The 71,089-nt window shown below is 37.6% G+C and overlaps 6 protein-coding genes across 9 annotated transcripts in view; 2 read left to right on the top strand and 4 right to left on the bottom strand.

Moving 5' to 3' along the window:
• Nucleotides 1-19,457: 19,457 nt before the first annotated feature.
• On the bottom strand, nucleotides 19,458-23,305 carry LOC103967300 (COBRA-like protein 10). The gene is made up of 3 exons (XM_009380577.3): nucleotides 22,301-23,305; nucleotides 20,344-21,795; nucleotides 19,458-19,897 (listed from the first exon to the last, which is right to left on the bottom strand). The coding sequence occupies exons 1-2, from the start codon at nucleotides 22,899-22,901 to the stop codon at nucleotides 20,372-20,374; spliced, it is 2,025 nt and encodes a 674-aa protein (XP_009378852.1). The 5' UTR covers nucleotides 22,902-23,305; the 3' UTR covers nucleotides 19,458-19,897; nucleotides 20,344-20,371.
• A 6,599-nt stretch (nucleotides 23,306-29,904) lies between these two features.
• LOC103967307 (DDRGK domain-containing protein 1) lies at nucleotides 29,905-33,518 on the bottom strand. Its single transcript, XM_048564050.1, has 9 exons — nucleotides 33,375-33,518; nucleotides 33,126-33,264; nucleotides 32,879-32,984; nucleotides 32,205-32,308; nucleotides 31,653-31,754; nucleotides 31,392-31,553; nucleotides 30,822-30,878; nucleotides 30,299-30,335; nucleotides 29,905-30,180 (listed from the first exon to the last, which is right to left on the bottom strand). Exons 2-9 carry the CDS (start codon nucleotides 33,243-33,245, stop codon nucleotides 29,975-29,977), a joined length of 894 nt encoding a protein of 297 aa, XP_048420007.1. The 5' UTR covers nucleotides 33,246-33,264; nucleotides 33,375-33,518; the 3' UTR covers nucleotides 29,905-29,974.
• A 1,702-nt stretch (nucleotides 33,519-35,220) lies between these two features.
• Nucleotides 35,221-37,965, bottom strand: LOC103967326 (thiamine thiazole synthase, chloroplastic). Its single transcript, XM_009380595.3, has 3 exons — nucleotides 37,495-37,965; nucleotides 36,706-37,194; nucleotides 35,221-35,650 (listed from the first exon to the last, which is right to left on the bottom strand). The coding sequence occupies exons 1-3, from the start codon at nucleotides 37,921-37,923 to the stop codon at nucleotides 35,489-35,491; spliced, it is 1,080 nt and encodes a 359-aa protein (XP_009378870.1). The 5' UTR covers nucleotides 37,924-37,965; the 3' UTR covers nucleotides 35,221-35,488.
• A 7,127-nt stretch (nucleotides 37,966-45,092) lies between these two features.
• On the bottom strand, nucleotides 45,093-47,809 carry LOC103967337 (protein translation factor SUI1 homolog 2). Its single transcript, XM_009380602.3, has 5 exons — nucleotides 47,652-47,809; nucleotides 47,010-47,096; nucleotides 45,659-45,864; nucleotides 45,527-45,580; nucleotides 45,093-45,364 (listed from the first exon to the last, which is right to left on the bottom strand). The coding sequence occupies exons 2-5, from the start codon at nucleotides 47,044-47,046 to the stop codon at nucleotides 45,320-45,322; spliced, it is 342 nt and encodes a 113-aa protein (XP_009378877.1). The 5' UTR covers nucleotides 47,047-47,096; nucleotides 47,652-47,809; the 3' UTR covers nucleotides 45,093-45,319.
• Nucleotides 47,810-58,768: 10,959 nt separating this feature from the next.
• LOC103967353 (trafficking protein particle complex subunit 3) lies at nucleotides 58,769-64,114 on the top strand. 4 transcript variants are annotated; one of them, XM_018652370.2, is made up of 7 exons: nucleotides 58,769-58,905; nucleotides 60,241-60,411; nucleotides 61,425-61,517; nucleotides 61,638-61,735; nucleotides 62,088-62,187; nucleotides 62,858-63,040; nucleotides 63,686-64,114. In XM_018652370.2, exons 3-7 carry the CDS (start codon nucleotides 61,461-61,463, stop codon nucleotides 63,806-63,808), a joined length of 561 nt encoding a protein of 186 aa, XP_018507886.1. In that variant the 5' UTR covers nucleotides 58,769-58,905; nucleotides 60,241-60,411; nucleotides 61,425-61,460; the 3' UTR covers nucleotides 63,809-64,114. The 4 variants fall into 4 exon arrangements, with proteins under 4 accessions (XP_018507886.1, XP_009378886.1, XP_048420236.1 ...); XM_048564279.1 differs by lacking the exon at nucleotides 58,769-58,905 and adding an exon at nucleotides 59,033-59,379; XM_018652375.2 differs by lacking the exon at nucleotides 58,769-58,905 and adding an exon at nucleotides 60,033-60,152.
• Nucleotides 64,115-70,881: 6,767 nt separating this feature from the next.
• Nucleotides 70,882-71,089, top strand: part of LOC125468405 — a 1,070-nt gene continuing 862 nt past the window's right edge. Inside the window, exon 1 of the mRNA XM_048564090.1 lies at nucleotides 70,882-71,089. This exon is cut by the window's right edge and continues 47 nt beyond it. Within this exon, the coding sequence (XP_048420047.1) occupies nucleotides 70,882-71,089 (208 nt within the window).

The raw sequence follows: 71,089 nt of genomic DNA, 5'->3' as shown, positions 1-71,089 counted from the left end.
CAACATGAGGCCTTTCTCAACCCAGCTGCTTCAACCCAAAACGGGAGAAGTGGAGGAAGGGCACCTCCTTGCAGAGGGAGGGGAAGGATCAAAAGCCGTTTATCGCGACTATTGAGACTTTCTGAGACAACGTCGAGAAAATCCCATCCATATAAGCTCGAAGATCAATGACCCAAGGGTTTCTGAAAGACTCGTTCCCTTCCCACGACCTAGGCCAGCTGTCAAACTAAGGAAAGAGCGACAAATCCTAGAAAAACATGAAGGTATAGGGGACTCGGAAGTATTCCGATAGACTCGATCTAGAATTCAGTACGACGAGTCCAAGGAAAAGTCACATGCTCTTGATCAAACTTTCCTACTTTTAAGAGGCAATGAATACAGAAGAAAACTCCAATAGTACATGACTCCACTCAGGACCCCCTTATCTTTCAGCTCTTTGAGGAAGTAAACAATTTGAAGGCTAAAGGTCAGGCCGAGATACTTGATTGGAACCAACCCAGGCTTGGCCCTCTTACAAGGAAGATCCTTAACACCCCCTTCAAGCACAGACAAAATAGAAACTCGGCTTACAACTTTACACTGGAATGGAGGATCTAATTGAACATCTTAATCTCTTTGAGTCCACCATGGCATACCGGATGCATACCGATGAAAAGCGATGTCTCATCTTCCCCTCCACCCTCTCTGATGGAGCTCTAAACTGATATTGTCGTCTTCCACCTGAGACGGTAAACTCATTTGAGGAATTAAGGAAACTATTTGTCTCTCAACACATCTTCTAGACTGATCGCTTGCACTCTGCAGATGACTTGTACACTATTCGCCAGAAGCCGAACGAGTCTCTGCGAAAGTATATCGGCCATTTCAACCATAAGTATTCTCGCTACGCTGAGGCAGATGATAAGACCACCCTCAAAGCCTTCACGGCAGGCTTACGTGACTGTTTCTTCAAGTACATGATTAATGCCAACACTTAGAAGACTTACTCTGAGGTGATGGCATAGGCTTACAACCACGCCTCCGTTGAGGCAAGAACATATCAAGGGAAATCCCCTACAGTCACCCTTTATTAGTAAGTGGGGAGTGGGAGCCAGATCCAACCAAATGAGAAGACCTCAACCTTCCAAACGGCAACGGCGCCTTTTCCTGCCTTAGTTAATATTTCGCCAAGACAATAGACATATCAACCTCAGGGCAAGAGGAAAGATTTCCATCCTCACCAGTCCCATTTTAGTAAGAAGAGTAAAGGGCATTATTGCGATAACCAAGGATATCGCCACGATAATGCCCACCCCCAGGCAGTTAACGCAGTAGGCCCAACACGTGTTAAGACAAGCTTTACCCTGAGGTATGAGATGTACACACCTTTGAACACCACATGCGCGACTATTTACCCTAGTAAAGCTCACCTGATACCAAAGACAAAGCCAAGGCAGCCATATTACAAGTCCATGAAGAACACGGGTGTGTTTTGTTGCTACCACGAGTATAACGGCCATGATGGCGAAAAGTGTATCACGCTCCGTGATCATATTGAAGCTTTAACATGTGAAGGAAAAATTGATCAATTCCTCATTCACCCTCCAAGGGATAACCGTAACCAAAACAAAGTGAATGTGATATACTCCATAAGTGGCGGCACACTCATATCTGAATCTTCCAACAGGGCCATGAAAAACAGTGAACGAACTTTGAGGCCTGGCCACCAAGTGTTTCACGTAGAAGACATCAGGGGAGACAAGTATCAAAAGCCTAACTGGGATCCAATATGTTTCTACCTTGAGGAAGAAAGAGGTATCACCTACCCTCACAAACAACCCACTGATCATAGAGGCTCACATAGCCAACTTTGATGTACAATGAATCCTGGTAGACACGGGGGCTTCGGTCAATATCATGTTTGTTGAAGTTTTCAGGGCACTTAATGTAGCTGAACACTTGCTCGATCATTCAGTTTCTCTTCTGATAAGCCTTTCCAGTGATGTCGTGCAACCTTTAGGGAGCATACATTTACCCTTCACCATTGGTACATTCCCTTACACAGTCACCATCACCACTAACTTCCTGGTGGTTGACTGCCCAACGACATGCAATGTCATCTTTGGGTGCACGGGTATTAATGACCTAGGATATGGTATCTACACATATGTTATTGATGAAATTTCCAACCCACTATGGCAACGGTTACATCAGAGGAGATCAACTTAGTGCACGATCATGTTACAACACTTCAGTAAAGCAACAACGCTTGCCTGTGGCCAAAGAAACATTTTCTATACATGACCAAGTTATAAAAACCAGCTTAAACAAAGCCAACTTGGATCTTCACGGTGGTAACAGTCAACCGATGATCCTCGAGATGACTCTTTCACCCAGCAAGCACAACCTGCTGAAGAGTTGGAGAATGTCACCATCTCAAAAAATTATCCGTACCGCATAGTGAAGATTGGCACCACTTTGTCACCACTTATTCGGTTGGCATTGATCTCTTTTTTGCAAGAGAAAACTGAAGTCTTCGCCTGGTTATACAAAGACATGCCAAACATCTCTCCTCATATCATCTGTCATCGCTTGAGTATTGATCCCAAGACCAAGCCTGTGAGACAGAAGCGAATATCTTATGACGTTGAACGATACGAGGCAATAAAGGTTGAAGTTGAAAAACTCAAAAGCATAGGCTTAGTCCGTGAAGTCAATTATCCAACGTGGGTAACAAATGTGGTCCTTTTTAAAAAAAAAAATCTGACGAAGGAAATTCTCTTGCTTCAAAAGATCTTGTGGAGAATATGTGTCAACTATACCGACTTAAACAAAGGATGCTCAAATGATAGCTTTCCCATTCCTCTCATTGATAGACTTATAGACTCTACAGCAGGGTGTGAACTCTTAAGCTTTATGGATGCTTACTCAGGGTATAACCAAATCCTCATGAACCCTTCGGACCAAGAACACATGACCTTCACTACTGATAGAGGACTATATTGCTATAAAGTCATGTCATTCGACCAAAAGAATGCAGGGGTGACTTATTAGAGATTAGTCAATTCAATGTTCGCTGAACAGATTGGGAAGAACATGGAAGTTTATGTTGATGATATGTTAGTCAAAAGCAAACATGCTGACCAACACATCACCAACTTGTCTGAAACCTTCTCCATCATGAAGACGTATCGAATGAGGTTGAACCCCAACAAATGCGCCTTCAGTGTAGGCTTTGGAAAATTTTTGGGCTTTATGATTAGCCAATAAGGCAATGAAGTTGTTGATGCACAAAATCAGCGAGGACTTTGGTACAATAGAAAGTGTCAAGTTTGTGACCTTCGCTAGATTGCTCCGGTTACCAGTGTGGGTAAGTATGTAAAGAGATAGGGACAAGGAAACAAACACAAGAAGTACATAGTTCACCCAGATTGGCTAAGTCCACGGAGTAGAGGAGTTCTCATTTATTGTGAAGGGTTTACACAAATACATAGGTTTAAGCTTTCATTTAGTGAGTTCTAATGAATAGTTTGGTACAAATATATTAGGGATTATTGTGAGAGAATGATCCTCTTTTATAGAAGAGAGTTTCTAGCTTTATTCTGACATTGACACGTGTCGTGTTGTGATTGGCCTCTGATATTGACACGTGTTGCACTGTGTTTGGCCTCTGATATTGACACGTGTCTCGTTGTGATTGGCCTCCTGGTTGGAGGGAAAGTCTTGTGGGTCCTTGACAATATACTATCGATCGGTGCTTAGTAGTCCGTAAGGATTTTGGTACACAGAAAGTGTCAAGTTTGTGACATTCGCTAGATTGCTCCAGTCACTAGTGTGGGTAAGTATGTAAAGAGATAGGGACAGGGAAACGAACACAAGATGTACGTGGTTCACCCAGATTGGCTATGTCATAGAGGAGTTCTCATTAATTGTGAAGGGTTTACACAAATACATAGGTTCAAGCTCTCATTTAATGAGTTCTAGTGAATACTTTAGTACAAATGACATTAGGGATTATTGTGGGAGAACGATCCCCTATTATAGAAAAGAGTTTCTAGCTTTGTTCTGACATTGACATGTGTCATGCTGTGATTGCCCTCTGATATCGACACATGTCGCGTTGTGATTGGCCTCCTGGTTTGAGGGAAAGTCTTGTGGGTCCTTGACGGTATACTGTTGACCGGTGCTCAGTAGTTTTGGAATTGGTCAAGTATGGTATAAACAGTGCTCCCCTAAGTTCCCGAGTGAGGGAAGCTCCTCAGTTGGGGACTTGCAAGATCCAAGCCATTGAGTAACCATGAAACTTCTAAGTGCCAAAGCGTGATATCATTTTCATTTGCCTCTGCCCCATTGGTAGACGTGGCCTCTTCTTTGGAAGTACTTTTCCTCCATCCAGGAATGGTATCTTTAGCTGATGTTGACACACAAGGTAATGTATCATTTTCATTTGAAGCTTACTTGTAGTTTCGGGCTTGGTCAAGTACGATACAAACCCTATAGTAGGAGTCCCCCAAGTCTCTGAGCAAGGAGATTTGCCGAAAGAGGTAACAGACAAGGTAAGAAATCAGTCTTAGATTGGAAGTTTTATTTCAGGTTGTGGCTGATTGTTCTCATTCTCATTGTCTTGTAGACCGCAATAAGGACAAAGAAAATGACATGGAGAAAAGATGATATGAGATATTTTTGCTTTTGAAGAAGTAACGGATGAATCGGCACGTGTTGTCGTACTTGTTGACTTTCCACAAGCTTATTCTTGAACTGGGCTGGAGGGTTTTCCGGTTTCCTCCAAATGAGCGAGCCAACTCAAGAATTTGAAGGTCAAAACAAGTCTGTCAAATCTGGAGTACGTTCGATCTTGATGATATGGGATACTTCTGTTGTTGACAAAGTAGTGGATGTGGTATGGTGAGGCTTTGTTCTTCGGCGACGATGCTAGCAAAAAGCTGTTGAAGCTTCTCGATCTCTTCAATTAGAGCAATGATGTCGAGCTTGGATTTGACTTAGACTCATTCGTTTAGATTGTGCGGTTCTACAGGAAGGGCGTCGTGCTGTAGTAATATGTTCCAGCTCATCATTGAACCTTCTACTTCAATCTTTTGTATAGCGGAAGTGGTGCGCAACCTTTGCATTTAAATGGTCATTCAGAGCATTACTTCTCAACGACTCATCCATGCTTGGCGGCTTCAGTGTAAAGAGCCAATATCATACCAACTGTTCTAAGGTATTTGCCAAAAGAATTTGTGACCTTGACAACAGTTGAGGATGAGTACTCGAGAGCAATGCTAGGCAAGCAACCATGCAAAGGTTCTGGACAATTAGTTCCAGATCGGAAGTTTGATATTAAGTTCCGACTGATTGCTTCATTTCTCCTTGTCTTGTATGTAAAAACAATGGTAAAGGAAAAAACAGAGAAAAAGCATGATTTGTGATACTCTTGCTTTTGACCCTAATGATATGAGATACTCTTGTTCTGGCGTGACTTATTTATAGAAGTATTATCAATAGGGGGGAAGGAGTTGAGTATTTCGAGAAACTTCGTTAGGAGTGCCCTCTCAGATGTGAAGAAGAGTTGAGCATTTTTTTGGTAGGTCTGCTTGGCTGTGGAGGATAGAGGTTGACATATATAGGAATTGTCCCAATAGCGAGTAATAATGATGTTCTTTTACCCTTCTTGGTCAGAGCAATGTAGTGGCCATTACAAGATTCACGTGTTTTAACTTTGTCAGAGCACTTTGAAAAAGTGGTCTGTGGTATCTAGAAAGCTAATGTTGCATATGAAGATTATAGACAAATTTTATCCAAGGAAATCTGGCTCTCGAAGTTCAGAGAACGGTACCTCTTTGATTTTCGAAACAAACAATCTTGTTGGGGATCTGGTTTTCGAGATTTGGAGAGCGGTGCCTCTTCAATTTTTGAGCAAGCAATCTTGTTGGGGATCTAGTTCTCAAGATTCGGAAAGTGGTGCCTCTTCGATTTCTGGGCAAGCAATCTTGTTAGGAGTACTTTCTCAGATGTGAGGAAAGGTTGGGCATTTTTGCAAGTCTGCTTTGCCACGGAGCACTGAGGTTGACATACATAGGGATTTTCTAGTTATCAAACAGTGGTGTTGTTCCTTTACCCTTATGGGTAATAGTAGGATAGCTGGACTTTCAAAATTTACGTGTCTTAACTTTGTCAGAGTTCTTTGGTGAAGTTATCCTTAGTATTCGAGTAACTGATGTCGCGTGTGAAGATTACTAATAAATTTTACTCAAGAAAATCCGCTTCTTGAAATTCGGAGAGTGTTGCCTCTTTGATTTTTGAACAAACGGCCTTGTTACCCTTTCTTTTATAAGGGCACTAATTGTGTTCAAGAAGTACGTTTAGAGAGTTGTTGCTTGTAAGAATTCCTCATTTATTTTCGTACTTTTGAGATTTATTGGACCTATTTTTCCTTCGTCATTTCTGAAAATGTCTAGCCCATCCGACTATCGTTTTGACTTGAATATTGGTGAAGAGGCAACCATGTCTTCTCAAGACAACATATGGCGCCCATCCTTCTTATCCCCTACTGGTCATCTTACTGTTGGGGACTCTATGATGAAGAATGACATGACCGCTGCAGTGGTGGTCAGGAATCTTCTCACTCCCAAATATAACAGACTATTTTGTAGACGGCTTGATGAGTTGGCTGTTAAGGATTGTCTGGCTCTCAGTGTTCAGTGTGCAGGTTCTGTGTCTAATATGGCCCAACGCCTATTTACTCGAACCCGCCAAGCTGAATCATTGACGGCTGAAGTGATAAGTTTCAAATAGGAGTTCAGAGGGCTTAAGCACAAGAATAAACAGTTGCACAAGCTCGCACATAGTTATGCTACAAACATCAAGAGAAAGCTTGACCAGATGCAGGAATCCGAGGGTTTGATTTTAAATGATCATCAGAGGTTTGTGAGTTTGTTTGAAAGACATTTATTGCCTTTGCCTTCTGGGGATGTACCACGTACTGAAGGTCCAAATGATCAACCTCCGATGCCTCATCTTTCTAGGGTTCTACTCAGTATTGAGGCTCCAAATGATCACCCTTTGGTGCCTCGTATTTTCGGGGCTTTGCAGAGTGCTGAGACTTCTCATGAGCAACCTTTGTGAAGACCCCCTCATATTTGTTTGTTTTGATTCATGTATATACTCGTATTTATAATTTATCGAAGATATCAATAAATAAGCTTTACTTCATTCAACGTGTTGTGTTAAATATACTAAGGCATCATTCACTAAGTTCTTTGAATTTTTTCTTTTGTTGAAGTTTGCATGTTGAAACTTCGTGGGTGGATCCTGCAGGTTGAAATAATGCCCCCTTAATTTCCCGAGTGAGAAAAACTGCTCGGTTAGGGATTTGAAAAATCCAAGTCACTGAGTAGTCGCGAAACTTTCGAGTACTGATGTGTAGTAGTATATGGTAGGAGTCCCCCAAGTCTCCGGTTGAGGGAGTTGACGAAGGAGGTGTTTTTCTAGTAGTCAAGTTTCCAAATTAATAAAACCTCACCCTTTTCTTTGCTAAGTGGTAGTCCAAAACCCTTTCTTCATATATATATATATTTTTTTTTATGAAGGTTGTTAGGCCCAAGGAAAAAAGGGAACCCTAGCCTTTTACACCTTTTTCCTTTTTTTTTTTTAAATTGGTAACCAAGCCCAAAGTAGAAGGCCCAATCTTTGACTAGGTTTTTTTTGTGCCCTAACTGCACAGCAGGTGACATGCTTCCTCCTCAACCTGTCCATCTTCTCTGCGCAACTCCCATTGTTCTCCTATGTAACTCTTCAATATAACACCATCCTCTGTAGCTCAAATCGCAAAGCCATCTTCACAAAAGTTGTTCCTTCACTTGTGAACTACAACATATCCAAATTTGAGATCCATCGGAGTAGTACAAATCCAGAAATTCAGGTATGATGAGCGACCGTTCATCATTTGTTTGTCAACCTGTCAGACCTGTTATGAGTTTCGAAACTCCATTTTCTCTTGCTCAGATCAACATACTTTCTGCATCGAAGTTGTTCCTCATCATCTCTTCCATAACATATCAAAAATGCAAAATGAACTAACGGTTAAATACTTCCAGATCTTCGAAACATCACAACTTTGAAATCTGCAAGAATCCGACTGTCATGTTTGGAGCTTCAACACTCTAATTTCCTTCGTTTAAACAGAAACAGTTCCTTCTTGAAAGCTGTTCATCTGCTTAAGAACTATAAGATGTTCAAAATTCAGCTCCACTAGGGAAGAGCAGAAGTTGCAGAAATTTGATAGATGAAAGGTGATGGAAGAGGGAAAGAGAGAAAGGCTGCTTGGGTTGGATTTCTAGTCTGGGGGAGATTCTAGTTTTTGTAGCACCTTCATTACTGGTGAATTTCTTGTACTTTTTTTCACCATTAAATTTGGAACTTTGACTTGTTATTTACTCTATTATAATATCTTTGGAAACATATATAAAGAAATAAATAAGAAGGAGAATCTTGGGACCTTATGGGTGTAAAACAAAAAATGTTTACGTTTACCCATGTGTTTTTGTACAGATTCAAGAGAATCTTGGGTTTTGTGGACAAAATTTGTTTATTTGGAGCAAGGTTTTGTGTTTGGAAAATAGTTTAATAGGTAAGGTTTATTATTTGTAGGTTTTTGGTTGGATATATAGCTTGAATGGTTGAAGCTATTTTAGGACACCAAACTTGATTTCACTATCTTGATCAAGAGTATGTGAAGCTTTTATATGTTTTAGTGTTGAAGTTTTGTAGTGAAGCTTTATGGGTGAAGTTTTGTAGGCGAAACTTTGTGGTTGAAGCTTTGTAGGTGAAGCTTTGTGGGTGAAACTTTGTGGGTGAAGCTTTGTGGTTGAAGCTTTGTAGGTGAAGCTTGGTACCATAGATTGGTTTTGCTTCACCAACAAAGCTTCACCTACAAAGCTTCAACTACAAAGCTTCACCTACAAAACTTCAACCACAAAGCTTCACCCACAAAGCTTCAACTATAAAGCTTCAACCACAAAGCTTTAACCACAAAGCTTCACCTACAAAGCTTCAACTACCAAGCTTCAAACACAAAGCTTCACCCACAAAGCTTCAACCACAAAGCTTCACCCACAAAGCTTCAACACTAAAACATATAAAAGCTTCACATACTCTTGATCAAGATGTTGTGCCTTGGCTGATTATCTCACCAACATACAAACCCACAGTTGAATAGTTTAAAATACAAGAAATAAAGACACCGAGAAATTTACGAGGTTCGGCAAAAATCTGCCTACGTCCTCGGAGAGATATTGCTCTTCACTATGAGAAAAACAGTACAAGTTACACATGAGTTAAATCGACATAATCCAATCCCATATCCCTTGTACACCCACTCACAGAATTTTCCTAAGAGCCTCACTCTACCCCAAGAGTTCCTTACTCTCACTCTCTAATTGTTTTCTTTTTCTCTACTCCTTATGCTCTCATCGGCAAGCCGTTAAATAAAAAACATCTCCTTTTCTTCTCCTCCTTTCTTCCACCCGAAAGCCACATAATTATGGCTTTGAAAAAGCCACAAAACAAGGAATGAAAAAAGCCATAAAACAAGGAATGAAAAAGCCACAAAACAAGGAAACATAATCCTCATCATGATGTTCCCTCATCATTTGTTTTGTTTCCTAGCCTAATTTGGCCACTATCCAACAATCTCCACCTTGGCCAAATTCTGAAAACATCACAGAGACTCGAATCAACAATCACCATAAGCACCCAAAGTACAAACTAAAGACAAAGGTAACTAAATCAAATTCCCCAAACTTTCCGGTACTCATAATGATCTCCACCTCGACTCAAACTGTACCAAAGTCCATTGGCCTTACGTACCAGCATGCACACTCTGAATCAACCTCGTTGGTCCTGTTCCAATTCAGTCACTGCCAATGCATGTGCAGCTGCTGCAAGCCAAAAAAAACATTTAGCTTCAGACAGGATCTCGACACATCCTCGTCTCCTCCAACAGGTTTTCCTCCTCTTCATTGTCTGCAACTTGGAAACTTGTCAGTGCACCCATTTCCAGCAACACCCGTCGAGCCAGACAAACATTCCTCACACTTCTCATTCTTCAGGACCATCTCATCACCTGTGAATCCCATAGCTCCACCTGCTGCAAAACCCCTGCAACATTTGAGACTATACATCACCAAGAGATGTGTTGCTTCGAGTACCTAGATGGCATACTCGAAGTCTTCCGCCACAAAATTGCTGCTACCTGGACCAAGATCATCCTTTCTTTTTCTCAAAGGACAATTTATCTTTTTATGCCCGAATTCTTTGCAGTCATAGCATTGTGGTCCCTTGCCTTTGGAGCTTGATTTGAACCTGCTGTCTCTCTCAAATCCTCCTCCCAATTTTCTTCCATGATTCCAACCTTGAACAGCTAAAGCAGTCTCGTGCCCACCATCAAAAATGGTCTTCCTCTTTTGTGTATCATAAGACACCAAAGAAGCATGCACCTGCTCCAAACTTACTGTATCTTTTCTATGCAATAAGGTTGTCACAAGATTCTCATACGAATCTGGAAGTGAGGTAAGAAGTAAGAGGGCTTTATCTTCTTCCTCAACCTTAACATCAACTTTCCTCAATTGATCCAAGTATCCATTGAACACATTCATGTGGTCCATGAGATTCCCGCCTTCATCCATCTTCAGCTTGTACAGCTTCCTCTTCAGATGTAACTTGTTGGTCAAACTCTTAGCAATATAGAGTTTTTCCAACTTCTCCCACAGTGCAGGCGCAGAATCTTCATCCATAACATTGTTGATAATGTTATCTGCTATGCAGTGTCGAATCGTGCTAACACAACGCGACTCCAGCTCTTCCCACTGGTCATCTGTCATTTCTTTAGGCTTCCCATCTTTTCCCTTCAAAGCTCTAACCAAGCCTTGTTGAGTCAAGACATCCTTTACTCTCATCTGCCAGAGAGTAAAACTGCCCTTCCCATTAAACTTCTCAACTGAAAACGACATGTTTGTAGTCATCATGGTGAATAATAAATCTGAACCTTCAATGAACCAAAGCTTCCAACAAAGCTCTGATACCAATTGTTGTGCCTTGGCTGATTATCTCACCAACATACAAACCCACAGTTGAATAGTTTAAAATACAAGAAATAAAGACACCGAGAAATTTACGAGGTTCGGCAAAAATCTGCCTACGTCCTCGGAGAGATATTGCTCTTCACTATGAGAAAAACAGTACAAGTTACACATGAGTTAAATCGACATAATCCAATCCCATATCCCTTGTACACCCACTCACAGAATTTTCCTAAGAGCCTCACTCTACCCCAAGAGTTCCTTACTCTCACTCTCTAATTGTTTTCTTTTTCTCTACTCCTTATGCTCTCATCGGCAAGCCGTTAAATAAAAAACATCTCCTTTTCTTCTCCTCCTTTCTTCCACCCGAAAGCCACATAATTATGGCTTTGAAAAAGCCACAAAACAAGGAATGAAAAAAGCCATAAAACAAGGAATGAAAAAGCCACAAAACAAGGAAACATAATCCTCATCATGATGTTCCCTCATCATTTGTTTTGTTTCCTAGCCTAATTTGGCCACTATCCAACAATCTCCACCTTGGCCAAATTCTGAAAACATCACAGAGACTCGAATCAACAATCACCATAAGCACCCAAAGTACAAACTAAAGACAAAGGTAACTAAATCAAATTCCCCAAACTTTCCGGTACTCATAATGATCTCCACCTCGACTCAAACTGTACCAAAGTCCATTGGCCTTACGTACCAGCATGCACACTCTGAATCAACCTCGTTGGTCCTGTTCCAATTCAGTCACTGCCAATGCATGTGCAGCTGCTGCAAGCCAAAAAAAACATTTAGCTTCAGACAGGATCTCGACACATCCTCGTCTCCTCCAACAGGTTTTCCTCCTCTTCATTGTCTGCAACTTGGAAACTTGTCAGTGCACCCATTTCCAGCAACACCCGTCGAGCCAGACAAACATTCCTCACACTTCTCATTCTTCAGGACCATCTCATCACCTGTGAATCCCATAGCTCCACCTGCTGCAAAACCCCTGCAACATTTGAGACTATACATCACCAAGAGATGTGTTGCTTCGAGTACCTAGATGGCATACTCGAAGTCTTCCGCCACAAAATTGCTGCTACCTGGACCAAGATCATCCTTTCTTTTTCTCAAAGGACAATTTATCTTTTTATGCCCGAATTCTTTGCAGTCATAGCATTGTGGTCCCTTGCCTTTGGAGCTTGATTTGAACCTGCTGTCTCTCTCAAATCCTCCTCCCAATTTTCTTCCATGATTCCAACCTTGAACAGCTAAAGCAGTCTCGTGCCCACCATCAAAAATGGTCTTCCTCTTTTGTGTATCATAAGACACCAAAGAAGCATGCACCTGCTCCAAACTTACTGTATCTTTTCTATGCAATAAGGTTGTCACAAGATTCTCATACGAATCTGGAAGTGAGGTAAGAAGTAAGAGGGCTTTATCTTCTTCCTCAACCTTAACATCAACTTTCCTCAATTGATCCAAGTATCCATTGAACACATTCATGTGGTCCATGAGATTCCCGCCTTCATCCATCTTCAGCTTGTACAGCTTCCTCTTCAGATGTAACTTGTTGGTCAAACTCTTAGCAATATAGAGTTTTTCCAACTTCTCCCACAGTGCAGGCGCAGAATCTTCATCCATAACATTGTTGATAATGTTATCTGCTATGCAGTGTCGAATCGTGCTAACACAACGCGACTCCAGCTCTTCCCACTGGTCATCTGTCATTTCTTTAGGCTTCCCATCTTTTCCCTTCAAAGCTCTAACCAAGCCTTGTTGAGTCAAGACATCCTTTACTCTCATCTGCCAGAGAGTAAAACTGCCCTTCCCATTAAACTTCTCAACTGAAAACGACATGTTTGTAGTCATCATGGTGAATAATAAATCTGAACCTTCAATGAACCAAAGCTTCCAACAAAGCTCTGATACCAATTGTTGTGCCTTGGCTGATTATCTCACCAACATACAAACCCACAGTTGAATAGTTTAAAATACAAGAAATAAAGACACCGAGAAATTTACGAGGTTCGGCAAAAATCTGCCTACGTCCTCGGAGAGATATTGCTCTTCACTATGAGAAAACAGTACAAGTTACACATGAGTTAAATCGACATAACCCAATCCCATATCCCTTGTACACCCACTCACAGAATTTTCCCAAGAGCCTCACTCTACCCCAAGAGTTCCTTACTCTCACTCTCTAATTTTTTTCTTTTTCTCTACTCCTTATGCTCTCATCGGCAAGCCTTTAAATAAAAAACATCTCCTTTTCTTCTCCTCCTTTCTTCCACCCGAAAGCCACATAATTATGGCTTTGAAAAAGCCACAAAACAAGGAATGAAAAAAGCCATAAAACAAGGAATGAAAAAGCCACAAAACAAGGAAACATAATCCTCATCATGATGTTCCCTCATCATTTGTTTTGTTTCCTAGCCTAATTTGGCCACTATCCAACACAAGATAGTGTGAAGCTAAATCAAGTTTGGTGTCCTAAAATAGCTTCAACCATTCAAGCTATATATCCAACCAAAAACCTACAATCAATAAACCTTACCTATTAAACTATTTTCCAAACACAAAACCTTGCTCCAAATAAACAAATTTTGTCCACAAAACCCAAGATTCTCTTGAATCTATACAAAACCACATGGGTAAACATAAACATTTTTTGTTTTACACCCACAAGGTCCCAAGATTCTCCTTATTTATTTATTTATATATTTTTCGAAACATATTATAATAGCATAAATAACAAGTCAAAGTTCCAAATTTAATGGTGAACAAAAGTACAAGAAATTCATCAGTAATGAAGGTGCTACAAAAACTGGAATCTCCCTGGACTAGAAATCCAACCCAAGCAACCTCTTTCTCTCTCTCCCTCTTCCGTCTCCTTTCATCTATCAAATTTCTGCAACTTCTGCTCTTCCCCAGTAGAGCTGAATTTTGAACATCTTATAGTTCTTGAGCAGATGAATAGCTTTCAAGAAGGAACGGTTTCTGTTTAAGCGAAGGAAATTAGAGTGTTGAAGCTCCAAACATGACAGTCGGATTCCTGCAGATTTCAAAGCTGCTGTGATGTTTCGAAGATCTGGAATTATTTAACCGTTAGTTCGTTCTGAATTTTTGATATGTTGTGGAAGAGATGATGAGGAACAACTTCGATGAAGAAAGTATTCTGATCTGAGCAAGAGAAAATGGAGTTTCGAAACTCACAACAGGTCTGACGGGTTGACAGACAAATGATGACCAGTCACTCATCATACCTGAATTTCTGGATTTGTACTGCTCTAATGGATCTCAAATTTGGATATGTTGTATTTTACAAGTTAAGGAACAACTTCGATGAAGAAAGTATGCTGATCTAACCAAGAGAAAATGGAGTTTCGAAACTCACAACAGGTGTGACAGGTTGACAGACAAATGATGCACAGTCACTCAACATTCCTGAATTTCTGGATTTGTACTACTCTAATGGATATCAAATTTGGATATGTTGTAGTTCACAAGTTAAGGAACAACTTTCATGAAGATGGCTTTGCGATTTGAGCTATAGAGGATGGTGTTATATTGAAGAGCTACAGAGGAGAACAATGGGAGCTGTGCAGAGAAGATGGACAGGTTGAGGAAGAAGCACGTGACCTGCTGTGCAGTTAGGGCACAGAAAAAACCTAGTCAAAGACTGCACCTCCTACTTCGGGCCTGGTTACCAATTTCAAAAAAAATCTGACCCTCGAATTCCTGCAACTGGTCAACCTTTCTCTTTATTTTTGTAGCATAGCTATGTGCGAGCTTGTGCAACTGTTTATTCTCGTGCTTAAGCCCTCTGATCTCCTGTTTGAGACTTATCACTTTAGCCGTCAATGATTCAACTTAGCGGATTTGAGCAAATAGGCGTTGGGCCATATTAAACATGAAACCCGCACACTGAACACTGAGAGCCAAAAAATCCTTAACAGCCAACTCATCGAGCCATCTGGAAAGTAGTCTGTTATCTTTGGGAGTGAGAAGATTCCTAGTCACCACCGCAACGGTCATGTCATTCTTCATCACAGAGTCCCCAACAGTAAGAGGACCAGTAGGGGATAAGAAGGATGGGCACCATATGTTGTCTTGAGAAGACATGATTGCCTCTTCACCAACATTCAAGTCAAAATGACGGTCGGATGGGCCAGACATTTTCAGAAATGACGAAGGAAACATAGGTCGAATAAATCTCAGAAGTACGAAAATAAGAGAGGAATTCCTACAAGCAGTAACTCTCTGAATGTACTTCTTGAACACAATTGGTGCACCTATAAAAGAAAGGGCAATAGGGCCATTTGTTCAAAAATTGAAGAAGTATCACTCTCCAAATTTCGAGAAGCAAATTTTCTTGAGTAAAATTTATTAGCAATCTTTACACGCGACATCAATTCCTCGGATACCAAGGATAACTTTGCCAAAGAACTCTGACAAAGTTAAGACACGTAAATTTGAAGGTCCAGCTATCCTACTATTACCCACAATGGTAAAGAACTAGCACCACTGCTTAATAACTGGAAAATCCCTATGTGTGTCAACCTCAGTGCTCCGTGGCAAAGCAGACTTGCAAAAATGTCCAACATTTCCTCACATCCGAGAAAGCACTCCCAACAAGATTGCTTGCCCAGAAATTGAAAAGGCACTGCCTTCTGAATCTCGAGAACCAAATCCCTAATAAGATTGCTTGTTTAAAAAAATAAAAAGGCATCGCTCTCCGAATCTCGAAAACCAGATCCCTAGCAAGATTGTTTGTTTCAAAAAATCAAAGAGGCACCACTCTCCGAACTTCGAGAGCCAGATTTCCTTGGATAAAATTTGTCTACAATCTTCACACGCAACATCAGCCTTTCAAAGTGTTCTGACAAAGTTCAAACACGTGAATCTTCCAGCGGCCACTACATTACTCTAATCGAGAAAGGTAAAGGAGCAGCATTACTACTCGCTGTTGGGACAATTCTTATGTATGTCGACCTCCATCCTCCACAGCCAGGCAGACCTACCAAAACAATGTTCAACTCTTCTTCACATCCGAGAGGGCACTCCTAACGAAGTATCTCGAAATACTCAGCTCCCTTCCCTACCTAGAAACACTCCAGGTGGCTCTTCCTTCCTTCCTTGCTGCGCACAATGGGGATTTGTGTGAATTTAGGCTTTTGAGGTGTGGTGGATGGTGTGGTGTGAATCTGGGGTGTTGAGGTTCATGGTTTATCGAAAAGCAACTGGAAATCAATTTGTATGCAAGTGTGTCATGTGTGGAGAAGGACCCTCTAGCTAGCTAATCACCCATCCATATTTCCCAAATTCGTCCAAATCCTATTTAGGTCTTTTAGTTACTTGTTTTTATCTTAAATTCGTCAAAAACCAAATCCCCTTTATTTAGTTGTGTCAAATCTGTCCTAATTAGTGTTTTTGAGTGATTTGAGTCAAAACCAATTCTATTTTCGTTCAAATTGAGTCCTAGAGTCTAGTTTGAGTCTTTTTGATTGTTTTGTATTGTTTTGAGTCTTTTAAGTTTGTTTTAAGTCATATAAGTTTAGTTAAGAGTCTTTTGAGTTTGTTTAAGTGTTTTGAAGCATATTTTTATATCTTTGAGTCAATTTTCATTAGATTAGCAATCCCTTCTAATCCCCGGCCTAAAACGATCCCTACTTACATTTATACTACAATTGTCAAAAAAAGGGTTTAATTTGTGTGCTATTATATATCACATCAAATTTTTGGTCCCTCGAGATAATACTTCTACAAACAAGTCACGCTAGAACAAGAGTATCTCATATCATTAGGGTCAAAATCAAGAGTATCTCATATCATGCTTTTTCCCTGTCTTTTCCTTTACCTTTGTATTTACATGCAAGACAATGAGCAAAGAAGCAATCAGTCGGAACCTGAAATCAAACTTCCGATCTGGAACTGATTGCTCGGAGCCTTTGCATGGTTGCATACCTAGCATTGCTCTCGACTACTCATCCTCAACTGTTGTCAATGTCACGAATTCCTTCGGCAAATACCTCAGAACAGTTGGTACGATATTGGCTCTTTACACTAAAGCCGCCAAGCATGGATGAGTCGCTGAGAAGTAGTGCTCTGAATGACCATTTAAATGCAAAGGTGGCACACCACTTCTGCTATACAAAAAATTGAAGCAGAAGGTTCAACGATGAGCCGGAACTGATCATTACAGTACGACGCCCTTCCTGTAGAACTGCACAATCTAGACGGAGGAGTCTAAGTCAAATCCAAGCTCGGCATCATTGCTCTAATTGAAGAGATCGAGAAGCTTCAACTGGCTTTTGCTAGTACCGTCGCCGAAGAACAAAGCCTCGCCATACCACATCCATTACTTTGTCAACAGCAGAAGTATCCCATATCATCAGGATCAAACGTACTCCAGATTTGACGGACTTATTTTAACCCTCAAATTCTTGAGTCGACTTGCTCCTTTAGAGGAAATCGGAAAACCCTTTAGCCCAGTTCAAGAATAAGCTTGTGGAAAGTCAACAAGTACAACACATGTCGATTCATCCGTTACTTCTTCAAAAGAAAAAATATCTCATATCATCTCTTCTCCATGTCCTTTTCTTTGTCCTTGTTGCGGTCTGCAAGACAAGGAGAAAGAGAACAATTAGCTAGAACCCAAAATAAAACTTCCAATCTAAGACTGATTACTTAGAACTTTATGCTTACCTTTTTTGTTACCTTTTTCGACAGATCTCCTCACTCAGAGACTTGGGGGACTCCTACTATAGGGTTTGTATCGCACTTGACCAAGCCAGAAACTACAAGTAAGCTTCAAATGAAAATGATACATTACCTTGTGCATCAACATCAGCCAAAGATACCATTCCTGGATGGAGGAAAAATACTTCCAGAGAAGAGGCCACATCTACCTATGGGGCAGAGGCAAATGAAAATGATATCATGCTTCGGTACTTAGAAGTTTCGTGATTACTGAATGGCTTGGATCTTGCAAGTCCCCAACTGAGGAGCTTTCCTCACTCAGGAACTTAAGGGAGCAATGTTTGTACCATACTTGACCAATCCCGAAATTACTGAGCACCGATCAATAGTATACGATGAAAGACCCACAAGACTTTCCCTCCAACCAGGAGGCCAATCACAATGCGACATGTGTTGATATCAAAGGCCAATCACAGCACAACACGTGTTGATATCAGAGGCCAATCACAGCACAACACGTGTCAATGTCAGAACAAAACTAGAAAGTCTCTTCTATAAAAGGGGATCATTCTCCCACAATAATCCATAATGTCATTTGTACTAAATAATTCACTAGAACTCACTAAAAGAGAGCTTGAACCTATGTATTTGTGTAAACCCTTCACAATTAATGAGAACTCCTCTACTCCATGGATGTAGCCAATCTGGGTGAACCATGTACATCTTGTGTTTGTTTCCCTGGCCCTATCGCTTTACATACTTACCCACATTAGTGCCCGGAGCAGTCTAGCGAAGATCACAAACTTGACACTTTCTGTTGTACCAAAGTCCTCACTAATTTTGTGCATCAACAAAAGTGAAATTTATTTTTGAGCAAAAGCAGGTGGTTCAGTATAGAAGGAATCCTAGGGGTACAAACATATCATCCAATAAGGATTTCTCTAGCCAAGGAGGAGCCTCCTAATACATGAGCCACACTATTACAACTTCTAGGAATTATAACCTGAAACCTTATGAAACTGATCCATAAACCCCTTTAAACATTTTTATTTTGGAAGACATGCACCCTTAAACTTCTACAAAGAGGTTACCATCAGACGCAAGCTAAATTCTCCTCGTCTTACAGATAGAGCATATGGTTCAGCCATTATAGAGGAAAACCCGCCGTCTATCTAGAATTTCAATCCGATGTAAAACGCAGAAATTTCTGCATGTTTAGGGGAAGTGGTAGTGCCTAGCGATCGAACTTTCCATCTTTCCCTTTTTCATTATGAATGACTACACCAACACCAACAGCCCTAAACTTTGAATGAAAAGCTCTATCAATTTTGAGTTTGAAATTGCCCATATGAGGAGGAGATCAAACTGAGATAGCAGTTTGAATCCTTCTCCCTTTCCTCCGGTTGACCCGAAAGAACTCCTCAAACAAGCTGCTATCTTAATTTCTCAGCCAGAACATTAACATGTTCAACACCATTTTCGTGTAGTGGCAAATCCTTATAAGTGGATTTGACACTACTAATTAATGATCATAGTCCCATGGTCCAAATTTAGGTTCATTATCCCTTGCATAGAGCAGCTAATATAAAATGATCATTTAGCCATTTGAATAGTATAATGATGATTTCATCTATATATGTGATTTATTAGTACCATTGGAAGACTAAGTTTTATTTTGGCATGCTTCGACATGCGGATAACCCTTGAATGAGACCTAAACTATGCTTCGAATCTTAGAAACAGTTTGCAAGACTATCGATCTGGTTTTTTTTTTTTAAATCGATGCTTGTATTGTAATATGTTATCTTGAATTTTCTAGTTACCCTGTTCCAACATTTGGAACTACTACAAACATTAGAGACTGCATCGATCCTAGCTAGGTAAACACACACAAAAAAAAAAAAAAAAGCTAGGAAAACGAATAGACCACGCCAATCCATCCTCATGATTTGTATATAATAGCTACTTGCAGTTAAAATCTTATACAAATTATCATAACGTCTGTTTTGTGACTGGTTACAATCTCCTCATCATCTGCTTTATGTGTCTCGAGTTCGAGTATGGACAGGCCTCGAAATCTTGGTAGCATCATCACTCATACATAGTTCTTTATCAGCCTTGAGTTGTAAACATCGGTCTTCTTGCAGCTGACGGGACACAGCACCCACCATATGAGGATGACAAAACACATAAACCCGATCATAATCATGAATTCCCAGAAATATTAAAACTAATTAATTTCCTAGAAAGTGATAGGTAGATATATTAATAATCTTTAACTAGCAACAGTAACTAACTCGAAAAACTATCTTCTGTAACCGGCCGATGTTCATTACTATTTGGTTTACTGTCATTCAGTCTCTACTTCGTTTGAAAAGCGACGTAGAGTTAAAATCTTACTTGGGGCTAAATTAGAAAAACAAAAAGACACCCTAGTTGATGCAATAACATTTCATTTATTTATATTTCCACTTTGAACCTCATTTATTCATATATTCCAATGACAACTGCGATCGATGAACAAAAGTAATTTTTTTTTTTAACAAATGAACAAAAGTAAGTAGACATTTAATATAATTAACTATTAATTTACCTGCAGATAGAACTAGCCATGCTGATGGTTAGTGGAAGCGGTCTGTCATGAAAAGGAAAGACATGATAGCTATACAAAGGACCAAAAGAGCATTAGACTTGAGATGTCCTGCATTGTTCTTGGGGAACACTTTAGGAAGTGCACACTCTTCTCCATTGAACAACACTCTAGTTGGGAACCCTTGACCCGCTTTGATATCGATATTATGATAGTGCTTCTTCTTGAAAGAAATCACCGATTGCTGCTTCCCGGGGACCATCGGATTCTTTTTCGGATCCGTCCCATTTTTTATCCCCATCAAGTAGTTCAAACCCTTGAGCCCCGTGAACAAGATTGTGTTGTTCACGTCCTTTTCCATCCTCGTCCCGTTGAAGGAGTAGACGTTTTCGTAGTCCTGGTAGGCCTTGTTCATCTTCACCGCGGTGTACCAATCTTGAAACTGGTCGGTTCCCCAGTTGAAGAGAGTGAGTCTGGCGGTCCACCCGTTGCTGTAATCGGAGTCGATGTGCCAGTTCAAGCTGACACCGCAGTTGTCAGGGCACGGAAGCTTTTTAGGCACGTCGTAGTGCTTGAGCTTGGCCCATGCTTTTGCCTTCACGGTTCTGTTAGCGAATGGCACGAGAAGAGCCTCGGCAGGCAAAAGCATGGCAGGAGCCCTAGGGTTACATTTGTCCGTCTCAGACGTTTTGCACCCGCACGCGCACGTGCTGCATGGAACCACAGAGGTGCTGTAATAGGCCGAAAACGAGACGCAGCATCTGGGGACCTTGGGTTTGGTGATGTTGCACACCACTTGCCAGCTGGCAATGGCGTCTGACGTGGCCTGAAGCCCACTTGGGTCGGGGAACTGAGTAGGGTCAACCCTAATAGGGGGCCCACATCTGTAAGTAGGGTTGAGGACGCCACTGATTTTCCACTGCTGAGGAGGAGTTATGGCAGTTCTGTTGTCGTCGGGTGGGATCTTATACACTTGCAGCTGGAAAATGGACTGGGACTGTGATTTGTCCATGAGGCCCGGCAAGATGGTCCCGTTGCGGCAGCAGCGGGGCAGCTTGCCGACCTTGGGATCATCCTTTCGCTCAGCGGGGAGGTCGGCGATGACGGGCCTCTTTTCGCAGTTCATGACCTGAGAGAAGTCCAAGTCCTTATAGAATTTTCCGGCTTGGCCATAGAGGCATTCGCTTGTGTCCTTTTTGTGAGTGTAGGCCCCTCTCATGGTGTTGATGAACTCTCCCCTCATCCACTCCCAGGTTAAGTTCCAGTGGTCGAGGCGGCCGAGTGGGTGGACGTTGTCGATAGTGACCTGAGCCAGGTAGTTCATTGTGTAGGTTTGGAGTATATCGTATGTGATTGAGAGATCACCATTCTGACGAGGCATGAATTTTGTTTTCTCGACTTTCTTTGCCTTGAATTTTGGGTCCTTTTTACAGCACACGGACATTGCAGTCTTCCCTGCATGAGGAAAACAAAATGGATACGTATTAATGTAAGCATTTGAACCCTTTCAAGGTTCTTAAATTAGTGTGTTATGTTTGCCAAAATATTCGATTTGTTATCTTGTCAGATAGTGAATTAGATTAGTGTTATTCCCAGACATGATACTAGCATTATTATTAACACGCACTCTCTAGTATATATACAATGAGAAAGTTTGTCTGAATTGAAGAGCATGTCGATGTTAATTTTATATATATCAAAAGCATTATTGTATTGGATTAAAAACCATATAAATTGTCTTGATATTGAATCTAATCGATCGTCCTAAAAGATGTACAACCTAGCTAGAAAATAAGAAAGCCAATTTGACCAAAATCAAAATATTCAATCTTGAATAAAATCATATGTTCTGCAAACAGATTTCTCAAAATATCACATGTATATCATTATATGTAATACACATAGAACATGATCATTAATAGCACAATCAAGCTTATCCAATAATTAATTAACCAATTACCTTTAAATTTAGCAGCAGGGCACTTGAAGCCATCATTGACAATGGCGATGGACTTGGGCATCGGAGTGGATTTCTCTCCCATCCCAAACTGCGTTCCCTTGAACGCAATCTTAGCCTGAATCTGAGTATAATCTCCGGCGGTATCAATCATAGTTTTCAAATCTGTCATCGGATACCCGGCAAAGTATGCCCCTTTGGATCCAACCTCGGCAGGCATATCTCCACCGTCAACCAGCTGAGCTCCTTCCGCGGCCACCAAGATCTCCCGATGCTGAAACCCTATGTACATCTTCCACGCCTTGAGCTCGGTCGAACCGGCGTTCAAGATCGACGCCTCCGACTTGAACGCCCAAGCCTGCGCCGACACGTTTTTCAGATGCGGCAGCAACTTCTCCCTGGAGGTAAACGTGTACGACAAGAAAATGCCATCACAGTCTTCTTGCTCGGGAGGAGGAGCTGCCACAACAGCGTCTTCGTCTTGTCCATAACAAATCTCAACCCTAAAACATGAAAACACCAAAAACACCACGAGCATTGCATGAAAAAAGGACGTGCGGGACCTCCAGGGCATTTTCGTGCCCAGATAACTTGTTTCCATCATTGTTTTACACAATAATGTGGAGCTTTGAGGTTTCAAATATTTTCTTTTGCTTTTGTCTATTTTTCTGAGGTTGAGGGCTGTTTATGTTTGTCGCTTGGGAGAGAGACAGAGAGAGAGAGATCTATTGAACAGGAGACGGCCGCGCGAGAACGCGGCGTGTGAGAGAAGCTATGAAGCCCTGGGAGGTCTGTGTAAACCCCAGGGTAGAGAGAGATGGCTAGGTATAAAGAAGAGGAGCGACATTAAAAGACTGGGTCAAGCTCTATTTTCTTCCCCTAGTTTTAGCGGCAGGTTCGGAACGTTTTCCATGCAACCGAAATTGTTTGTTTTCTGGTAGACATTGTACGGAACATATATATGTTACACACGCTATAAATAGATTTCGGTGTCGAGACACGATGCCGTTTTTGGACTTTCTTTTTCTCTTCTTCTTTCTGGACCAAAAACCTCGAAATGGAGTTTGTTGTGATCATCACCTTCTGACTGTTTTGATCTGGCAAAAATCGTCACATAATTTTCATTGGACTAGTTTGCTCACCTCGGATTGCTAACGTGGAATTTCGAACTATTTTTATTTTTATTTTTAGTAATCACCAACGTTATAATTACTAAAATTTAAATAAAATTGGCTTGACGTTCCATGTCAACAATTTGATCGGTCACCAAATTACTCAATCGAGCGAAACATTCAATCTCTCTTAAGACATACTTCAATTGAATAGTCGTACCATGTCATTATATATAGGGTGATACTATTCACACACTCATTTTTACTTCCCACACACTCTTTGTTAATCTTTGCCTTTTGATTTTCTTCAATTCACTTTAGTCCAATGGCCAAAAATTGAGAAAGGTATATGGAAAGTAAAGAGGGGTGTGTGGATAGCACCACTCTTATATACTGATGTGTAGATCTAATTACTCAAACCAAAATGTAATAATGTACAGATTTTTGCCTTAACTACTCAAAATTCCAATACTAACTCAAAGCAATAAAAACCATGTATAGGTTTTTCTATAAGGGAAATATTAAGCTAAAGTGAATTTTTATGTCTCTGTGTGTGTATGTGTGTGTGTGGGAAGTATGGGAACATAAATAAATATATATATATATATATATATATATATATATATATATATATATAACTGAGCTTATCATGTAGTTTTACTGATCTGGAGTATTAATTCATGTCGAAAATGGTGATCAAATACTCAGTGTTGTAGTCGGTACGCGGAAAAGTTCATTTATTGGTGCAATGCGATTCTTAAGGTTATGTAAAGAAAGGCATCATATGGCTATAAGATTGGATCAGAGTGGATAATTCACTATATTCAAAATGTGTTAAAGGAATACATGAACAGATTGTGCCTAACTTGAACATATATAGAAGGACTACTTCTTACAGAAACCTTATCTCTTTCGATCCCAATCAAAATAAAGGATTAGAAGGGAGAAATTTTTTTCATGCTTAATGCCCTTCGAATTCTCTCAAGGTGAAAAATCATTCACTTCGATCTACTTTCAATGTGTTTTTTAGTTGAGAAATGCTAGTTAGACCTACATTTTTAGACTAAATTTGCAAATGTGATGCATCACCATTATGAAATAAGCATTTTACTCAACAATTAAGTAATAATTCAATTGTCAACAATCACGTTATATGCTTTTACGAAATTTGGTCTAAATAATTGGTCTTCCTAACATTACTCTAATTAATTTTGAGTTCTCTGATTCAATCATTCTCCTGTTTATATTAAGTAAGCATGCCCTTCGAATGTTATCTATTTCAATTCAGTCATACTAAACAAACACAAAATGTGAAAGAGTTGAATCTCTGTTGGACACTATGAATCTATGATATGCATTGCACAAAGGGATTGGCATGAAAAATTAGGTTTATTTTGTTCCATCTTCTTTCTTTTCAGTATTTTCCTTTTTATATTAATTCTATTAAGGGGATGATTAAAATGAAAAATTAGGATCTCACCCCTTTTTGATAATCTTCCACTGAAACCTAATTAGTTTTCAAATTTTTATCAAATGTCTTTGACTTTGTTCACATCACATTTAACTTGCTAACTCAACATTATATATTTATTATTTTTTAATAAAACAACCTAAAATTGAGTGTTTAACTCCTAAATTTAAGGCAATTAAGTATCATTCTAAATTTAATATGTTCTTAAATGTTACATCCTATTTTCTCACCTTCCTTCTGAATCATCTCCATCTATTCGTGTTTCCTTGTCTTCTCCATAGTCCCGACTCCCTTGTGCAGCACCTCCACCCATTTCAGTCATCAATTTTTTTTTCTTCTTTTTAGTTTTTCTTAAACCAATATTAATATTTATTGTTTAATCTGTGGTTGTCTATACCTATATATCATGGGTACAATTCAATTTCCCTACATGTATTTCTTTGGGTGCAATGTTCTTTTATTAGTTAAATTTTATTATACATATTTCTACGGGTACAATGTTTTTGCGTTGTTTTAGTATATATTCCACGTAATAATATAGGTATAATTTCATTTGGTTGTTGCATTTTATGTACCCATATGCGTACAGATAATATGTATATTGTTTCTCGTTGTAAAATGCACTAATTTGTCAATAGATCACTTTTGGCACATTTTCATCTATCTTTTATGAGGAATATAGGTTACTTACACAAACTTTTATGGGCACTATATTTGTTTGTGTGTGTGTGTGGGTACATTCTTTTGCGTTAATTTGAGAATGTATCCATGTGGAGTTTTATTAGGTTTTTTTTTTTTTTTTTGGAAGAATGTATCCATGTTTTTGGGTTTGAAGAATATATCAATATTTTGTGATACATTATTTTTTGCAATTCATTTGATGAATGTACCCATAATTATATATATATATATATGGGATATGATCAAGGGACAAATATTTTTATAAAAATCTTTACACTCCTTATTAGCCCTTGGATCTTTTTTAATCTAATGGTCATAATTAAAAGTTAAGATTATTGTCTTTAATTTAGTAGGTGATGTGGCGATGACTTGGAATAAATTAACATTAACGTCTACTAAAAATTTAAAATATTTTGAAAAGAGTCCTGTTGCACCTAAACCATTCATCTTCCTTGGCGAACATCATCTTCCTTCATGCCATTGTGTTGGCAATCAAATAAAAATTGTTGCTGAGTCCAAAATAAAGAAGGATGAGGAGAGAGATTTTGATTAGTTCTTTTGTTTATATTATGCAATAACCAAAAGAAATCAAGGGCATATTAAAGAAATTTGATGTAAATCAGTTTTAGGGTTAAAACCTCATCCCTTTCTAGGAAGATTCAATTTTGTTTGCCCAACTATATCCAGATTTAAATTCTAGGCTAAGAAACCGGGGGTTCTTCAGTGATTGAACCAAACAGAAAATAAATAAATAAATAAATAAAATTTAACAGGGCGAGAGTTCTGAATGTATCTTCTTCAGCCCATTTTTTATACCTTCCCATCATTTACAGGCAACCCATGAAAATATAGTATTGATATTATAGGATTCGAGAGAGGGGAGAGAATAGGAAGAAGAAAGTGAAAAAGTCAATTAGGTTGTATGGAGCGAGATTGATATATCCATGATTGAGTTCTTGTCATCTTAATTAACAATGACCTAGGGAGTTAGATGAAGATGGAGGCTCCGAAGTGTTTAAGTTTCCATAACCTAATAATTTTTCCTTAAAATTTCTTAATTGATTAAAGTCTTTTTATTTCCATGTCATCAGCGCCACATCATTTAGTAGTTTAGATGAGTCATATTAGTTTTATTCAGGATCATTGGATTCAAATGGATCTAAAGACTAACAAGGAGTGTAATATATATATATATAGGGATAGGATCAAGCATATAAAAAATGAACCCTAATAAATAACAAAAAAGAAATGATTTAAAAAAAAAGATGATACCACGGATAGGATTAATACTCAGCCGAAATGAAACTGCTATAATAATAAATAAAAATTGAAAGCGTAGACAAATGAAATCAAGTTGTTTTTTTTTTTATTTGAAAAGCTAAAAAAAGTACAAAAATCATCAATGACCTAAATCGACAAAACTAAAAAGATTTTGTAAACCTAATTTAATCACTCTACATATATAAACAATAATATACGGTTTAGGGTTTTGTACGTTTTGCTTACATAATGAAGATTCAAGAGACTAATAACTTGATTCGTTGTAGAAGGCATCAAATTTCATATCAATCCTATAAAAGTTGCAGACCTCATCGGCAAAGAGGGAGATAAAGGTTACAATACTTCGAATCAATGCAGTTCTAGCTCCTTTCTTGTTTGCACGCTTAAAACTAGGGTTTCTTCCACATTTTATGCTTTTTGAATTTTATTTTTATGTTTAATATTAGTTAAAATCCACTTAAGCATCCATGTCATTTAAATGAATATGACCCTTTGGATGTTTTGGAATTTGAAGGTTTAAAAAAAAGTGTAAAAATATTTGTCAAAATGTTTGTCCCTTGATCCTATCCTATATATATATATATATATATGTGTGTGTGTGTGTGTGTGTGTACGTATACATTTAAAAAATAAAAAAATAAAAAATAAAAACTATTATCTATCTTCTATATATAAAGCCAACAAAAAGGTGAACGGTGATTTTGGTGTCACCAAGCTTCAACAAAAATATTTGGACAAAAATGCCCCAAGACAAAAAAACTTCAAAGGCATCCCAAAATAATGCATCAAATAAGGTAGGGGTATTTTTGTCATTTTAACAGTGTTTTTTTAATAATTATTTTTTTGGTACAGTTTTTTTATTTTTTTATTTTTATAATTAGTTCCTCACAATAAGCTAGCAATAATGTGATTCAATTTCTCTTTTTTTAAACATGTTCAAAACATCTTAAGAGGTGTATAATGCTGGTTATAAAAAAAGGTCTTTCGCACGCGGATAATAATATGATTCAATAAGTTGTCAAATGATTGTTTTTTTTTTTTTTAAACAAACGATATTATCTATACTAAGGGGGAGGGGAGTGGGCTTGACCTCACAATAGGCTACCAATAATGTAATTCAATCAATTGTTTATTAAATATTATTTTCTCTATTTTTAAACACGTTCAAAACATCTGAAGAGACGTGTAATGCCGGTTATAAAAAAGGTCTTTCGCACGCAAATAATAATGTGATTAAAGTAATTGTCAAATGATTGTGTCTTTTTTTTTTAACAAACGATATTATCTACACTAAGGGGGATGGGGTGGGCTTAGTCTCACAATGGGTTAGTAATAATGTGATTCAATCAATTTTTATTAAATATTATTTTCTCTATTCTTAATGTAAATTCTATAGAGATCGATTTTATTTTGTGAATTTAGCTGCTTTAATTGGTTTATGAGGGGTTTCTTCTAGCATGATCTAAAATTATTTATTTACTTCAAATATTTGACATTCCTTTTGTCAATTTAAACATATAAATACATTTAAAACATGTAAGTCACTCGTAGCACGCCGTGATTCAAATAATATCTTCTGCACGCACGTGAACATGTGCATGAAGGTTAGTTATTATTAAGGAAAATGTTTGAAACTATTACAATAATTTAAGAAATGAAGAAATTTCAAACATGAGACTTATGGGTGGAACCCAACGCCCTATCCACATGATATTGAACTACATGCATACACACACACACACACATTACTTTTCTTATTTTTATATGTACATAATTTTTTATGGTAGACCATGATCTTGTATTGACTTTTAAGTGTTTGACCGACCTTCTTCCTAGCCTAGTGGTTAACTGTGCTAGCATGATTTCTCTAGGTTTTGGTGTCTGAGGCTGATATGAAGATGGTGAAGATTATGATGATGATGGTTTTTAAGTTTCCAATCCATCTTTAGTATTTTAAATCACACAAATTATGTGTTTTATTTAAAACGTCATAAATATAAGTAACTGCAAATTATAATTTTTAAATTAAAATATAAAATAGATGACATGAAATACATGTAATACTAATATGCTGAGGCGTACAAAAGTCAAGAACTTTGATAAAACAAAAAACTAATAAGGTTTCAGTAAAAGAAGATTGGTGGCTAGGGACTACATCCAAAACCTCCCTTGTGACAATGACCTGTAACTCAAGTGTTTTAAAGCGCACACTTTCAATAAAGGGTATAATTATGCAAAGAGATTGGTAGTTAAAAGCGGGTTGTAACATTCAGATGTACACCCAAACTCCTGTGTTTGAAGTTTGAAATTCCACTGCCCTAATACCACTTGTATCAAAAGAACATGAAACAACACATAGAAATGCCTAGTTTACCATTCAAGTATGCGGCCAATTGAGAGAGAGAGAGAGAGAGAGAAAGAGAGAGAGAGAGAGAGAGATGCAGGGGAGGTCGAGGCGAGAGAATTTGTGGGTTGGCAAAGGAAGTTGCCGGAAGGAATTTGCTTGTATTTGTGGTTGAAATGAACGGGTTTGGTACCTTGTAAAAGATTTATAAAAAATGGCTTATTATATTAACACCCTAAACCCTAAAATATATAATTCTTGGAACTGGAAATCGGTCAAACCAAACCGGAACCAAAATGCGATAAGCTATGCGGTTCTAAAAAAACAAATTTTAAAAAAAAACCCGGATCAAGCCCAACCAATGATATTTTTCGGTTTCTATTCTGGTTCACTCTAGAGAGAGTGAACCAAATCAAACCGGACCCTCCCAGATACCAAAGGTATAACTACAAAGAAATTTCTGTCAAAGTCGAGAAATAAGATTACTGGCTGCAAATGGCGCCATGGTGTATATGTTCTTAACCCTACATTTTCATATAATTTTAATGGAATTGCTTGCTTCCATGTGTACTCGCTGCATAGTTACCGTTCGTTGAAGAAATTAGCCCCTCGCTAATACTTGCGAACGACGGTTTACAGTTAGTACGTTAAACAAGGCGACGCTGCTATAACCGAAGATAAACCCCCTACAATCTCTTCTAGTTATATTTCCTGTTAATTAACTTAACTCAGCGTGCACGATTTTCATTAAGTTTGTAATTGTCCTTTACATAAGTACTTTAACCAAATCACGCAACAGTTAACTCCGCCCCAGTACCGGTTTCTTCAACAAACTGCGCTTTGGGCTCCAAGTCTATGAACTGGTTGGACTTGCTAGCGAGATGCGAAATGCTTACCCTTCCTTGACGCTTGATGTAGTCTGCCACAGCTTGCATCTCTTCTTGGGAGATGTATATGTACTTCCCTCTGTCATCCATGACTCCCGAAAGTCGCCCTAACACAAACAAATACAACATTTTCATTCTCAACCAAAAAAAGGCATTTTACCTTCAGAAGCAAGGCACTATTAATTTGGGTGAAACAACTCAATGAGGAAATGCCTCTGAACGTACCCATACTCTCCAGATTGGTAATTCGATTGATGCATTCCTGCATGAATCATTAGTATCGAAAAATTAGAAAGCCAAATCTGGCATAAATCCAAACGATGTATGATATACCAAAAGGACGGATTATTTCTGTGACAGAGTTGAAAAAAAGAAAAGAAAAAAGCATGTTCTAAACAAAAAGAGCAACAATAAGTTGACCACTTATTTTTAGAAAATATATTTCCGCAGGGTTTTTATCACGATTGGTCCCTGAAATTGGACTTTCCAATCAAAATGATCCCTCAAATAGAAAATCCAGCAATTTAGTCGATGAAATTTAACTTTCCAATCAAAATTTTCCATTTAAGGTACCATTATGATTGAAAGGTCCAGCTTCAGGGACCAACCGTGACAAAAACCCTATTTCCACATGCCTTACTATTTTTTCAACTAAAAACTCATTTATTACTGAAATTTGAGGTACGTAAGGAGACATGAAAACTGTTGATTATTGAGTTAATTTAGGATAAATATGTGGAGAAATTACCTGAGTCCTTAACTTAAATTCAGCAGCAAGATCTTCCAAGGGAATGCATTTATGTTTCTGCAATGTCAGAGTTAACGGTAGTATTAATAACAAAATCACAACCTCAACTTCAAATGCTTACTTTCTCAACCATTAATTCATATGATTGAGGTCTCAAATCGTTACAAAAGGACGCTAACAGATTAATAAACTCTAAACAGTAAAGCTATCTTAAGGATGAGGGGACGGAAATGGCAAGCTGCATGCCCAAGCGTCCCACCATGGTCCATTCATTCAGGCATAAGCACAAGCTCAGATCGAGTTGGCCAAAACAGATTCCTCTCATCTCAGCTTGGCGCAGCTAACCTAAGCTAGGGCTTAGAATAAGTTGAGCACATAAGCTTGTGACCAGGTTGAGTTTGTCTCAATTGGGTTGAATAAATTGTACAAACTACAATCCAACCTTAACCCACCCCCAAAATCTTAGTAACACATTTCATCCCTAGTTTTGATGCCAACCCGATGGACGTATTTGGGAGCTAGAGTATAGAACAATTTTTTTTTTTTTTTAATGAGTTAATTGAACTCTACCTTTATGTATTCCACAAAATCAGACAGCAAATCCTGACGTCCATCCTGCACTTCATTTTCTGTAGTACCTTCAGCGTCTATTGAAAACTCACCTTTCCACTTTTCAAACTCTAAAGCAGCAGCTTCCTCCTCCCTAGCCTTTTGAGCCTTGGCTTCTTCCTCCTACAAAACAGTGGCCAAATCTTCAGGCAGTAATCCAACGACATAAAAATACACATGCTAATTTGCCAAAACAGAAATGAAAGAGGGACATCAACACACCAGCTGACGCTCCTGTGCCTCACGCTCCTCATCTTTCCTCCTCCGCATTTCAGCATAGCGGTCTTGTTTTGTTACCCTTGATTCACGTGCAGCTTGTTCAGCCTTCAAACAAAGAATGGACCGAAGTAAATAATTAGTTGTGCTTCAATTGAAAGGAAAAGGGAAGAAAATAATATAAAAGGAGTGCAAGTAACCCAAAATCAAGGATCCTCAGGGAACATAAGCATAAACTCAATTAAATGTTTTAGTCATTCAGCCATTCAGTAATTTAAATCGATTGAATGATATAGCAATCAAACTTCTAACATTTCCTACGCCTCAGTGACTACACAGGAATGGTTTCTGTCTTTATTAAATGTAGATATTCGAATATCTAGAAACTCGCTAAAATTTAAGGCCTGTTGGGTATTCATGACATGACACAACACATTTACTAGAAAGTTTAATCAGGACCAGAGAGCAAAAGAGTGTGTGCAAGCTTAATCAGGACTGGATAGGGAGAGAGAGTGTGTGCAAAATTTCAAATCAAGAAGTAAAAGGAAGAAAGAATACTTGTCGTTGTGCTTCCCGCTCTTGACGCTTCTTTTCCCTCTTCTTGGATGCTTTGTCTTCATACTCACCCTCAACATCTTCCTCGTCACTTCCATCAATGGTTTCTGTATTTAGAAATATAGATTAAGAGTTCATTGCCAGAATAACTCATTTTTCAACTTATTTAATATCATAAGCACTTAAAACAAGCTAACCAATGCCATAGCTGAAGCATAAATTGTCCAGCATACAAGTCCAAATTTACACTTCCTATGCCGGGTACGTCTTCTAAACAGAATACCTAAGGAGTCAACTTACACTCTGAACTGCCTAATTCTACATCCTTTACTTCCTCAATTTTTGTACCCTCCTCATGAATTTGATCACACCTTTATCTCTCACAGATGCGGTTACTTATCAAATTGTTTTCAAGAGAAGTTTTTAAGAAATGTTTTGAGAAATGATAAAAATTTTCAAATAGGATACCAAACAGGCCCTTATATTTTCGTTCCTCATTATCTCGCCACCGCTTACCAATTGATATCTATTTCAATCACGATTCATCAATTATAAAAGCTTCTCCAATCAAAGAGAAACTAACATCGTGAAACCTCAGAGTCGCAATTACTTACGAACTTAATCCAACCTCTTACTAATATAAATTCAAATTAGTCACTTCAACGTAAACCACAAACCTTCTACAGCTGGTGCAGCAGCTGATGATGTGCTTGCTCCAGAAGCCGGCCTCCTACGCATCCGGCGACCGCCAGGCGCACGCACTACCGCCTCCCTCTGAGCAACCTAAATCAATAACAATCCAAAAAAATTCAACAAATTAAATCCAAAACACCATTCGTACTTTCTGAGCCAAAAATCATGAACAGAGCAAAAAATAAAATAAACAATTACGCTGCAACGAAATTAGGGCTCAAAAAATTAAACCTGAGGTTCTTCTTCGTGTTCATGTGGCGGTCGAGAATCTTGGCGGCGTTTCCATAGATATAGTGGAATTAATCCCAAAACAAGAAGCATGGAAAGAAAAATTGCCAACATTTCCTCCATATTTTCTCAATCTCAGGCTCTGCCAATAACAACACCACCACGAATTTGAGGGGTTTTTTTTATTCAAATTTTCTCAAATTTTCTTGGTTTTTCTCGGAAACCAAACAGAGAGTTAGGGTAAGGAGATACCTTGAGAGCGGTTAAGCTTCGGATAATCAATGGAGGATGAATTAACTGGATTTATTACTGAGAGAACTGCGGAGAACGAGACGACCTCACGAGCCCGTTTTGAGGTTACTAAATCAAAACGACGGCGTGGTGTTATTCTTTAGTTTTCAGAATAACGCACCGAAAATAATTTGGTATTCAACTTATAATACCACTTGACAACAAAATAATTCTACGTAAATTAAATAGGTAGATTAAAATTACAAACTAAATGATCTGTTTTAAATAAAAATAAGTACGTTAATTAAAAGTTAAGTAATAATCTACTTATTACAAAATTTAGTTTACACATTTATTCTTACTGACAATACCGAGATAATAAAAGGTGGCCACAAATACTACCCAAACTAAAAATCTTGTCAATGTATCACCAACACTTTTTTTTTTGGACTAGGATTCTCTTGTCTCCCCTTCTCTTTTCATCCCCTTCTCTCACATTCTTTTATTTTGTATTTCTCTTGCTATAAAAAAAAATTAATATAAGATGTTAACGTGGTTCAACTGTAACCATTTAACTTGAAGAAGGTAGAAGTTAAGTTTCCACAAGTTTTAGTCAGCAAAATTCTTATTGTAGTCATATATGTGGCTTTGAGATAAAAATTCAAGAGAAATTTGAAATGGTATCGTGTAAATGGTAGATGATACATTCGAACTAAAATTTTAATTTAAACTAATGGAGTGGTGCATTCTCACCTAAATAGTGAGTAGGAAGTCATCTTCCATATAAAATCGAAAAAGTGAATTTTCTCTTAAAGTTCATCATCAATTCTTAAAATTAGGAATCGATCAACAAGTAGTGATATAAAGAGTTTAAATGAGATGTCTTTTCTTAAGGGATGTGAACAGTTCTATTTAAATAGAAGAATCTAACAAAGTTTCACATGTTCAATTTTTCACTTCTAAATCCGTTCACATCTTCTGTCATTTAGTACTATAGTTTAGTGATGCTCTTCTTTACTTAGAAATGAAAAGTTTTAGACTCTTAAGTTCAAATCTCGATAATGACAAATTTGTAACTAATTTATTATTTTCCCTCTTAATGTAAATACATCGTTGTATCAAAAATCCATCTACATCCCCTCATATTCTATTTCTACTCATCATTCATCAACGGAAACTTGATAATTACTTGGCATATCGTTTGTCGTCATCGTACCTAACGAATGAGACATCTTGTGAGAATTCAAAGGCTTGTATCTTAGAGTTCTAAACGACCATAATAACTTGCATGCATGAAGGTACTACGACTTTAAAGTGTACATATTTGTCATGAATAGCCCTATGTATCTCTTACCTCTCTATACTACGTTAGTACGTTACCATCGAAAATTATGTGTGTGTCAAATTATAATCTGGGGTAACGATGTAACAATAATACTCATTGTTCGTAACATTAGAATTCAACAGCAAAGTAAGGACACTAACAAGGCAATCAATAGGAATTACAAGCCACTCTACTTATCAATAGGGATCACCAGCATTGGGTTAAGGGCAGTGCTATATTGCTATTCGTACGCCTCTACCTCCCACACACAATTGTTAATTTTGTTCACAGATTTTCTGCAATGAACTCAACGGCCAAAAATTGAAAGCGGTGGATAAAAAATGAAAATAGGTATGTGAATTGCCCCAACCTTTCTAATGAACAGAATATCACTGCGGTGGTGCTCAAGTCCAATTGTTTAAAAGTACCCATAAATGTTTTTAAAAATACGCCAAAGAAACTACATGCAGGTCATCTCATCGTACGTCAGAAAATTGAAACCAGAGCGACACAAATGGGGTTGCAGATCATAGAAGATAATAATTAAGGAAGCAAGTGCAAGTGACACTACCATTTCTTTTCCAAGAGAGTCTGAGCCAAATATCCAGCACACGCAGAGAGAAGATGACAAACATCCCTCCATCCGCTTTATTAACAAAACTCACATAAGTCCCAAACCGCATCAAATATCCACTAGCTATAACCATCACTCAGCCACCATAAAAACACACTCCTAAACTCACTCCTAAACCGCTATTATTTTCGGCTTGATTCTGGGTTTTCCCTTGTTTATTAACATCTAACGCGAACATTAAGCCTCGGCGATCTCAGCAGATTCTGCAGCAGCTAGGATCAGCTCAGGCTGGATGCCACCAACGTACGATCCATCCAAAGCGTTGGGGAGTCCCAGTGCCTTCAATGCCAAGTGAGCTGCCTTTTGCCCTGAGATCATCATGGCTCCGAATGTAGGCCCCTGCATCCCCAATAATGTAGCAAATTATGATATTAGGTCCACATTGATATATAAGTAATCGATGAATTCCAAACACAAATGGTACATTATACAAAGTGGGAATCTTATTAGGACCACATAAAAATCAAGCAATATATGGCACTATTCCAAACATTAAAGAACAAGAAAAGAATGGAAAAGCTTTTGAACCCATGTTCTTTTCAAATCACTATGTATGGATTGAGGCTAAAGTAATTGTCGTCCTCCAACGGTGTTTTTGTCTCGTAATTAAATGTAGAGGGAGAGGTACAGGACACAGTAGTAAAGTTTTCCCGGTAGAGGCCATTATATATGTCATTATCGACTACGAAAGGCTAGCGAATGAAATTACTTTGGGACCCTTCTACGGTGGAGGATGCAAATCTAGGTTGGGTCTACTTCAACTTTCATGATTAAAATGACATATGTTTCAAATTTACTAAGATTATAGGGGATCAATATTGTACCACCTCGAATATTCGCTCCTCCCGAAAGTTTCGGGCACTATTCCGGTATGGGATCTACTTCCATTGCGATGTGGTAGTGCAAACACTTGAGTGTTGGTGTCTATCTACACTACGCATTTACATATAAAATTTTTTATTGATAACCATGCACACTTAGAGCTTAAATCTAATTGAGAAGTTATGCTTGATAAGATCAACTTCCCAGTCCTTAATGTTTTATCTAAACCGTCTAGGGCCCCCCACCACGATCCCAGTCTGACGAATGGGATTGTAATGGCTTGGAGTGATTGGATAAGACAATAATGATGATTTAGTGCAATGAGTTAGATCATTCAAACAAGTGTTCATTTCAAATCAGAAAGCAGACAAACAAGTGTTCATCTCAAATTAGCCAAGCACAATAATATCTAGGAGTGTGATATCCCCACACCTTATTTTACTTCTCACACACACCCTCTACCAAATGATAGAAATTAGTAATAGACGTGTGAGAAGTAAAAAATGACACCTATACCAAAAAGTAAAACAGAAATTATAAACAAGAATAAATCAAATGAGATAGAAATGTACCATTCTTGGAGATCCATCAATCTCAGCAACTTCCATGCCGGTAACGATCATTCCAGGCACAATCTCCCTTGTGAGCTTCACAATAGCATCCTCAGCTGTGTTCATGTCCAATGCCTTCATCCCAGGAACGCTCTCAATCATTCCGACACTCCTCAACCTCTTCACCCCGGTGGCTCCCATGGGTCCATCATGGCCGCATGAGCTCACCACAACCTTGGCCTCCATGACGTTGGGGTCCATGCACGACTGTGTGTCGTGGTTCATTGAGACCAAAGCCCAGTTGGTAACCACCCCACCAACTCTGCCACCCTTGATGATCAAGTCCTCGGCGGCCACAGCGTTGAAGAGCTTCACGTTGGGCCTGGCAAGGAGCTTGCTCATGATGGTGGATGTGAATAGAGCGGCGTGCTTGATGACGACGTAGTTGTCTTGCTCATCGTAGTCAATGCCGAGCTCGTTTAGGAAGAGATGGGCGGGTTTGCGCACAACCTATGTCAAACATATAAAATAAACTTTAGTATTAGAAAATACAAGACGCTGCATGCGAGACACGCGTCGACCCAAACAAGACGTACGCTGCATGCGATACACGTGTCGATCAGTCAAAATCTTCGATTATTTTACGAACACACATAAATTTCAAATTAAACAGAAATTCCCCAGAAAGGGCAAAAATTTAAGCACCACCTAAAATTGGTAATTACACAATAACAAATCATTAATTAAGGTAATTTCAAAATAATTAATAATTTACCAACAAAAAAATCAATCGTAAATGACATTAATTACCATGGCAGAGAAGAGCTGGCCACCGAGCCATGCACCGCCACCGGGGCTGACGGACTGCTCGATGATGGCGACCTGAACGTCGGGGTTCTTGCTGAGCTCATAGGCGCAGGAGAGCCCGGCGGAGCCAGCACCGACTACGACGACGTCGGTGTCAGCGTAGGTAATCATGTCAGTCATGTAGCGCCTGGTCATCTCCCGGGAGACGATGGATTCCTTGATGGGGTCGAACTTGAAGGCGCTCAAGTCGTACGAGGGGTTCAAGCCGTTGGAGGACATGGAGACGGAGAGGCCTCCGTTGCTGGCAGGGGCCGCCTTGGCCGGCTGAAGGCGGACTATGGGAGCGCCATGGAAGGAGGAATCGAGGAGGGAGGGCTTCTGGAGCTTGGTGGTGAGAGAGGATGAGGTGAGGGTGGAAGCCATGGATGCCATCGATTGATGGGAGAAGAGAGAGTAGATGATAAGATGGGGTGAATTGGGGGTTTAGGGTTTGCAAGTCACAAGATGCGAGTGAGGAGAGTGGTTATTTAAGGAGGAGGAGGAGGTGAAATATCTGTGAAATTGAAGAAGGACACGTGGAAAGAGGATTGGATATGAAGGGTCTAGAATCTCTTGGAGGTACACAAGTGGCAAACATGAACCAGGCCATGGTGTGTGTTTGTGCGTGAGCAGAGATCGCAGACATCAGAAATGAAAAATACTGGCTCAAGGCTTTTGTTTGGAAATGTTTTAAAAAATTAAAAAAATTAAAAGTACTTTAAAAACAATGTATTCAAACTGTTTTTTTTTTTTTCCAAAATAAACAACAGTATCTACATTAAGGGTAGGGAGTGAACTAAGTCTTACAATGAGTTTGTCATAATAATGTGGTTTAACTTTGTCTTGAGAATCGAATTTAAGATCTCTTATTTACAAATAAAGAGGAATTTAAAAGAACACTTAAAATGTATTTCGAGAAGTATAATTAAAATTAAAAATAATTTGAAAAAACTAACAGTGCTTTTAGATTTGAAAACACTTGAAATATAGTCATCCTTGCTTCTTATAAATTAAGGATTAACTCTCAATAGAATTACTTGTGAACAGAATTGCTTTCTTTAAAAATTGAAAACTTTCCACTTCTTTTTATTATAGCCAAGTTACCATTTAATATATGTGTGTAATTTTTTTTTTAAGTTTAATATTTATTTTTATACGTCAAATTGTAATTCTCACCTAAACAAAATAAAAATTCTTACGCAATAATCGTACTTCGTAGTTACTACTTGTGAGATCTCGTAGTCACTACTTGTGAGATTTTTATCATGCGGGATGTGTTTGATACTTTATAAAAGCACTTGTCCTTATCATTGAGAGGTAGTATCATTGCCTTTCTTGTTTGGATGCGAAGTAGTGAACTACTTCTCAATTGTCATGTTTTTTGTGACCAAGCCAACGGCAAATGGTCGACGTAGTTTAGGTGAAATTTCTAAACTAAATTAGAAAAAAAATAAACCACACACCAATAAACTTGCAGTCTAATATCCTAATTTCCACCCATGTCTAGTGCTTCGAAATCTCCCTTAAATTCTTTTAATAGTTTTGAATCCTCACCTCCTCTTAATAATAATAATTTATTAAAAAAAAACAAACAAAATAAGAAAGATAATATTCATTCATTTGCATTGGTTTTTTTCCTAAATAGGCGAAACTTGTGTGACACGTGTCATAATCTAAATCATTATACTCCAATATTTGTTACCAATCTTTGGAACAATCCAAACATGAAAAAGGAGAGGAAAAGAACTAGGATATTTGTAAGATTCCACATCGCTCAGGGGAGTAATCCTTATATGTATGTTCTCATCTCTACCTAGCACGAGATCTTTTGGGAGCTCACTGGCTTCGGGTTTCATGGGAACTCCGAAGTTAAGTGAGTAGGGCGCGAGAGCACTTCCATGATGGGTGACCCACTGGGAAGTTCTCGTGTGAGTTCCCAGAAACAAATCCTTATATGTATATTCTCATCCCTACCTAGCACGAGGCATTTTGGGAGCTCACTAGCAGGTTCCATGAGAACTCCGAAGTTAAGTGAGTAGCGCGTGAGAACGTTCCATGAGAACTTTGAAATTAAGCGAGTAGCGCGCAAGAGCACTTCAATGATGGGTGAGTTCCCAGAAACAAAATGGTGAGGGCGTAGTCAGGGCCCAAAGCGGACAATATCGTGCTACGGTGGTGGAGCGGGTCCGGGATGTGTGATAGGAGCATATTTATGCTACTTAGTTATGTTGTTTCCTTGCATTTAGTTAGCTAATTACTACGTATTATAGTGTTTTAAGCTATTTTCATTTGTTTGTAGATCCTAATGACAAAGTTGGCAAGAAAAGGCATTTTTCAATAGTTAACGCCGATGGTTGGGGCCCTTTCTCTACTTTTACTACTTCTGGTCCTAAGTGGTTTGTTTCATTTATTGATGATAGCACAAGAGTTTGTTGGATTTATCTAATGAAGCACAAAAGTGATGTGGGGTCTATCATTCCTAGGTTTTACAAACTGGTTTACTGATAGGAGCATATTTAGGCGACTTACTTAACTTGTTTTCGTGCATCTATGTTGTTAATTCATAGTTGTTTTAGTAGTTTAAGCTATTTTCGTTTGTTTTTAGGTCCTCATGGCAAAGGGAGCAAGAAAGTGCATTTTGAGGCTATTGGAGCATTTTTGGGCATGGATTGGATAGCTTAATCATGGAGCAAAGAGGATGGACAAAATTGAAGCCTTGTATGCTCTTTGGGACATAAAACAAAGGGCCTAGCCCAATCAAACAATCCTTTGAGCCATGCAAAACCTCTAGCCCAATCAAACAATCCATCAAAGCCATGCAAAACCACCATTCACACACACTTCACACAAACAACAAATCATTGTCATGCCTTCCTCCACCATTCCAACCACATTCTTCCACTTCCCACTTCATCATTGCACCACATTCTCCCTCTTTAATCCACATGCATTCATCATCATTCACCCTAGTTTTAATTCACATGCAAAGAACCATCCATTCCATCAAAAACACCCTTTGTCGTGGCTCCTCTCCCATTTCCAGCTTTTCCCTTTTCATTTCCCTTTCATTTCAGCCACATGTATCCTTCAATTCAGCCACACTTCCACATGCATTCATCATCATTCACCATAATCCTTCCCTCACATGTTTTCCCAACAAATAAATCAGCCAACACATGCACCCATCACCCAAAACAACACCTTGCCGTGGCTTTGCATTCCCCTTTTGCAATTCCAGCTTTCCACCAACCAACCTAGCTATTTTTCACATGCATTCCCTTAATCATTGCAGCCACATTCTCTCACATTCTCACCCATTCTCTCCCTATAAAACCATGCAATCCCATCACACAATTCATTCATTCCACACCTCCATTCATACACAACACAACACAAAACACATCCTGAAAACCCATAGCCGTGCATCCCCACTCCATTTCTAGCATTCTTCTCTTCTATTTCCACCACTCCCCAACCCTCCAAAACACTACCCAACCATTCCCATTCATACACAATACACACCAATAATATCCTTAGACCTTGTACTACAACAAAGAGGAGGAGAAAGGCCTAAACGTTCATACAATTCAAGTTTGAGTTGTTGGAATTTTTAAGTGTTTTCTTTTCCTTGATTCCAATGATTAAATTTACTTATCTTTGTTTTGTACGTGTGAGGAACTAAACCCCCCCCCTTGGCTAGGGGGGGATTCGAAATACATGTTTATGCTTGCAATATGATTTGATTACTTCCAATTGCGTTTCATAAGTTGTGGATTCAATTTGTTTAACTATTTGATTGATAACCTATTTATGTATGTTTATTGAGAGTGCACGCTTAATTTTCATGCATGAATATGACGCTAGAATATAAGTAATTTCACATAATAGTTATGAACTTATATTCACAAGTAGCGGAGGTTGCTTATAAACAATCGCGTTAAGTAAATTCTTGGCATAAGTTTCATGCAATTCATAGTAACGAATGCCCCGTCAACACTTATGATTTTCAAAGAACTTAATGATTCTTGCTTGTATCTCTATTATGCAATTCATGTAGGGAACTTGTGGGGAATGCTTTGGGTTGTCGTATGCAATCATCCAATTCATTAACTTAAGGAAAACTTGACGGTTAATTTAAACGGACCAAATTAACCCGGGGTGTTGAGAATTCATGGTTTATTGAAAAGCAATTAGAAATCATTTTGTGTGCAAGTATAACATGTGTGGAGATGAACCCCTTAGCTAGCTTCCCATCCATTCAATTCCATCAAATTCGTATTTACAATTTGTTTTCTTTACAATCTATCCATTTTAGTTTAATTTCGTCAAAACCTCAATCCCCCCCCCCCCATATTTTGTTTAGTCTTAGTCTTAATCTATCTTATTTTGAGTTTTGCATTCTTTGAGTCTAGTATAGTGTTTTAAACTTGTTTTTATGTTTTTGAGTCAAATCCAAGTGATTAACAATCCCTCCTAATCCCCGGTCCAGAACGATCCCTACTTACATACTTACTACAATTGATAAAAAGAGGGTTAATTTGTGTGCGTATAATTCTCGCATCTAACGCCGATGGTTGGGGCCCTTTCTCTACTTTTACTACTTCTGGTCCTAAGTGGTTTGTTTCATTTATTGATGATAGCACAAGAGTTTGTTGGATTTATCTAATGAAGCACAAAAGTGATGTGGGCTCTATCATTCCTAGGTTTTACAAACTGGTTTACACTTGGTTTAATGCTTAGATTCAGGTTTTTCGGTCAGATAATGGAAATGAATATCTCAATAAGCCTCTTATAGATTTCTTCTTAGAGCATGAGGTTGTCCACCAAACGACTTGTGCCTATACCCCTCAACAAAATGGTATAGCGGAGCGTAAGAATCGTCATCTATTTGAGGTGGCTAGATCCCTTTGTTTCACTACAAATGTTCCAAAAAGATTTTGGGGTGATGTTGTAATGCCAGTGCCTTTCTTATTAAATCAAATGCCCTCTCATGTCTTAGAGTATCAAACACATCTTCAAGTGTTGTCTACCTTTCACTCTATCTCTGGCGTACTTAATATAACTCCTGGGGTCTTTGGTTGTATATGTTACGCTCACATAAACTCACTACATCGAGATAATCTGGATCCAAGGGAACTGAAATGTGTCTTTTTGGTATATTCTTCCACTCAAAAAGGGTACAAGTGTTTCCATCCTCCCTCTGGGAAATTTTACATTTCCATCGATGTTGAGTTTCATGAACAAGACAACTATTTTCAAGGAGAGCATCAAATTCTCCCATTTGGGGGAGGAATCCAGGTTGTGGAGGTGAGAATTTGGTAGAATTAGAGAAGACATTGAGCCTACTCAATCCTTTCCTGTTATTAAGGCTCTGGTTGTCTACAAAACTTATCAGAAAAGGTGGAAGTAGCCTACAACAGTACCAGTTGAGTCTAGAGAAAATCTCTCTCTCGAAGTCACTCTTTAAATCCAGTCAGCTTCTCATGAGAATGCACCTGCAACAATACAATCCCCCAATTCTTATCCGTTATCACCGTCTTTCCAAGTCTCATCTAGCCTTTACATTTCAATTATCTTCCGTTTCCCTTCCTAAGTCATTCAGGAAGCCATTGAAGAACCAAAGTGGAAATCTGCCATGGTAGAGGAAATGAAAGCTTTACAAAAGAATGCTACTTGGGACATGGTGAACCGTCCTAGGAAGAAGAGGACTGTTTGATGTAGGTAGGTGTTTACAGTCAAGCACAAACCCGACGGATCTATCGAGAGGTACAAGGCCCGACTTGTAAACATATGGAGTTGATTACTTGGAAACATTTGCTCCAGTATCTAAGATAAACAATATTCGAGTCACCTTATCTTTTGCCTTAAAATTGGATTGGCCGCTACGCCAATTTGATGTAAAAAATGCGTTCTTGCATGGAAACTTACTAGAAGAGGTCTACATGGATCCTCCTCCAAGAATTACACCAAAAAAAGGAAAAATGTGCAAGTTAAAAAAGGCACATTATGACCTGAAACAATATGAATTAAGCGTGATGATCTAAGATTTAGACGTTCGTTGAAAAGGTATGGATTTAAGCAGTCTCAAGCTGACCATACTTTGTTTATTAAGCATGATGGTCACAAGGTTACAATGTTAATTGTGTATGTGGATGATATGGTGGTTACATGTAGTGATGTGCATAAGATTGAAAAGCTCCAAATTTACCTAGCCAAGGAATTCGAGATGAAGGATTTGGGAGCTCTAAAGTATTTCCTAGAAATAGAAGTATCAGAGTCTAAGAAGGGAATATTTCTTTCCCAACGCAAGTACATCTTGGACCTCTTGGCTGAAATTGGAAAGTCAGCACGTGAACCAATTGACACATCAATAGAAGTGAATCATGGCTTGACGATCTATCCAAATCAGGTACCAACCAATAAAGACAGATACCAACGGTTGGTTGGGAAGTTAATCTATTTGGCTCACACTAGACTTGACTTATCATATGCAGTTAGTGTAGTAAGTCAGTTTATGCATAACCCAAGTACTCAACATATGGAAGCAGTGGATCAAATCCTCCAGTATTTGAAGTCATATCCTGGTAAAGGTATCTTGTTCTCTAAGAATGGGCACTTGGATGTAGAAGGTTACACCGACTATGATTATGCAAGGTCTAAGCTTGGTAGGTAGTCTACATCAGGTTATGTGTCATTTGTGGGAGGGAATAACCTGGAGAAGCAAGAAGCAAAAGGTTGTACCCTTGTCTAGTGCAGAAGCTGAATACAGTGCTCTGCATCATGCTATTACAAAGTTGATTTGGTTAAATATCTTATTGCAAGAGCTTGGATTTGGTCCTAAGAAGCCAATGGTGTCGTATTGTGATAATTCAGCAGCGATTGTAATTGCTAATGATCCAGTTCGACATGACAAAACTAAACACATTGAAGTTGATAGACATTTTATCAAAGATAATCTTGTGAATGATACCATCAAGGTTCCATACATCAAGATTGCAGAACAGCTAGCCTATATGTTGACTCATGCTGTTTCAAGCAAAGATTTCTACTCATTACTATTCAAGTTGGGCATATGTGATATTTATGCACCAGCTTGAGGGGTAATGCTGGCTGACATTACTTGAAGCAGAAATCTTATGTAATTAATAGAGGTGATTCTAAGGAGTAAATGTAGATTGTATGCAGTAGATTCATAGTAGTCACCCAACTTGTCACATCGGCATTGGGTTAATCTTCAGGTTTTCAGATACAGTGGTGATTAGGGGTGGGCGGGGAAGTGCGTGCTCATGGTTCAGAGAGGCGACAAGGGGTGGCTGGGAAAGTGCGTGCTAATGGTTCAGGGGTGGCTCAACGGGACCGGGAAATCTGGAGAGGGGCGAGGGGGTTAGCAGAGGAGGTTACCAGGATGGTGTTTGGGTGGGTTTGGCAGTGAGTCATATGGGGGAGGGTGGTGATGCACTCCGAAATCACGAAGGCGCAGAAACATTACGATTGCATCACCACCAAAAAATTTCATATTTATTTGTTATATCCTTCACAGAGAATAATTTACATGTGAAATCTAGGTAAAAACATAATATCTTTATAGATATTGAAATTAAGACAGCCACAAATCGTCATACACTCCACAAGTATCCCACATCACAGAGTTTTTTGAAACTTAGAAGACACCGGAACCACGATTCGCATAGCAGACTAGCTTATAGTTGATATAATATTCAGATAACAAAGTTCTCAACTGAGGGTTTAGAGAGACTCATTCTGCAGAGAACGAAGTTGCTGCAACGGCTCAGAAACCGTGAATTTTGATATTGTCTTTCTTCACAATCCCAGCCTGTAGAAAACAAAAATGTGAATCAGGTCCAGACTCCTCCAAATTGTGCATTATAAGACCCCCTCTAATAGAATAACAAGGCAGCAACTTTGAAATTTTTAAAATACGACATATAGAACATTTAACATCATCAAACCATTATGTGGTGGAGCACATAAATACCTGGACTAGAAATGAAGACACATTCTTTCGCTGATCACCTTGAAGTTGAATGACCTGCGGACCAACAGCAAGACGACATTTAGGGGGCGTGTATTGGAAACCAAATTATAGATTTTACCGTTAAGCACACACCTGCCCTAGTTCTGGGTCCTGGACAACAGTACCATTGCAGCAAAACTCCTTCTTAAGGTCTTTGAGTATCTTGTTGTAACTGAACTCTTTCTTCAGTCCCTGCACAGTAGTCAGGCTTTTCCTGCCATTGCGTTGCTGTACACGGATGTGCACATACTCTTTTGTCCCAGCACCAGAGTCCTCAGCAGTTGCCTCAGCAAAGGGATCTGAACCCAAGAAAGAGAAATTCCATTAGATAAATGGAGGGACGTATAAGAAAGGATGAGAGACAAACAAGGCAACAATAAATGCTCATATCTCATGAAAAATATAAAGCTCTAATCTAGTATCCAAATAGTGAAAACGTCATCTACGTGAGATTTTTTTCATGGCCACTACCAAATTTTCTACACGCTCGTTTCGCACTCTGAAGGTTCATTGAATCAGAATTTTTTAGTTTCCAACTATGAATGTGCACAGAAATCATCAACAATCAAGAGAACTGTGAGAGAAAAATAAAGGGGGTAGCCTTCTACGAGAGTATAACTACATAAAAATGGATTGATTTATATCATTGTTCACTCACATATCAAGCAGTGAAATTGTTTAGCTTTTGGGCGTAATTCAGATTCATAAAAGGGTATGCTCTCTCACTTGATGTATAAATATAAGGCAAGTGTCATCCAATTAGAGTCACATGATCACATCTATATACCTTGAAGTAAATGTCCAATAAATTAAAATGGAGTAGCCTACCATCACTTTTCATAAGTTCTAGGAAAAGCGATGTATCCAAGTGAATGTGGGATTTGATGCCCTCATCTCTGCTGTGCTTAAGACATATAAAAATGAAAATGACAGATTAACAAAGAAGAGGCTAAGAAGCAACAGTAAACAATAACTTCAATGCCTACAGTCCAAATCCCCACACTCACAACCTTATATTTTCACCAGTACATATGCATATTGCTCCAGGTCGTTAAATCAGATCTTAAAGATCATGCTCCTAACACCTGAACTAACGACTTCAGATTCATATGAATTATAGCCAAGCCAACCCAAACCCAAACATTTAGGTTGTCAATAACGCCCAGTTAAGCAGTTTAGCTTGGTTTCTTGAGTAGATCAGGTTGGTCAGGTCGCTGAAGAAACAACTACACACCAATTCTCAAACAGCACAACTACTAAATTACAACAGTACTGTATCGATGACTGAAAATGATCTCTCGAGCACCTACACAGGTTTTCAATTAAAAAATTTATCCAATTGAATTCAATTAAAAAAAATGATCTATCAGGCATCTAGGTACACAGGCATGCATTCAAGCGCACAAACACACTCAAATGAGTTATGAATTAACAGAAAACATACCAAAGGCAGTGGGAAGCTGTACATCGATGTCAGACATGAAACTTAGCTGATTCAACTAAGCGGGCCTGCTAAACAGAATGCTCAGACCTGGATCATATTTAAAAAAACTGATAAATCATCATGACCTCAATCAAATATAATCAAGATAAGAACAACATAACAGGCACAGATAACATAATCGAAAAGAAGCTTCGCACTCATCCACAATCATCCACTGTGCAATCATAAGGGGGTAAACAAAATCTATATCAAATCAATTGCAATCTCGCCCTAGGAAAAAATAAATATTGACGCCCAAAAACAAAACGAGGGTTCCAAAAAAGCACCAAACTTTTCGGCTTCATCTAATCAAATATGATAATAATATATTTTTCGAGTAATTTACTGGAAAAATAAAAGATCAGAACACCAAAAAGAACTTAATTTACATTTGTTTTTCCAGATCAGGGCGTGAAAATTTAAAGATTCATCTTATAAACAATAAAAATTAGTTCTACACTCTCAGAATATTATCAATTTAAAAACAAACCAAACAAAGATCTCGAATTTATACAAAACCCCTAAAATTCAGACCAGAAATTAAACCATCAAAACCCTAAAACAGAGATGAACAGAATCGAGGGGAATCGAAGGGCGAATTACCCGATCCGATAATTAGGGTTTTGGAATTGGCAAGTCGGATCGAGAAAAAACCCTAACCCCAAATATCAGATAAGCCTGAGCGAGCTCTCCCGACCTCTCTCTCGCGTTTACAAGATAAACTCTATTTGGGAAGACGGAAACTGGGGATTTCGGAGAGATATAAATTAATTAATTAATAAAATTAAATTTAAAATTATGTGAAAGGTAGGACAGTGGGCTTTGGTTGGGTTTCACGCGCAGAAGCTTTGATTAGATCGTATACGAGCTGATGTGGGCACCGCTTTTGGGGTTTGTTAGTTTGAGTGACAGCTGTCGGTTAATGGGAGCGAGTAGAGGTAAATAAGAACAGCTGCGTATTGCTTTTTGGGTTGGTAAGTCTCTACTGACCTTGTCTGCTCTGGAATTAAACGGCGACGTTTTATGTTGGTAATTGACGTCAGCTTGAAAGGCAATTCTAAATAAAAATCACGTTTCTTAAAATCTCACTCTTACTTTTCAAGTCTTACTATAGTATTAGTTAATAAGAGATTTTAAGTTTAAATTTTATAGGAAAAGTTCGAATCTCATACGACGAGCTCGAAATTTTTTTCCCTAATTAAATTTTACCAATATTGTATTTAAATTTGAAGAGTTGGATACTAAACTTTGTGTTTTAACTTGTTTCACTCACAACTCTCTTCCTATTTTTTCCTCCATTCATGCATATGTATAGCGTCTGAGATATCTGGTTTCATTTGTGTGAAACTTCTTGATGATGCACAATACTTTGTGCATCAAAGGCAAATTTTCATCACTAGATATACGCATTTGTTTGTAAAAAAACTCTTTGAGGAGGGGAATAAATAGGGAACCGAGATTGTAGAAGTTAAAGAAAAACGAGATCCTCATCGTGCATTTTCAACAAAGAAAAAATATATTGTCATTGACCCCTTCAAAAATAAATTTCAATTCACCGCAGAATGAGATACGAAAGTTTTCATGAGAAATAGAGTTTCATGTTTCATGTTACTTCTGATGAGGATTTATTTGCAATGTCTTATTGTCTTTCATAAACCCAAATAATTCATGAATTTATTGATCAACTACAATTGTTGCATGTCCATATATATATAATCTTCTTCCCTAATGCCATTCCCAATCGGAGAGCAATCCCAGCTCCTATAGAATGACCTACAATGCATGTATTAGAGCTTCCATACTTCTCTGCACTTGCCTTCAAAACCTCGAAAACCACTTAAACTTGGCGAAGCCCTTCAAGTTATCTCAAGGAACAAGACGAAGTTCATCGTAAAGCTCATCCTCTAATTCTCTAGAAGAAGAAGAAGAAGAAGAAGACGGCTTACATATGACTAATGTTCCTCTACGTGCTCAAATAGCCATTAGTGCTTCATCTGGTATGACATCAGCCGAAGATCGATTCCAATGCAGAACTGCGCCAAAAATAAAACCATTTTCATCTTTTAGGGTTTGGACGACCTTATGATTAAAGGACAGCCACCACTTTGGAGCAACCGCATTTTCTCCATCTTTGTTTCCTTGTCTATAGACTTCAAGCAAGTAAATTGCGGTTGTTAAATGCAGGCACTTGTGTTTTATATTAGTCTCCTTCCTTATTTAAAAAATAAATAAATAAATTAGTTACTCAACAATATGTGAGTGAGGCAATGTTTACATCACAAACTCGTAGGTCATGACTTTTAAAATAAATAGTATATTTTATTTTTACAAAATATTTTTTATTGCTTAGTTTTAAAGTAAAGTAGTTTTTGGTAAAAAAATGCAATACTGAATTGGGTCTTAATCTGCCCCCTTTCCCCATATTATTGTAATAGTTTCCAACCATTCCCTTCCCCTTAATAATAATAAATTTATTTATTAAAAAAAAAAAAAAAAGGAAGTAGTGTACAATAGAGACATACTAGAAAACCCTGCCGGCACCTAGATGCGAGATTAACAATTGCACCAAATACTGGGCTGAAAACAAGTAAAAACAGGTAACAACATTAAAATTATTTACAATCAAACGGATCGCAAATTTTAATAAAGAAAATCTTTAGTTATACAATCTATAGGGTAAAAGATGCAGAATTTTTGGTAATCTACATACAAAAAATATTACAGTCATCCATTGTGCTGCACCAAAGCACTTAGATACTAAAGATCTGGACTATTTACATGCAAAAAATATTATGCTCCCTAGGTTAGACAGAGTTATTTACATACCAAAAAATATTGTGCTGTCAAGATTAGAGAGAGCTATTTACATGGCAAAAATCTTAGGGTGATTGTTTGATACATATGTAAAATTTGATGCATGGAACAACTGAAGCTTTGGTCAAGTATTTTTCACCACTGGGAAAGCAACCTAGGCAAAGGAAAATGAAAACTAAACATTTAGATCAATGTGGCAAATTTATTTTTGAATAAATTTACACCGAAAAAAAAAATAAGGATAAATGATATTTACCTAGTCTTTTTTTTTAAAGCAAGAGGATCCGTCTTTGTACCAATCGGTGATGATTTTTTTCTCAACAAATTGATTGGAACTTCATCAAAGTCTTTTGGATTTTCTTCTGAATTTTCTTCCACGTCACTAATTTAAATACATAAGCAAAATTAACAAACATGAATGCATGATAGTTAAAAACCTTAACATTGTAAAAAAACTGTTTGGTAAGTTATAACCTTTGTTCACTGCTGCTAAAAAGAGACATTATGACTGATTTCTTTTTTCGTTTATGCGATTGGGCAGTTGTTTCAAGTGTGGAAGTAGAAGATGAAACCGTGTTGAAGACGCTGTAATTTCCGTTAGCAAGGCCTGCGGAGTTGTTGGTTCCATGGTTGTGTCTTCAGAAACATTGGAAATCAGAAGATCATTCGTATTCAAATTATTTTTCGTAGTTCCAAACCGCAAATGAAAATTTTTCTTTTGTCCTATCATCCTCAAGAATTCATTTGGGAGTTGCCGTTGATCCACCTGTTGAACCACAAAAAATATATAACATATCAAAAAATAAAGTTCATACAAGTTGGATCAAGTTACGAGACAAAACAAAAAAAAAAAGTAGTCTAGCCCAAAAGGTGAGAATGGGCTTTGCATATAAATCAACATCCATAAATAAAAAAATAAAAATAAATAAGATATTGTTGTTAAATCGATAGTGTGTGCAGTGGAACAAATAAAACAAGACACAAAATTTACGAGGTTCCTCTACAGTCAGTGTGACTGGAGTACGTCCTTGGAGCAGCAGTGGTGCTTCTATTATAATTTAGAATAATAAGAGTACAAAATAACTCTCTTTATTATCCCCTCTCCTCTTCCTCTCTTTTCTCTCTTTCTCTTCTTCTTTTCTCTCTCTTCCTCTTTTGTGAGCCTTGTGGCTTCTATCCTCATTCGTTTTATAAGCAAAGAGAACACTATCCATTTTACAAATTTTTCTTAAATGAATAGTAAAAATACTGTGCATAAATAGTAACAACTATTCATGTGGGCCATCTACATATTATTCATAACACTCTTCCTTGGATGGCCACAAGTCTTCGATTGACTCGTTAAAATCTTGATTTGTGGTGGATGCTCCCCCTAATGAGTATCTCCTCCTAATTTCAAATCATTTAGGCTGATCATTGATCATTCTGCTTCAGTTTCTTAGCAAGAAGAGTTGCCGAAAGAGGGGTTTTACTTGTTAACTTTCCACAGGCTTGTTCTTGAACTGGGTTGGAGGGCCTTCTGCTAGACTTCCTCCAAAGGTCTGAATTTACTACTTTTATCTGGAGCTGAATTTGATTCAAGGATGGTGGACACTTGATCTTTAATCGGACTTGTAATTTCTTTAAGGGTCGTCTAGGCTTGATCTTGAATGAAATTGGACCATGAGGAGCTTCATGTGACAAGTGATCTTAGGCTTTGTCGGGGATGAAGTGGCACGTGTTTTGTTGTGCTTGTCTCCACATGTTTCAATGTATCATTTTCACTTGCCTTATCTGTTCCCCTTGTGGAAATGGTATTTTCCGTATGCAGGTTTAGCATCTTATTTTGTAGTATTTGTCCTCTGATGCAAGAGTGGAATGCAAACCTTGCATTTGAATGGTCCTTCACTTCTTGGTGACTCATCCATGCGTGTCAGTTTCAGTGTAAAAAATCAACAACGGGCCAATTATTCTGCGATGTTGATGACTTGAGACCCAACTCCATTAACAGTTGAAGATGAGTACTCGAGAGCAATTCTAGGTAAGCAATCAAGAAAGGTTCCAGGCAGTCGGTTCATTACCGAAAGTTTGAGTGAAGGTTCTGACATATTGCTTTCTTTATCCTTGTCTTTGCAAGTAAGAACAAAGACAAAGGAAATGATAGGGAGATTGCATGATATGAGATATTCTTACTCTCGTCCCTGATGATATGAGGTAATCTTGCTCTGATGTGACTGGTTTGAAGAGGTATTCTCAGAGAGAAAGAAAATTGAGTATTTCGAGATGCTTTGTTGAAGATGCATTCTCGAAGATGAGGAAGAGTTAGGTATTCTTGCAAGTTTACCTTGTTATGGAGAACGAAGGTCGACATATATAGAGATTTTTCAATAGCATGTAGTGGTGATGTGCCTTTACTCTTATCAGCAACTATGGTGTAATTAGAACAGTAAGATTTACGTATTTTTAACTTTGTCAGAGATCTTTGACAAAGTTGCACGCGATATCCAAAAAAAAGTTGAGATTGTATCTGAAAAATGCCAACGAACTTTATTCAGGAAAATCTGGCTTTTGAAATTCGGAGAGCGGTGCCTCTTCGATCTTTGAACAAATGGCTTTGTTGTCTCTTCTTTTATATAGACATCAATTGTATTCAAAAGTATGCTCATAAAGTTGCTGCATGTAGAAATTTTCCCTTTCTTACACTTCTAAGATTTTATTTGACCTCATTTGTCCTTTATCATTTCTGCAAATGGCTTGCCCATTTAACATTTGCTTAGATTTGAGTCTTAGGAGTGATACAGACGAGCAGCGTCAGGATAAATATGACGCCCGTCCTTCTTATCTTCTAATGGTCCTCTTACGGTTGGGGACTTTGTGATGAAGAATACCATAACCACTACTGTGGTAGCTAAGAATCTTTTCACTCCAAGGGATAACAAAATCCTTTCAAAATGGTCTGATGAGTTGGCCATTCAAGATTCCTTGGCTCTCAGTGTTCAATGTACATGCTCTGTATCCAATATGGGTCAACGCCTACTTGCTCAAACTCACCAAGTTGAATCATTGATGGCTGAGGTAGCAAAATCTTAAACAAGAAATCAGAGGGCTCAAGCACGAAAATAGAGTTACACATGCTTGCAAATAATTACTCGACGAGCATGAAAAGAGATCTCAACCAGCTACAAGAATCCAAAAAGTCGGATTCAAAGTGATCACCAGAGGTTCGTTGCTAGATTCCAAAGGCAACTGATGCCTTCCCCTTCTGGTGTTTTGTCAAGTACTGGGGTGCCACATGATCAATCTCCAGTGCCTCCCCCTTCTGGGGTATTGCCGAGTACTGAGGCTTCACATAAGCAACCTTTGTGAAGGCTTCATCCTGTTTGTTTTTTTTTTTTTTAACTCATGTGTATGCACATATTTGTAATTTCTCGAAGATATCAATATATAAGCTTTATTTCATTCAATGTATTGTGTCAAATACAATAAATCATATACTTCACTAAGATGTGGTATTTCTGGACCAAATATTAATTTATCTTTACCCTTATGAAGATAAATGATCATTCTTAGTATCTAAATCATTTGAGTATTCAACTCATAATCTTCAATCCATATGATTCTTTAATATCATAAACATCATGAATAAGATTCGTGTTGGCATATTGTTCAATCTGCAGTTCGAGACAATATTTCTCTCAACACTTTATAATCTTTCTTGACTCTTCAGGAGTCCCAATTTAATATCATCAACTCTTGCAAGAGATTTTAGTATGTTGCAACAATATCATAATGAAAGTACTCACTAAGGTAATTTATACCATCCATTGATATTGAGTACATATTTTATGCTTTATCCTTTCGGAGCTTACTTCAAGCAATTTGAATTCTTCATAGATTTTCTACACTTCATGACACATTTTCCTTTAGAATTTATACAAAGCAATTTGCTTTCATGTATATTTGATGGATTTACTTATAGAGATATAATGTGGGCGACTCGCAACCCTTCATATATAATTCTCTAATTTTTATTTTTTTTTTGAACTCGTTTACAAGAGTATAATTTCAGGTTTCAATTAGTAACCTTGTGTCATATCATGTAAGTGTATTTCACTGTATTACAAATGCCCAATGTAACCTCCTTGGTTCAACATCCTTTGGCTATTTGTATTGTATTCAAGTATATAGGTCCATTTTTCCACATTCTTACAAAATTGTAATGGAATTGCCTTTCTCCATTTTGGCTAATAATTTTGTTGACGAAAAAAAAAAGAAACGGGACTCAATATCAACACAACTCATTGATGAATTTAGTAGCTACTTGTAAAAACCAAAATTACCATTGGTTATCATCAATTATTGATCTCATATTCTCAAGTGCATGCGCATGCATAAATATATATATTTTTATATATATTTGGATATCCATTGCCTCTTCAAGGGCATTACACTGTCTCTTCCAGGACAGTCATACTTTAGAGAATGCGGATCATAACCTCTTCTTGAGCGTTATAGAGCTTGAATTGTAATCTCCACTTCCAGGAGTTGAGTCATTGGAACCTATATGTCTATCATGCTTCATGCATGAGATATCAACATTTCCATGTCTGTGGATTATCCTTTCTGGGACGTATATCCATGCAGCGACTATCATGCTTTTGGCATGCAACAGTTATACTTCGGGAATGCAATAGTTCAGTAGTACCATATTCTTCTTCTTTCAAATGACTAAACCTTTTGAGTCTAAAGGTCTGCCACGCTTCAGGCGTGCAACAGATAAATCATTTACTACCTCATTATATTGTCTAACAGGGACATTAATTCTTGTAGGCACATTTGCAGCAAGTATATGTGATTTCATCACTTTCGTTGCATCATTAAATGCATCTGGCATTTGATTTGTATATTGTTGCATCATTCAATTATTCTCACTTCGTTTTTATATTGATTGCTTCATGAATTAAAATAAGACAAATTCTTTTCGTTCTTCTGGAATGATCTTTTCTCATCATTCTTCTGGAATGATATTTTCTCATTGTTCTTCTGAAACGAAGTTATTTTCTCCCCCTAACGACGAGAAAATTGTCTTATCAAAATGACAATCCGCAAACCATGCGGTAAACATATCCTCAGTCAAGGGTTCCAAATATTGAATGATAGATGGTGTTCAACGTCAATGCCCAATCCACGATGATGCCTCATTTCAGTACGTTGTGGCGGTGCAATAGGCATAAAGATAATATAAACAAAAACTCGTAGATGTGTAATGTTTGGTTAGTGCCCAAACATGAGTTGTATTGAAAAATATTGATGGTTGGCAACATGTCTCAACCGAATTAATATTGCATCATGACATGTCACCATGTAGAAAACTTGACAATTTTGTTTTCATCAGCAGAGCGCGGGTAATCAATTTCATCCGCTTAATAAATATTTCTGCTTAACAATTTTGAGTATGGATATAAGGAACTTCTGGTCCTTATTTAATAGTTTGTAGATTGAGACTCTTATGGCTTTTATTACAATTAAGTTAAAGCACTGCGACACTTCAAACTTATTGTACTTATCAAGGAACTTTATGACCGATCAAGGGACTTCATGCCCGATCTTTTTGTATGATGGAACTTCGGGTCCAATCATTTTATATGATAAGACTCAAGAAACTGCAAGTTCTGATCTGATCAAGGAACTTCAGGTCCTGTATATACTATACTCATCGTAACAAAAGATAAGTACAATATGTAAATTAAAGCAATAGGTGGTAATTCCAATTATAATAAATAAATTGTATTTAAGTAAATAAAACTTGTAACAAGGGCTTTAATTTAGCACAATTCACATAAATCAAAACTTAAAGCAATAGGCAGTAAAATCGTCCATGATAAATAAATTGCTTTAAAGTAAATAAAACTTGTGAAAGAATTTTAAACCAACACTATTCACATAAATAAATATATATTTTTCCTTCTTTCTTTTCAGATGGTGTAACACTATCCAAAAACCTTTACCCTTTTTTTTATTATTATTATTTTTTCTTATTCATTCACCATGGCTACACCCCGGTATTAGTGCTCTCGCCCGGGGTTAGGGCCAGTCTTCACATGATTGTTCACCTCCCGCACTGCACGTTCACTTTGGATCCAAGTTTGGTGTCAGCCTGTTGTACAACCACAATAGATGGTTTCGACTTGTAGGTAACTCGCAATTTATCGCATAGCTTTTACGTGATTGTAGCACTTGAGCGTACATATTTATACTCAGCCTGTCGTACAGGTCACACTAGGCGACTCCGACTCATGTGCTAACCTAGATTAATGAGTTATAGATCCAGTTGTACAGGTCACGTTAGATGACTCCGACTGACATACTATTTTATATTGGTTTGACACCTGGCTTACATTTGTTATTGCTAAGATATTGTGACATGGCATACCTCAATTTTCGCTGCTCTTGGGCATTGGTTTTTATACCTACGTAGTAGTATTATTTTCTAAAAACTATGCGTGTTTTATGGCGAGGGGTTATAACGCTTTTAAAAGGTTTTTATTAAAACTTTATTTTTAGGCCTACTCACCCTTATTTTTCGCCCATCTAGGTGTCAATAGTAGAGTTTTCGTACCGACGAGGATTATTGGCAAATCTTGATGTAGGCGATTATCATCGATGATATAATTCTCACCCTATTTTACTGTACTGTACTTATGCTCTATTATCACGTGCGAATTGATTTCATTCCCGCTCACTACACTTTATGGCTTTGTCACCTTCTTGGTGTTGACCAGTACAGCTCGATTCGGAGTCCTAATTGACATTTCGGATCAGGGTGTGTCACAAACTCAAAGAGCATTATTATAGTATAAAACTTAGGCCAAATGTGTAACATTTAGGCACCACCACTGACTAAATAATATTGTTGTGCAAAACTAACATAATACTACAACTGCAGAATAAGAATAAGTCACAAAAATACATGACAATAAGAGAAAGTAAAAAATAAAGCAAATTGAAAGCAAACCAAATAACCTCAACTAATTGAACATCTAATTTCTGTAAATCCAAAACTAATAGCTCATTATACATACTTGCCAAGTTATTACAATAAACCACAACAATACATAAAAAGCTTTACAACACATTCTAATTAAAATCTAAGGAAAAAAAAAAGTTAAGTTTTTTCCATTTTAAAATCGAAGAAACAAAACCCACATATTAAAATAACCATGTGAATCTTACCCCCAAATGTTTCATAAGCACAGAAACTATCTAAGATGTTGTTCTCCCTTTGCAAATGCAACTTGCAAAACAAATCAAGCAACAAAAAAAAAAAAAAAAAAAAAAAAAAGAACCGAAAGGGTAAGTAACAAAGCTCAAAAACCCTAGCACAAAAATGTCATAAACAGGATAAAAATGGCCAAACAAACATATAAACTCTGCCACTAACCTTCTTAGCACAAATCAGAATCCCAAACAAAGGCAAAATCCCAAATCAGTTTAAAAGAAAATTACTCCAAACAACTGATATCACAATGAAAGAAATCTAAAGTCTTGCCCTTTTTGCTGCCATTTTTTTCAACGATGAAAAACCTGACAACAACACAAGAAAAGACCATGACGGTTGAACAAAAAATTTGTGAGCAGCGGAATAAAAATTGAATGGCAAAACAAAATGATCTTTGAGAACGACACAGAAGGACAGAGAAGAAAGCGAGAGTAAGAAGAGAAATTAAAAGCCAGTAAACAAAAAGCAAACAAACACAAGAGAGAATGCATCACTCATCGACACCTGGCAACTATGATACACATCTTTCCACAAAAAATAATTCAAAAACACAACCAACAAAGCATCTGAAACATGTAGGAAAAAAAGGATAGAAAAGGAGAGAAAAAGAGAGAAACAAAAGTTGAGAATGGAGAGAGAGAGAGAAACAAATGGAAAGAAAAGGGAAAAATAAATGGACCGTAAGGACTGAAAAAAAAGGCACAACCAACATCAATTGGGAAGGGCACTTTCGGCATTTTACTATTAATAAACAATAACATCGAGTTTGGGTTTTAGTATATAGATAATGTGTAGAACACATGTAAGAGCAGCTCCAGCGGGAGCAATTGCTCGATGGACAGGCTTCAGCATAGGGCCTGATTGCCTGAGGGAGGAAGTCCAACGTTGGCTAGCGAGGGAGCCCGAGCAGGCCCGAGCGCCAGACCTATGGATTTGTGCTGGGGCGAGCACTTGAGGTGAGTCTAACGTCAGCTAAAATCAGATGCCTGTTTTTATTTTTTTCTGTCAGGAGACCACATAGCCCTCCTATTCCAGCGAACTCCAAACCACCATCACAACCTCACCATCTTTGTGAGTTTCACGAAACCAGGAAACGGGGGGAAAATCCCTGAGCTCCCTCAATCTCTCTGCCCATAACCCTCATTGTCTCTTTATATCCCTACAAACACAGAGACACTGACAACCACCATCTCGCCGTCCTAACTAACTTCACGCCACGAACGACCACCTACACACTCTCTGAAACTATTTTCTCTTCACTATCTCTGCAACCCTCATCTTTGTGGTGCACAAATCGCTAAGCCGAGAGAGCTTCGGCGAAACATCATTTTTCCGAGCAAGGTAGGGCCTCGAAAATATCATAGGATTTTACTTTTGCGACTTGATTTCATTCCAAAACATGTATGTGAAATTTGGGTGCCCTTTGGTATAGTTTCAACGTGAGAGAATTTATTCCCAGAAAAAAAATACTATTATTTTATTACCTATTGCTAGGGCTATTGAAGTGCAAAGGTGGACTGTTTATTAAGGGTAGTTACTGTTCACTGGGTGGATAGCATAGTATATTGAATGGGGAGAGGGTTTCCAAGCTGGGACTGCTCTAAAGAAACATTTCTAAACGGGCTCTTAAACTATTGTAAAATTAAAGGTCCATTGGGCCAACGTAGAAAGGCCATTACTATTTTCAGTCCAAAAACGACCTCTGGAACTCGCTTCCCCTCTCTCTCTGATCTCACTCTCCTCTTCCTCCTCACCCCGGAATCGTTTGCAATCTGTCGCTGAAAGGTATGAAAATTTCTGTATTTTGAATTTTCTTTCAAGTGCGATTGATATATTTGATTGGATTTCTTCAAGGGCATGTCAGTGTCAGTAAACTGGTTTTGCTTGCGATTTCTTGATAATTTGCTTGATTTGCACTGAGATTTGGTACTTGGTGATGATTTTTGTATGGGATTTAGTTCTGTTCACTGATTCCTCATGGATTTTATGAATTTTGCTTCAATCGGGGAAGTGGGATTTTTTCGTATTCGATCGATGTATGGAAGAAATTGGTGATTGGGGTTTAGAAAAAAATTGATGATTGAAGCTCTTGGTGTCCGCTTCTAATCGACACGGCCATGGCCAAAAGGATCTTGGGTAATTTGATTTTGTTGAGAGGGGTTGAAAGTTGACACATTTGGATGTATTGACTATGGCCATAAGGCATATCTCAACTTCCTGACATGCACTCAAGCTCTGTGCCTCGAGTCCTTCACCTGTGTGAGCTCCCTTGTCATATCACCGTTGGCAAATATTAAATGTCTAGATATCCATTACTACTTCTTGTGCCAAAGTTTGTTTTTTTATTTTTCTGATTCGTACTGTGCGCGTTTGGATGACGACTTTTAAAGTTTTATAGAACCTAGGTTAAATTAGTTACGAAAGCACTACAAAAATTGTGTGGATGGACTTTTAAAAGGACGTGATGCTATACATTTGCAGTGCATTTGTAATGTTCTAGAGTAGATGTTGTACATTTGCAGTGCAATTTTGGTGTTCTACAGTAGCTTTGTAGTATTTGAGCAGTTCATTGGTAGTCGTCTTGTAGTGCTGTTTTAAGAATAGAGTTCAATGTTTTTTGGGACTTTGAAAGTACCCCATCTAAACATGGCATAAGGAATTGATAAATGCATTAGGTCAGATCCATTTTGCAAAAGAAAACTTATATAAGAAAGCTCTTCCTTCAGGAAACAAGACCTTAGAGGCATAGACTACTCCGTAGCAAAAAGTGGAGTGATAAATTACCATCCATAGTATTAGGTTCTAATCTTGTATGTCCTATATTCAAAAGGACAATAAGGTATGTCCATATGTCATGGAATTACGATGCTATTTATATTTACCAGTGTTTTAAAAAACTATTTTTAAGACTCGCCTAGGTGGTTTTTGGGGTGGGGATATGAAGAAAACGCCTCTGCCCAGCGAGAGTAGCCTATAAACTCGCCTAGACGTGTGCGAGGTCACCGCCTAGGCGCCTGTGGTGTTTTGCTGGGGTTAGATTTTATTTTATTTTATTTTTTCATTCTGGGCAGGTTTTTTAATTAAAACTCAAAAACTCAGTCTGAAACTCGTTTTGGGCAGGGTTCCTCGATGCTGAAAAAGGAGCAGCCTTGCACACAGAATCGCAGACCAGCACCACCGAGCCCCGACGCCCCTCTTCGGTCTCTTCTCCCACCTTCAGCAACGTCTCTTCTCCCATCTTCGGTCTAACCTGTCAATCTCCCACAAGTTGACAATAAATTTGTACTTTAGGTTAGGGTTTCTCACCTATTGTTGATTATTCTTCTTCAAACGACTCTCTATGTTTGAAATTGTGCCTTATTCAAACTGCATTCTCGGTCGCAAGCAAAGGAAACCTCTAATTAATAATCATATGTTCCAAAATTTTGATTTGGTCATGGTTTCTCACCTATAGGCAATATGTTCGAAATTTATTTGCAATTTTGATGGGTTGTTTACTTCTTTTTAATTCATCATCTGTTTACTTCTATTATTTTCAATTCATCATACATATTGTATTAATAGTTATAGGTACAGTGAGGCAATGCCTCATGCCTTGAGGCTTTCGCCGAGGCGGGGCTATCCATGAAACACCTTGACTTTTTAAAAAATTGATATTTACTTGAAGGTAATTAAACGTGTCTAAAAAGCTGCTTGTGGAAAGCCATGTCCTGAGAAATTGCCTTGTAGGCTTATAAGATTGGTGGATTGGGTTTTGTTTGAATTGTTCTATTGAACTAATTGATGAGAAACTGAACTGGGTTGTGTTCACACTTTTTATTAAAAATATGGACCAACCAATTGGTTAAGCGAACTTTCCTTGCAAGAGAAGAGAAACCATGAACAGTGAATTGATGCCCATAGCGGATCAACCTGACTTTTTGGGGTGTTTTTCTTTTATGTTATTGGAAATCTTATTGCGAAGGTGGATGAATGTATATTGATTTGTGTTATTTGGTTTATCCTTACTACAGAGTAGTGTTTTCTTACTTTTTAACTTGTTCTTATGTTTATAGTTGTGTAGTTTGTTTAATTATGTGAAAACATACATTATTAGTCACGTAAAAGAATTAAGAGAAAAGAAATCAGCTTTGGTGGGTATTTAGTTTCTTTTTGAAAAAAAAAGCTGTATGTTATAAGTGTTTTTCAAATGAAAACTAAAGCTCAAAGTCAAAACAGTAAAATGACAAAAAAATGGGCATCAAACCAGGCCTAAAATTTGAGTTTATTTTTTTATATTTTTTATTTTTTGTAATTTTGTACAGAAACCTTCAAACTTCTCAGTCTCAGCTCAGATCACCATGCCTCCAGCTGGCCCTCGATCTGGTGATGCAATCTTCGCCAACATTGAACGCGTGGTAAGTGAAACCCTAACTCGCCTTGTCTTAACTTTTCAATTTTTTCTCAGCATCCTAACATGTTTTAAATAACTAAATTATTTCTTTATTCTTTTAATTTGGAAATTGAAATGGTTTCAGAATGCGGAGTTATTTACGTTGACGTATGGGGCAATTGTGCGCCAGCTGCTCACGGATCTTGAGGAGGTTGAAGAGGTTAACAAGCAGCTTGATCAAATGTAATTCCTTTTTCTCTTCTTTAATCCTCTATATCCAAATTTGATGTTACATTTCTTTCTTTTTTCTATGAGATTTATGCCTTTCTTAGAAGTTTAGTTCTAGCATTTAAATTATATGGAAGTATGTGCTTGCATGCATCGGTAACTATCTTGGTTTCTTGGTTTTCTCGTTCTTGTACGATTCTGTTTATGGCTGTTAATTTATGTCAATCTTTGATTTGAACTATACATGTGTTGCAACGATGACAATTTGGCTACATTGAATGTTTGATGGCCAGTAACCATAACTATTGATATAAATGTAGTTAATTTTGCAGTTTAGCTGATAACACGACAATTTATTGCATCTCAGGGGCTATAATATCGGCATTCGATTAATTGATGAGTTTCTAGCAAAATCTAATGTATCTAGATGTGTTGACTTCAAGGAGACAGCTGAAGTAATTGCAAAGGTTTGTCATTAACATCTGTTTCCTTTTAAATTTGAATATTCTGTGGATCTTAATTGTTCTAAAACCTGGTACTTGTTTCTTTTGTGCTGAACTTTGTTATGTGCTGTACATTTCACTTCAATCTACCGCCTGATGCATGGTAGTTATCGAAGCTTCTATTACTTCCCATAGTATACCAATATCTTTCACCAAATATTGGTGCAAATGTAATCCACATATTCTATCTTCTCCCTTCTTGAGGATGACAATGGAGGTTTGTTAGTGAAAACCATGATTTGGATCATGGTAAATGGCTAATATATCTGATTGATACTTGTCAAAATGCTAAATGCTGAATCCAGTCCACTGATTGTGCAACAAAGCATATTAGTAGCCCTAACAATATTGAATTTAGAATCATTAGGAAGTGGATTTAAGGGTAGTCTATCCGTTTGTTTGGGTTTGAGGCTCTGTCTTGTGATGGAAAAATGGTAATGGGACTGGGTTGTGATTTGTGAGTACATGTATTGCCTTCCACAAGACAGTTACTCAAGTGTTTGCTGCACTCTTTTCATGCTTCGCTGGACCTAGAATGTTCATTTTTGCTGTGTTTTTAATTGCCACAAACTTCCAGACGAAGATATGAAGTAGTTTTTTGTCATAATAGCTCCATCGATATTTTTTTCTACAGGTTGGTTTCAAAATGTTCTTGGGGGTCACCGCATCTGTTACAAATTGGGATGCTGATGGAACATGTTGCAGTATTGTTCTGGAGGACAATCCTCTGGTAGACTTTGTTGAGCTTCCTGATACTTGCCAAGGTCTTTACTATTGCAATATCTTAAGTGGAGTTGTAAGAGGGGCCTTAGAAATGGTGAGTTGTACTTGTAACCTCTTCTACTGCACTGCTTTGAAATATTCCCCCTTTATGTGATTTATGGTTTTCCCTTTTTTCCACTGCAATTATGTGCTTATATAACGGAAGACAACTTCTTACTCGTATACATGCCTCGTTGATACTGGATTCTATCGTTGATATTGGATTTTATTTTTACTCCCATAGAGAATAACACGGATGGTTTTGGTTTTATTCCTTTTATTAAAAGTATTAGTTACAGCACTTGCAACTGAGAAAGCTACCTCGCTGCTAGTAAACTCGTTATCTATCTATTTATATTTATATATTTTCAAACCCTGCTGTAGTTATTTCTTACACAATGTATTCGTATAAATTTTTCCATTGCTTCGCCAATGGAAGGGTCCCTATTTTCTATTCCCTTAAGCACGTTTAATCGATATATCAAAGAAGACTTGTATCGCTGTAGAGTGAGGGTATCCACATGGTAAGGCTAAAAGTTACTTCCTGATTGGAATATAGGGGTTTTGAAGGTTCTATTAAAACCTAAAAATGTGAAAGGGTGGTGGAGGGTCTATTTTGTCTTCAGACATACTTGAATTTTCTCTGCGTCTTTACTCTTTCTCTTGCCTTGCCTTACAGTTACCTTGATTCTGTGGTCAGGTATCGATGAAGACTGAAATCAGTTGGATCCGTGATATGCTTCGAGGAGATGATGCATTCGAGTTGCAAGTTAAGCTCCTCAAGCAAATTCCAGAAGAGTACCCGTACAAAGATGATGAGTAAAATGCTTGCACAGCGTAACCTGAGATGTAAACTGTTTTATTCCTTGAAATCAAATGTTATATATTTAGTATGCATTCGCGGGCACATTGAATCGACAACCGTGTCTTTATTTACCCTCCGTTAGGTTTTACCATTCCGATGAACCATGGAAACGACTAAATGTGCAATTTGCATGTTTTGTGACCCTCAACCATATTTTTCTTTCATGTAATGGGTTGTGAGAAAAACATATATGTTTTCAAGAAGGTGTATTGTAACGTGAACTAACAATGCATTATTTTACCGAACCAGAAAGTTTGTCATCAATCCTCCAAGACTAATCTGCTCCTTTTTTCTTATATTATTCTACAACATGAAAAGACAGGAGGGGAGTTTGAACGCTAGACGCACTAGGTTGAAAAGAAAGATTTTAACTATCAAGACAATCAATTGCTTGCCAATTAGCCTTGTTAACCTAATGGTCACTGTCAATTTGCTTTTGAATTAATTTGGGACTAGAGCTATTTTTTATTTTAATTTTTTTTAATACCTTCGATATTATCTACGCTAATGAGTGAGGGAGTGGGCTAAACCACATAATGGACTAGTCATAATAATTTAGTCCGAATTCGCCAATTTAGTCCGAATTCACCTTTAGCGAGAATAAATACAAAGTCATTTAAAATCTTTGAGAATTAAGAAAGCAAATACTACCTATAAATACGCAATAAGAACTCTTGTCAAAAACATAATGACTCGTATAAAGTGTATACGAGGGGAAGAAAGAGATGTTTTATGGTTATTATTTTTCACTTGTCTATCTCTCCTTCGACTTCCCTCCTTCCTATAATTTGCGTCTTTGCTCACTTGGAATCATCCTTAGCGCTAATTCTAGTTAACGACATTGACTTATGAGCCATTGTGTTCTTGATAAGAAGTCTTATTGTCGGAGCCAAGGCTGCTGTAGACCCCAGTAACTGATAAAATCCTCCCTTTATAATTTCGTTTGACTCTTATACTAGCTAAATACAAATGAAATAGGGAGACCTTTAATTTGTATTTTAAATTGACACCAAACAAAACTATGTCGTTTGTGTTCTGTTTCACTTGAAAAAAAGGTTTAGCAAACTAGTTCTCAAACAAGATGAAGACTAGTCGAACACGCAAACGTCTTCTCTGTCTAGATTTCATATCTCCTAATTAATTCATGCTTCTCTGGTGTTCAAGTTTGGTCAGCACCCTTTATCACACTTGGTTGTACACAAAATTCCAGTCATATCAGTATTTTTTCTCATCCTAAGTTTATTGAGATTTTTAGTGTTTGCATATTGGTTTATTGATTTCGAATGAATTTTTTGCAAATATATGTATAAATTGGCAATTATAAGAAATGTATGATCAATTTTTGGAAGTTTTTATTTTATGACTCCATTGTTATAAATTTCTGACTCTGCTACTAATTGTGTACGTATCAGTATAATTCGGCTTTCTTAACTCTTGAAGATTCTAAATCATTTCATATGTCAGTGACATTATAAAATGGGTGTGCTATCCACACAACTCTTTTTACTTCTTACATACCTATTGTTAATTTCTGTCATTTGATATTCTTTAATTTATTCGATCTAAAAACAAAAAATTAAAAAAAATATAAGATGTAAAAATGGGTGTGCTCTATAAAATTTGTTTATGTAGGTTCATATTCATTTTCATTGTTGCAGGTTTGCTGCCATTGGTGGTGAAGTCAGACTCGTTGAATGCTGTCAGGTTTGCTGCCATTGGTGGTGGTGTAGTCAGACTCCTTGATGCTGACACATTGGTACCACAAGAGGATGAATGCCTGGCAAACGAGGGATCCCACGTCCATGTTGTTTTCTGTCTTGTCCAAGCACCGTCAGCTTGTGCTTCGACATGCTCCTTGGACCACTAATTAGGTGGCTCGTCGGATTGCACGCTATAGTACTTGGTGGTTTTTCCTTGTGGCACGTCATCTTGATTATATATTCCTTTTCTTTGCTGTGTTGACGTGTTTTACAGTAAATAAGCAAGATAGTAGGTTAAACCTCATAATAAATCATAAGAAATCACTATTCTTACGGGTTAAGTCTCCACCAATAAAGGGCATAGGGGAAGAAGCACTCTCCTAAGAATCAACACATGGAAACTTTGTTATAAATTATCCTTTTTTCTTATTAGGATCATGATGAAATTTTGAATACTTGAACCGTCGATTCTGGTTGGTAGCAATAATATGGTTCAAATTCGTCTTTGGTGAAAATCGAACCTCAGACCTCTCACTTACAAGTGAAGAGAAATTTCACTAGATTGTAGTACTAAGCGGCGGCATACATCCATTTCGGTAATATCACTAAACCGTAGTACTAAATGGTGACATACGTCCATTTTGAACATCTCTTTCTTCAAACGGGACCAGCTGGTGGCAATGACGTAGTTGGGAATTATTCGATGGGTGCGCTAAGCTAAAATTAATACTACGAAATCAATTTTTTTAATTTTTTTTTTGAATAAACGATATTATTTACACTAAAGGGGAGGGGTGAGCTTAAGCTTCACAATGAGCTAGCAATAATGTGGTTCAACTTCGCTTTTGGCGAGCATGAAACCTACGACCTCTCACTTACAAGTGAAGAGGAAGACCAATAGCCCGTAGTATTAAGTGACCAAATTTTTAATCTTTTGTTGCCCAAATAAAGTTATCTTTATATATAAAGCCAACAACCCATTTCGAGGTAACAAGCTTCACCAAATATTTGTGGACAAAAATGACCCCAAAACAAAAAAAATTCAAAAGCAACCCAAAATAATGCACCAAATAATGTAGGGGTATTTTCATCATTTTAACAGTGTTTTTTTAATAATTAATTCTTTTTGTACATTTTTTTTAATTAGTAACTCATAATAGGCTAGCAATAATGTGATTCAATCAGTTGTTCATTAAATATTATTTTCTCTATTTTTAAACACGTTCAAAACATATTAAGAGGCGTGTAATGCAAGTTATAAAAAAAGTCTTTCGCATGTGCACAATAATGTAATTAAATTAGTTGTCAAATCTTTATCTATCTATAATATATAAAGCCAATGGAAAAGTGAATAGTGAGTTGGTGTCACCAAGCTTCAACAAAAAATTTGGACAAACATGCCCCCATGACAAAAAAAACTTCAAAGGCGTCCCAAAATAATGCGTAAGGTAGGGGCATTTTCATTTTAGCATTATTTTTTTAATAATTAATTTTTTTTTGTGCCTTTTTTTAAGAGAATGGAAAAGGTGAATAGTATTTTGGTGTCACCAAGTTTCAACAAAAATATTTAGACAAAAATGTCTCCAAGACAAAAAACTTCAAGGGCATCCCAAAATAATGCATCAAATAAGGCATAGGCATTTTTGTCATTTTAATAGTATTTTTTAATAATTAAGTATTTTCTGTGTTTTTTTTAATTAGTGCCTCACAATAGACTAGTAATAATGTAATTCAATTTCTCTATTTTTAAACACGTTCAAAACATTTTAAGATGTGTGTAATGCTGGTTATAAAAGAAAGAGAGAAAAAAAAAAAAGGTCTTTCATGAATAATAATGTGATTAAATTAGTTGCCAAATGATTTTTATTTTTATTTTTAAACAAACGATATTATCTACACTAAGAGGGAGGAGGTGGGCTTAGCCTCATAATAAGCTAGCAATAATATGATTCAATCAATTGTTTATTAAATATTATTTTCTCTATTTTTAAACACGTTCAAAACATCTCAAGAGGCGTGTAATGCCGGTTATAAAAAAAGTCTTTCTCACACATGGATAATAATGTGATTAAATTAGTTGCCAAATGGATTTTTTTTTTAAACAAATGATATTATCTACACTAAGGGGGAGGGGGTGAGCTTAGCCTCACAATGGGCTAGCAATAATGTGATTCAATCAATTGTTTATTAAATATTATTTTCTCTATTCTTAATGTAAATTCTATAGAGACTGATTTTATTATGTGAATTCAACTGCTTTAATTGATTTACGAGGGCTTTCTTTTAGCATAATCTAAGATTATTCATTTACTTCAAATGTTTGACTTTCCTTTTGTCAATTTACGCTAAATACATTTAAAACGTGTAAGTTGCACATAGCACGCCGTGATTTAAAAAATACCTTCTACATGCACTCACGTGCATGCATGAAGGCTAGTTATATATAAAGCCAACAACCCCTTTTGGGGTTACAAGCTTCACCAAAAAAATTTGGACAAAAATGCTTTTTTTTTTTTTTTTGAACAAACGATATTATCTACACTAAGGGGGATGAGGTGGGCTTAGCCTTACAATGTGCTATCAATAATGTGATTCAATCAGTTGCTTATTAAATATTATTTTCTCTATTCTTAATATAAATTCAATAGAATGCAGATGGAAATTGAAAGATCGATTTTATTATGTGAATTCAACTGCTTTTATTGGTTTGTGAGGGTTTTTTCTAGCGTGATCTAAGATTCATTTACTTCAAATATTTGACTTTCCTTTTGTCAATTCACGCATATAAATACATTTAAAACATGTAAGTCGCATGTAGCACGCCGTAATTCAAAAAATGTCTTCTGCACGTGCATGAAGGCTAGTATAATATTAAAAACTTGAATGTAATAATTTGAAGCAAGAATTTTATGCTATGTTTTCTAGGCTTCAAGTCTTCGAAACTATCATGTGAGTAAAATAAGGAACCATTTGTGATATGGAAGTTTTAATTTATTACTATTAAAATATAATATTAGTTAAAGTAATGAGTTTATTTAACATTTATTATCTCCATTTTCCTCAAAAGTAGTCTTAATATTCAAAGTTTTCATTTGCTAAGTGGAATATGACAATTAAAAATCATAAAATAGACCAAAAGATTATTAATTTTAAGCTTGAAGAACCAAAACTCTCCCTATGTTATATCCTAGGGGAGCCTTGTACTTGGCTCCATCAGTGGCTGGTGGCTTCACTACGACAGTCCACTATTTCAAAGGCTGCGAAGACTTATAGAGGCCTTTCAGCCTCCCCCTGGTCATAATCGTGTGATTCACCAGCACCAAAAATTGAACCTGGAATGTGTTGTGTGGAATACAGATCTAGAATTTGTCTCTATTCACTGGACCACCCTTTGGTGGTTGTCCATTTTGAACCTCTGAAAGACAACATTTCTAAATTTCTAATTCTACCTATGTGCGTGTGTGACTTGCTGTTTTGTTTAATAACTTCTCTAAGTGGTGGCCCTTAAGTTCAGCAAGCATGGATAGGATTTATGCAATTGACATGGGTCTCGGTGGCCTCCATATAAAACGAGGGACAAAGAACAAAGGAACCCTAGTTAGACAAAGAAAAGACTTAAATTTTGCAGTACGCTTGCAACTCAACTTTAATCTTTTTTTTCTTGGAATAAAAATATCGTCACTTTATACTTTAAAATCCAATTTTCGCTCCATTATAGAGAAATTCCGTTGATTCAGTCAAAAGGTCGTCAAATATGCTAAGGTGAAAGAAACATTGCTTATGTGGCCTTTATTTGACAAAAAACTAAAGGCTATTTTGATCAAGTAGACAAATCTCCCTCCTTCCTAAAGAACCCACAAATTTGAGTCCCAAAATTCGCAGAAAGCAGCCATAAATTTCAGACAGCAACTCCAAAATTGGATGACTACGAGAAATCGAATCTGAATGTCAGCCTCCACCATCGAGAAATTGGTCGGTCGTCTCAAGTTTAATTGATTCTAAATAGTTTTTTTATTGAATATTTCCAAAGTTATAGTATACAAGTATTTATAGGAAAGATTACCATAATTGATTCCTATAATTGATACACATCTAGGTAATCATTCCACCATATTTGCTCAAAGCAACATTAATTAGATGCTAATCCAAGGAAATATCTTGGATAATTGTTAACTTTCTCAACACTCCCGTTAAAGTTGGAGAGTGAATGTCATGAACGCCTAACTTGCCTAACAAAGAACAAAAGCGTTGCCTAATAAGGCCTTAATAAAAAAAGTCTGCCAAATGCGATGTGGATGGAATGAAACCGGTGACAATCTTTCCTTCTGTAATCTTATCTCAAACAGAATGGCAATCAATCTCATTGTGTCTTGTTCGTTCATAAAACACGGGACATGCAGTAATATGGAAGGCCGTTTGGTTATCACAAAAAGGGTGGCTAGCCCTTGATTTTAATTCGTAAATCATGACACAAACTTTGCAGCGATGCTATTTCACAACACGTTGCTACCATAACCTGATACTTTTCTTCGGCTAACAATAGAGATACTGTTTTCTGGCATTTTCTCTTCCATGAGACAAGCTAGTTTTCTATAAACACACAATAACTTGTGGTGGATCGTCGAGTAGGACAACCTAGACTGAGATTAGTGCCCTTCGGCATGAGATATATGAATGTGAATTTTAAATTGAAACCAAATTTAAATATATCAATGCTAACTTGAATTGTACCCATGCCATGTTGAAATGTACCAATATTGACTGAAAACATACTGATGCCAAATTGATAAGTACCAATAGTAATATGAAATGTACTCATGCCAACTTGAAACGTACCAACATATCAACTAGAAATGTACCATGCCAAATTAATAAGTATCGATGCTGATTTGAAATGCACTCATGCTAACTTGAAAAGTACCAACATATCGGCTAGAAATGTACCAATACTAAATTGAAACGTACATAATACCATCTACCACTAAATCTATTTCAAATGTACCATGGTACGAATACTCAAATTCGTAAGAAATATGACTAACAAATGAGGACGGAAGAGTATTGATTGACTGAGCAAAGAAATGGCACAAGTATATATCACGTTAGTAGCTGAAATGGATCAATTTGATATGTTTTTATATTTTTAAAACATACTTCTACTAGATTGTAGGAAAATTGGATAATTATAATTTTTTTTTTAATTGGTACATCAAATAAAACTCCGCCTGTGTAAGCTTATCTTACATTGTCGATCCCAAACAAGGATAAAGGAGGAGGGGGCGTCAGGTAGTCAATAACTGGCACTCCTATCTTACGTTGATCCTTATGATAATGAATCTTGAACGAAATTGTGCTAAAGCTAGGTCGTCACCCATAAGTGGCGCGCTGTGTGGCCCGAGCACAGTGACAAGTAAGCAAGGGTCGCTGTATCTTGATCGGCGCCCAAATGCAGTGTTAAATGAGCAAGGGGGCCATAGAAACTTCTTTTTAAACGACTCCACTCAAAGTTGCTTAGAAGCATATGCTCCTATCAATTTTA

The sequence above is a fragment of a genome, unplaced genomic scaffold (assembly GCF_019419815.1).
Source record: "Pyrus x bretschneideri cultivar Hongxiangsu unplaced genomic scaffold, Pyrus_bretschneideri_v1 Contig38, whole genome shotgun sequence".
NCBI lineage: Eukaryota > Viridiplantae > Streptophyta > Magnoliopsida > Rosales > Rosaceae > Pyrus > Pyrus x bretschneideri.
This window is presented reverse-complemented; position numbering and strand designations above follow the sequence as displayed.

What these genes read in the sequence shown, in the direction of transcription:
- LOC103967300 (XM_009380577.3), bottom strand. Translation starts at nt 22,901, where the DNA reads ATGATGGAAACAAGTTATCTGGGCACGAAAATGCCCTGGAGGTCCCGC. An exon ending in CCCTGCTGCTAAATTTAAAG is followed by an intron (nt 21,796 to 22,300) that starts GTAATTGGTTAA and finishes TTCCTCATGCAG; the next exon opens with GGAAGACTGCAATGTCCGTG.
- LOC103967353 (XM_009380611.3), top strand. Translation starts at nt 61,461, where the DNA reads ATGCCTCCAGCTGGCCCTCGATCTGGTGATGCAATCTTCGCCAACATT. An exon ending in TCGCCAACATTGAACGCGTG is followed by an intron (nt 61,518 to 61,637) that starts GTAAGTGAAACC and finishes AAATGGTTTCAG; the next exon opens with AATGCGGAGTTATTTACGTT. An exon ending in TAAGAGGGGCCTTAGAAATG is followed by an intron (nt 63,041 to 63,685) that starts GTGAGTTGTACT and finishes TTCTGTGGTCAG; the next exon opens with GTATCGATGAAGACTGAAAT.
- LOC103967326 (XM_009380595.3), bottom strand. Translation starts at nt 37,923, where the DNA reads ATGGCATCCATGGCTTCCACCCTCACCTCATCCTCTCTCACCACCAAG. An exon ending in GCCAGCTCTTCTCTGCCATG is followed by an intron (nt 37,195 to 37,494) that starts GTAATTAATGTC and finishes TGTTTGACATAG; the next exon opens with GTTGTGCGCAAACCCGCCCA. An exon ending in TTGATGGATCTCCAAGAATG is followed by an intron (nt 35,651 to 36,705) that starts GTACATTTCTAT and finishes TTGGGGATGCAG; the next exon opens with GGGCCTACATTCGGAGCCAT.
- LOC103967337 (XM_009380602.3), bottom strand. Translation starts at nt 47,046, where the DNA reads ATGTCTGACATCGATGTACAGCTTCCCACTGCCTTTG. An exon ending in ACAGCTTCCCACTGCCTTTG is followed by an intron (nt 45,865 to 47,009) that starts GTATGTTTTCTG and finishes TCTTGGGTTCAG; the next exon opens with ATCCCTTTGCTGAGGCAACT. An exon ending in TGTCTTCATTTCTAGTCCAG is followed by an intron (nt 45,365 to 45,526) that starts GTATTTATGTGC and finishes TGTTTTCTACAG; the next exon opens with GCTGGGATTGTGAAGAAAGA.
- LOC103967307 (XM_048564050.1), bottom strand. Translation starts at nt 33,245, where the DNA reads ATGGAGGAAATGTTGGCAATTTTTCTTTCCATGCTTCTTGTTTTGGGA. An exon ending in AACACGAAGAAGAACCTCAG is followed by an intron (nt 32,985 to 33,125) that starts GTTTAATTTTTT and finishes TTATTGATTTAG; the next exon opens with GTTGCTCAGAGGGAGGCGGT. An exon ending in AGCGGGAAGCACAACGACAA is followed by an intron (nt 31,755 to 32,204) that starts GTATTCTTTCTT and finishes CTTTGTTTGAAG; the next exon opens with GCTGAACAAGCTGCACGTGA.